We start from the raw sequence: 72089 nt of genomic DNA, 5'->3' as shown, positions 1-72089 counted from the left end.
CTCAATGAAGTTTCCACTCTCCCGGGTGGAGGTCGTGCTGAGGAAGTCTGCTTCCCAGTTTCCATTCCCGGGATGAAAAACTGCTGACAGTGTTATCACATGATTTTCCGCCCAGCGAAAAGTCCTTGCAGTTTCTGCCATTGCCCTCCTGCTTCTTGTGTCGCCCTGTCTGTTTACGTGGGCGACTGCCGTGATGTTTTTCCCACTGGATCAATACCGGCTGACCTTGAAGCAGAGGTCTTGCTAAGCTTAGAGCATTATAAATTTACCCTTAGCTCCAGTATATTTATGTGGAGAAAAGTCTCCATACTTGATCACACTCCCTGGAAATTTTTTCCTTGTGTGACTGCTCCCCAGCCTCTCAGGCTGGGCTCCGTGGTTACCAGCATCCAATCCTGAATGCCGAATCTGCTGCCCTCTAGAAGATGAGCACTCTATAACCACCACAGGAGAGACACCCTTGTCCTTGGATATTGGGTTATCCGCTGATGCATCTGAAGATGCGATCCGGACCATTTGTCCAGCAGATCCCACTGAAAAGTTCTTACGTGAAATCTGCCGAATGGAATTGCTTCGTAGGAAGCCACCATTTTTACCAGGACCCTTGTGCAATGATGCACTGTTTTTAGGAGGTTCCTGACTTGCTCGGATAACTCCCTGGCTTTCTCTTCCGGGAGAAACACCTTTTTCTGGACTGTGTCCAGAATCATCCCTAGGCACAGCAGACGTGTCGTCGGGATCAGCTGCGATTTTGGAATATTTAGAATCCACCCGTGCTGATTGTAGCAGTATCCGAGATAGTGCTACTCCGACCTCCAACTGTTCCCTGGACTATGCCCCTATCAGGAGATCGTCCAAGTAAGGGATAATTAAGACGCCTTTTCTTCGAAGAAGAATCATCAATTCGGCCATTACCTTGGTAAAGACCCCAGGGTGCCGTGGACAATCCAAACGGCAGCGTCTGAAACTGATAGTGACAGTTCTGCACCACGAACCTGAGGTACCCTTAGTGAGAAGGGCAAATTTGGGACATAGAGGTAAGCATCCCTGATGTCCCGGGACACTATATAGTCCCCTTATTCCTGGTTCGTTATCACTGCTCTGAGTGACTTCATCTTAATTTGAACCTTTGTAAGTGTTCAAAAAAAAAATTTTTTTTTTTAGAATAAGTCTCACCTAGCCTTCTGGCTTCAGTACCACAATATAGTGTGGAATAATACCCCTTTTCTGTAGTAGGAGGGGTAATTTAATTATCACCTGCTGGGAATACAGCTTGTGAATTTTTTCCCATACTACCTCCTTGTCGGAGGGAGACTTGGTAAAGCAGACTTCAGGAGCCTGCGAAGGGGAAACGTCTCGACATTCCCATCTGTACCCCCGGGATACTACTTGTAGGATCCAGGGGTCCTGTACGGTCTCAGCGCCATACTGAGAACTTGTCAGACGCGGTGGAACGCTTCTGTTCCTGGGAATGGGCTGCCTGCTGCAGTCTTCTTCCCTTTCCTCTATCCCTGGGCAGATATGATCTTATAGGGACGAGAGGACTGAGGCTGAAAAGACGGTGTCTTTTTCTGCAGAGATGTGACTTAGGGTAAAAAACGGTGGATTTTCCAGCAGTTGCCGTGACCACCAGGTCCGATGGACCGACCCCAAACAAGTCCTCTTCCTGTATACGGCCATACTGTGCCGTTTGGAATCTGCATCACCTGACCACTGTCGTGTCCATAACATCTTCTGGCAGTTATGGACATCGCGTTTATTCATGATGCCAGAGTGCAAATATCCCTCTGTGCATCTCGCATATATAGAAATGCTCTATAGTCAATAAAATACTGTCCCTGTCAAGGGTATCAATATTTTTAGTCAGGGAATCCGACCAAGCCACCCTAGCTCTGCACATCCAGGCTGAGGCGATCGCTGGCCGCAGTATAACACCAGTATGTGTGTATATACTTTTTATTATATTTTCCAGCCTTGTCAGCTGGTCCTTGAGGACGGCCCTATCTATAGACGGTACCGCCACTTGTTTTGATAAGCGTGTGAGCGCCTTATCCACCTTAAAGGGTGTTTCCCAACGCGCCCTAACTTCTGGCGGGAAAGGGTATACCGCCCATAATTTTCTATCGGGGGGAACCCACGCATCATCACACACTTTATTTAATTTATCTGATTCAGGAAAAACTATGGTAGTTTTTTCACATCCCACATAATACCCTCTTTTGTGGTACTTGTAGTATCAGAAATACGTAACACCTCCTTCATTGCCTTTAACGTGTGGCCCTAATAAGGAATACGTTTGTTTATTCACCGTCGACACTGGATTCAGTGTCCCTGTCTGTGTCTGTGTCGACCGACTAAAGTAAACGGGTGTTTTAAAACCCTTGACGGTGTTTTTGAGACGTCTGGACCGTACTAATTGTTTGTCGGCCGTCTCATGTCGTCAACCGACCTTGCAGCGTGTTGACATTATCACGTAATTTCCTAAATAAGCCATCCATTCCGGTGTCGACTCCCTAGAGAGTGACATCACCATTACAGGCAATTGCTCCGCCTCCTCACCAACATCGTCCTCCTACCTGTCGACACACACGTACCGACACACAGCACACACACAGGGAATGCTCTGATAGAGGACAGGACCCACTAGCCCTTTGGAGAGACAGAGGGAGAGTTTGCCAGCACACACCAAAACGCTATAATTATATAGGGACAACCTTATATAAGTGTTTTCCCTTATAGCATCTTAATATATATATAAGCATATCGCCAAATTAGTGCCCCCCCTCTCTGTTTTAACCCTGTTTCTGTAGTGCAGTGCAGGGGAGAGCCTGGGAGCCTTCCCTCCAGCCTTTCTGTGAGGGAAAATGGCGCTGTGTGCTGAGGAGATAGGCCCCGCCCCTTTTTCGGCGGCCTCGTCTCCCGCTCTTAACGGATTCTGGCAGGGGTTAAATATCTCCATATAGCCTCCGGAGGCTATATGTGAGGTATTTTTAGCCAAATTAGGTATTCATTTGCCTCCCAGGGCGCCCCCCTCCCAGCGCCCTGCACCCTCAGTGACTGCCGTGTGAAGTGTGCTGAGAGGAAAATGGCGCACAGCTGCAGTGCTGTGCGCTACCTTTAGAAGACTGAGGAGTCTTCTGCCGCCGATTCTGGACCTCTTCTTACTTCAGCATCTGCAAGGGGGCCGGCGGCAAGGCTCCGGTGACCATCCAGGCTGTACCTGTGATCGTCCCTCTGGAGCTGATGTCCAGTAGCCAAGAAGCCAATCCATCCTGCACGCAGGTGAGTTCACTTCTTCTCCCCTAAGTCCCTCGTTGCAGTGATCCTGTTGCCAGCAGGACTCACTGTAAAATAAAAAACCTAAGCTAAACTTTCCTAAGCAGCTCTTTAGGAGAGCCACCTAGATTGCACCCTTCTCGGCCGGGCACAAAAATCTAACTGGCTTGGAGGAGGGTCATAGGGGGAGGAGCCAGTGCACACCACCTGATCCTAAAGCTTTACTTTTTGTGCCCTGTCTCCTGCGGAGCCGCTATTCCCCATGGTCCTTTCAGGAACCCCAGCATCCACTAGGACGATAGAGAAAAATAAGTACTTTCAAGTGTAGAAATGTATAGCACGCAGGAGGAAGAGCGCCCATGAGATGTGCATACTGTACTTGATGGTTCCCTTGTAAAAAAATAAATAAAAAAAATTGGGGATTTTGGATCTTGCCTGAAAAATCCTTTTCTCTGAATCTCATAGGAGATATTGGAAGAACACAGTATATGGGGTGGTGCTTGAGGAGTCTGGGCACTTAACAGTTAAAGTTTAACAATACAGGCTTCCCCATACCCTGCCCTGGACAGCCAGTTAAACACAAGGCCCAAAGGACAGAGAATCAGAGGACACACAAACATATACAGAATGAACCCAGTGGGCCTGGACTGTAAAACCTAAGAGGACAACCCCAAGCAAAGGCCAGGAGCATAAGGGTATATGTCCAGTGTCCCCCCATGGAATTCAGAGAAAAGGATGTATCAGGTAAAATTCAAAATTCCATTTTCTCCGGCAGTGTCAACAGGTTATCCACAGGATAACAATGGGATATGATGGAGCAACAGCGGATTGGCACCAAACGATCAAAAGATTTCTGGCCTCCCAGGATGCAACGGGCCCATCCATATATCCCACTTACTGGCTCAGGAAAACCCAGTTTTTTGTTTGGTGCGGCAGGAGCCGGGCCATAGTGAGAGGGCTGCTGTTTCCTTAGCTGCCCCAAGCTTTCTTATTTTATTTTTATAGTCTTACTATTTTTTGAGTGATCTTTCTAAACAGCGTCTTATACGCATATTGGAAAGAGTCGCTCCGCTGGATCGCAACAACGCTTACCCACGAGTACAGTGCTGTTTCGGCGGGCATCTGTGTCGGAAATACTAGCAGGTCCATCAGACGTTACAAGGCTGTGGCCGGAACACGGAGGGAAAGTAAGGCATCGGTTCTGCTTAGTAGATGGAATACAGACACAGCCGCACTGTTTTGGGAGGAGACTACCAAACAGTAGCTGACGCGCCACCACCACGGGTGCTCCAGCGATAGGCCTTAGGGATCTTAGGCACCAGGAATAGCATGAGGCCGCTATCCCTAGGGTTGATGTCAGCAGTGGGGAGTCAGACGCTCTCCTGGTCGCCCCTCCCCCAGGTTCATGACCAGTTTCCGCCGAGTCTCCCTCCATGAACTGATTCCTCGCTTCCGTCTCAGACGCTACCAGAGGGGACTCGGTCGCAGCATAGGCCGCTGCGTCAGTGTTCACTAAGCGCTACCACGGGATCCGGTCGCAGCATAGGCGGCTGTGTGACCACTGCGTCTGTGTTCACTGAACGTTACCATGAAACTGGTGCGTCTGTGTTCACTGAGCATCTGTGTATGCTATAGGTTCCTGGAGCGGCAGTGTACACTAGTAGCGTCTGGATCCACTCAGCTTTCGCTAACGTATTGATCGATCATTGGAAGCGAGGCGAGTCTCCCTGTATCCCACTCTACTGAGTACGGGCTATACAGCACTAAATTTCTATCTACTTTTTCAGTATGAATAGTTAAGTGCCTATTGCATACGAGTATGTGTACATTTACTGTGGTTTTCTTCGCATTGCATCTGAATACGTTAGATCTGTTTATACAGGATTCAGTAAATGCTCGCCAACATACTTTAAAAAGTGTTTGTAGTTGATGATGTGCTCATATGACTAATATATAACATGTTACTGACTGCTAGTGTGATTGCTGACTTTAATATATGTTTGACAGTTGTTTCTTCTGATCCTCAATGCTGGTGCATGTGTAGGGTCAGATTGATATCACTTTGGAGGGTTAAAGTGATTACAGTCACAAACTGTGTAGTACACTGTGAAAGTGCTGATTATTTATCATGTCTAAGAGCGGCAAAGGTAACGAAGGTACACTTACAGCAACACTCATGTCATGTTTGTCTTGCAAAACTGTATTATCATCTCAGGATTTGGTTCAGAATAGTTTATGTGTAAATTGTTTTGCTTTTCAGCAGAACACAAGGCAGATCCCTGTACAACATCAGGTACAGATGGATCCACCTTGGGCTATGTTTGCACAGACTTTGTCCAGTATAGCTGAACGGATAATTCCTACAGCTTTGGTACAAGGTATAGGGAACCCATACATGCAGCTCCCTACCTACAGTATATAAATTCCCCCCAGCAGATTCTCAAATTAAACAAGCTGATAAAACGATGATAAGTAAATCTTCACCTTCACGGGCTACACATGATGATTCATCGGAAGATGAAAGCTCAGTTTACTCTACTTCGACATATGAAGAGGAGGAAGAAGGTCTCAGCTTAATAGATATAGCTGAATTAATTAGAGCAATGAAGGCCATTCTGTCCTTAGAAGATTCAGCAGAGCCTGTGTTAAAAACCAAGGCACCTGTGTTTAAACGTCCCAAAACAGTTAAGACTGAGTTTCCAGAGTCAGATCAGCTGACGGAAATCATGGAAGAGGCTTGGGTAACGCCCAACAAAAAATATAGAATTCCCAAAAAATGGGATTCCAACTATCCTTTTCCAGCCGGGGACTATTCAAAAAGGGAGGTGGCTCCTAAAGTAGATACGCATGTGATTCGATTAGTGCGGAAATCTATATTGCCTTTGCCGTCTACTTCTTTAAATGATGTCACGGATAGGAGAGTGGATGGTTTTCTAAAAAACATATTTTCCCTGTCTGGAGCAGTCATAAGGCCGGCCATGGCTTCAGCTTGGATAGCAAAGGCAGCGGCTGCCTGGGCTGATGCATTGGAAGGTGATTTTTCATCAGCTTCTAGAGAGCAAAAATCCTATATAGCCCATATTAAACAGGCTTCAGTATTCTTGGAAGAAGCTGCATTAGATATGGGTACTATTGCTTCTAGGGCATCAGCCTCAACAATAGCTGCTCGCAGAGCAGTTTGGTTGCGTACGTGGAAAGCTAATTTAGAATTGAAGGAGGTTTTGGAATCTTTGCCTTTTTCTGGAAATATTCTGTTTGGTAAGGAATTGACAGATATTCTGAAGGCAGAAGCAGACTCCAAGAAAGTCAAGTTTCCTTCCACATATAACCCCAAACCTAAGGGTCCGGTTTTCCGGCCCTTTCGGTCTCAAGGAAAACCAAAGGGAAAAAGTGATCGTAAACAGCCCCAATGCAATAAGTTTGGGAAGTCAAAAAAGCATTGGGCTACCAGAGGGCCAGCTTCCAAACCAGAAGATAAGCCATCAGCCTGATGGTGCGGGCCTCCTCCTGGGGGACCCCAGGGTAGGGGGCCGACTTCTTCAGTTTGCACAGATATGGCAGCAGTCTATAACAGATGCCTGGGTGCAAGAAGCGGTATCTCTTGGTTGTGTGTTTCCCTTCAAGAAGTATCCTCCTCGAAGGTTCTTCTGCATCAGCCCGTCTCGGTAGAGACAAAGGCCAGGGCTTTGCAAGAAGCAGTGCAGAAATTGCTTCAGTCAGGAGTAATCATTCCAGTACCCCCTGCAAATCGGGGACAGGGTTTTTACTCCAACCTATTTTTTGGTTCAGAAGTCAAATGGGTTATTTTGGCCCATTCTCAATCTCAAAATGCTAAACAAATATATTTGGGTACCAAGGTTCCACATGGAGACGTTATGCTCCATAGTTTTGGCCATGGAGCCAGGGGATTATAATGTTATCCCTGGATATTCAGGATGTTTAGCTACATGTTCCTATAGCACTGTCCCATCAGGTTCGCTATCCTAAGGTTCGCTATCCTCCAGCTGCATTTCTAGTTTCAGGCCCTACCCTTTGGGTTAGCCACAGCCCCCAAAGTATATACGAAGATTATGGTGGTTGTGGCAACTTATCTCCGCAAGCAGGGGATAATTTTTCCATACCTCGATGACCTTTTAATCCTGGCACAATCACAGGAATTGCTTCTGTGCCATCTCCAACAGACAATAACATGTCTGCAGAGGCACGGATGGCTCATAAATTGGGCAAAATTATCTCTGGTGCCGTAACAACGGATGACTCACTTGGGGGCTGCACTGGATTCAGGTCTGCAGAAAGTATTCTTACCTCGGAACAAGATATCCAAGATACAGTCAAAGATTCAGGACTTGTTACACAGTCAGAGGGTATCCATTCACGCAGCTATGCGAGTGATGGGGTTGATGGTATCAACATTCGACATGGTGGAGTATGCACAATTCACCTCGAGGCCTCTGCAGCGCCTGATTCTAGCCAGATGGAATGGAATACATCAGACAATAAAGAAACAGACGATGGTACTTCCAGTAAATGTAAGGAAGTCATTAGCCTGGTGGCTACAGACATCCCATCTAGACAAAGGGAGACCCTTCTGGATATCAGATTGGGAGATCCTGACAACAGATGCCAGTCTTCAGGGCTGGGGAGCAGTGTCTGGAAAATTATGGTTCCAGGGACAATGGACCAGAGAAGAACGTTGCCTGCCGATAAACCTGTTAGAACTTCGGGCCATATACATGGCACTGATTCAGGCAAAGACATTCTTCAGGGAAAACCAGTCCAGATCCACTCGGACAATGCAACGGCAGTAGCGTACCTTAACCATCAGGGAGGAACTCGCAGCCAAAAAGCAATGAAGGAGGTAAGTCACATACTAAAGTGGGCAGAACTCCATCTTCCAGCCTTGTCCGCAGTGTTTGTTCAGGGAGTCCTAAACTGGGAAGCGGACTCTCTCAGTCGACACACTATTCAAGCAAGCAAATGGGCTTTACACCCGGAGGTCTTTCAGACTCTAGTAGACAAATGGGGGTTGCCAGAGATAGATCTCATGGCATCCCGTCTGAACAACAAAGTGCCCGTATACGGGTCAAGAACAATGGATCCCAGAGCGATCTTTGTGGACGCCTTGTCGGTGATATGGGACTTTCATCTGGCTTATCTGTTTCCTCCGATCACCATGTTACCCAGGGTGGCGAGTAAAATAAAGCAAACAAAGGGTGCCGTGATTCTAATAGCTCCGGCTTGGCCCAGAAGGCATTGGTACACAGATCTGCAGAGAATGTCGATGGACGCTCCACTTCTGCTTCAACGTCCAGATCTATTGATGCAGGGTCTCTGTTATCACAGACATCTGGATCGACTGTCTTTGACGGTGTGGCTCTTGAAACCTCTATCCTACAGGCAAGAGGATTCTCTAAACAGGTAACTCAAACAATGCTCAGAGCAAGGAAACCCTCCTCAGCGCATATTTATCATCGAATATGGCAGGCTTATATTCATTGGTGCAATGAAAAGAGGTATGGACCCGAAATAGTTTAGAGTTTCCAGGGTCCTAGCATTCCTTCAGGCAGGAATGGATAAGGGCTTGAGAGTGCCGGTATCTGCACTGACTGTATGGTTCCAAAAGAAAATTGGCAATATACAGGATGTGCATACTTTTTTCCAGGGAATGCTACGCATTCAACCTCCCTTTGTTCCACCTACCGTACCGTGGGACTTATGTTTAGTCCTGAAAGCCCTTCAAGTTGCCCCATTTGAACCACTTAACAAGGTGGATTTTAAAATGGTTGACAGCAAAAGTACTCTTTCTACTGACTATGGCATCAGCTAGAAGAGTATCAGATTTAGGAGCGCTGTCATGTCGTTCCCCATTTCTGATTTTTTATCCAGATAAAGCAGTTCTCAGAACTAGGTCTGGGTATCTTTCGAAGGTGGTGTCTAAATTCCACCTTAATGAAGAAATTGTAGTCCCGGCTTTTCAGGTATCTGAACTTTCTGCGGGAGATGCGTCGCTGGACGTAGTCCGGGCATTAAGGATCTACGTGGATCGTACCAGTGCCATCAGAAAGACAAATTCTCTCTTCGTTCTCAATGGATTTCACAAGAGAGGATGGCCTGCTACTAAACAGACGCTGGCAAGATGGCTTCGAATGACGATTTCAGCAGCATATTCTCAAGCTGATCTCCCTGTTCTGGCTAATGTCTCTGCTCACTCTACTCATAAGGTAGGTCCTTCTTGGGCAGCACAACATGGTGCTTCAGCAGAACAGATATGTAAGGCAGCCACATGGTCTTCCATTAACAGTCCACATTCATTAGACATTATGCTTTGGATACTTTTGCCTCTCATGACGCTGAATTCGGGCGTAAGGTTCTCCTGTCCAATCAGGAGCATCCCCACCGTGGATAACCTGTGGACCCTGCCGGAGAAATATACGTTATGGTAAGAACTTACCATTGATAACAGTATTTCTCCTAAGTCCACAGGTTTCACAGGGATCCCACCCTGACACACCTGATTTGAGGATCCTTCTACTCACTAACCTCTTCCTTCTTGTATCGGAGGGTGTGCATGTGTGTTCTTCTCACCTGATTAGGGCTCTACATGATGCTCTTGCCTTGTGCTTTGGAATACAACTGATTTGCCTGAGCCAGTGGGCGGGATATATGGACGGGGCCATTGCATCCTGGGAGGCCAGAAAGCTTTTGATCGTTTGGTGCCAATCCGCTGTCGCTCCATCATATCCCATTGTTATCCTGTGGAACCTGTGGACTTAGGTGAAATACCGTTATCAACGGTAAGTTCTTACCACAACGTATATTTCTTTTTCAGCCATGGGGGACGTCACAAAGTTGTCCCCTAAGGGAGAGAAGGCTCCCGTGCTGTATGTAGGGCCCTGTGTTCAGAGGGCCACTTAGCTGCCCTATACCATCCTGGTGTGCAGGACTGTTCAGTCAGGGTGAAAGATCAGAGTCCAAAGGTTCAAATGGATGACTCTGAATAGTCCGTAGTCCCAAGGGGCATCCAGTGGAATAAAGGGAGGTTAGATGTGAAGTACCAAAATAGGATTTTAAATACCTACCGGTAAATCCTTTTCTCGTAGTCCATAGGGGATATTGGTGACAGATTAGTACGATGGGATATAGACAGGTCCAAAGGAGCCAGTGCACTTTAAATTTCTTCAACTGGGTGTGCTGGCTCCTCCCCTTTATGCCCTCTCCGACAGGCAGTTATAGGTAAAACAGTGCCTGAAGGAGAAAGGACATACTTGAGAGAAGGAACATAACAAGAAGTGTGGTGAGATTTACACACCAGCACACCATAACATAACCAGGCCAGCAACAGCTGAACAGGTAACACATAACAGAAAACCTGCAGAAAGTCACCACACAGAGGCGGGCGTTCAATATCCCTTATGGACTGTGAGAAAAGGATTTACCGGTAGGTAATTAAAATCCTATTTTCTCTAGCATCCATACGGGATATTGGGGACACATTAGTATGATGGGAACATCCCAAAGCTTCCAGAACGGGCGGGAACGTGCGGAGACTGCTGCAGCACCACCTGCCCAAACTGGGTATACTCTTTGGCCAGGGTATCAAATTTGTAGAATTTCACAAAAGTGTTCTTCCCCGACCAGGTAACCGCTTGGCATAGTTGCAAGGCTTAGACTCCACAAGCAACCGCCCAGGAAGAGCCCACTGACCTTGTAGAGTGGGCCTTCAGAGACTGAGGTACAGGTAAGGCTGCCGACACATAGGCCGGTTGGCTAGTAAGCCTAATCCAGCGAGCAATGGTCTGCTTTGAAGCAGGACAACCTTTTTTCTGCACATCAAAGCACGAATAAGGAATCCATCTTCCTGACCCGAGCAGTGCGCCTGACAAAGATCTTCAAAGCACGCACAACATCCATAGACTCCGGAGGAGGCGAAGCGTCAGAACAGGACGGAACCACAATAGGTTGATTCAGGTGGAATGCGGAAACAACCTTCGGCAGGAACTGCTGTCTAGTCCGGAGCTCCGCTCTGTCCTTGTAAAAGACCAAGTAGGGACTTTTACATGATAAGACCCCCGATTCTGAGACGCGTCTAGCAGAAGCCAGGGCCAATAACATCACTGTCTTCCACGTGAGGTACTTGTCTTCTACCGTCATCAGAGGCTCAAACCAGGAGGACTGTAGAAATTTCAACACTACAAAGCCCAGGGTGCCGTAGGCGGCACAAAGGGAGGTTGTATGTGGAGTACCCCTTGTAAGAAGGTCTGAATTTCTGGCAACACAGTCAATTTTTCCTGAAAGAAAATTGAGAGAGCTGAAATCTGGACCTTAACGGAACCCAGACGTAAGCCCTTATCCACACCAGCCTGCAGGAAACGGAGGAAACGTCCCAAGTGAAACTCTGCAGGCGCATACATGCGTTCATCGCACCAAGAGACATATCTCCTCCAGATATGATGATAGTGTTTTGACGTCACAGGTTTTCTGGCTTGCACCATAGTGGCAACGACTTTTTTGAAAAGCCCTTTGTGAGCTAGGATGTTCCGTTCAACTTCCATGCGGTCAAACAAAGCCGCCGTAAGTCCGGGTAGACGAACGGCCATTGCTGAAGAAGTTCCTTTCTTAGCAGCAGAGGCCAAGGGTCTTCTATGGACATGTCCAGAAGAGCTGCGTACCACGCCCTTTGGGGCCAATCCGGCACAATCAGGATTGCTTGTACTCTGATTTCTGATCTGCTGGAGCACCCTTGGGATCAACGGAATCGAAGGGAATAGGTAGACCAGCCGGTAAGGCCAAGGCGACGTCAACGCATCCACTGCACTCGCCGGAGGGTTTGCGAGCAGTAGCAGCGAAGCTTTTTGTTGAGGTGAGACGCCATCATGTCGATCTACAGGTATCCACACCTGTCGACAATCTGTTGAAACACCTGAGGATGTAATCTCCACTCCCCCGGGTGGAGGTCGTGGCGACTCAGGAAGTCCGCTTCCCAGTTGTCCATTCCTGGAATGAAAATTGCGGACAGCGCTCTTGCATTTCTTTCTGCCCAGAGAAGTATTATTGACACTTCTCGCATGCAGGCCCTGCTTTTTGTCTCTCCCTGTCGATTGATGTATGCCACTGCCGTGGCGTTGTCCGACAGAACCTGGATCGCCTGATCCCTGAGTAGAGGGGAGGCCTGAATCAGAGCATTGTAGATAGCCCGAAGTTCCAGAATGTTGATCGGAAGTAGGCCCTCTTGGGCAGACCAGCACCCCATCCTCTCATGCTCGCATCTGTCGGGAGGAGGATCCAATCCTGAATCCCGAAACATCGACCTTCCAGCAGGTTGGAAGACTGTAACCACAACAGGAGTGAAATCCTGGCCTGGGGTGACAGCTGAATCATCCGGTGCATCTGAAGATGTGAACAGGACCACTTGTTCAGGATGTCCAATTGGAAGGGTCTGGCATGGAACCTTCCGAACTGTATCGCCTCGTACGAGGCTACCATTTTTCCCAGCAATTTTATGCCGCGCTACCATTTTTCCCAGCAATTTTATGCAAAGATGAATGGAAACTCGAGCAGGTCAGAGAACCATGCAAACCATCTCTTGAAGTGTTCTCACCTTGTCCCCTGGGAGGAACACTCTCTGAGCTACAGTATCCAGTTTCATACCCAGAAACCGGAGCCTTTGAGACGGTTCCAGTTGAGACTTCTGTAGATTGAGGATCCACCCGTGGTGAGACAGAAGTTGGATAGTGCGATCTATATGGAGCAGTAGAAGCTCACTGGAACTTGCTTTTATCAGGAGATCGTCCAGGTTAGGGACAATGTTGACCCCCTGGACTCTGAGCTGGGACATCATTTCATCCATCACCTTCGTGAACACCCACGGAGCTGTAGACAGACTGAAGGGCAACGCATGAAACTGATAGTGATCGTTCAGTAGGGCGAACCGCGGATAGGCCTGATGAGGAGGCCAAGTTGGGATATGTAGGTAGACGTCCTTGATATCCAGGGATACGAGGAATTCCTGTTGTTCCAGGCCCGCGATCACCTCTCCCAAAGATTCCATCTTGAATTTGAAAACCTTCAGGTAAGGATTCAAGGACTTCAAATTCAAAATGGGTATCACAGACCCGTCTGGTTTTGGTACTACGAACAGACTGGAGTAGTAACTTTGTCCTTGCTGTAGCAGGGGTACTGGAACAATGACCTGGGACTGGACCAACTTGTTGATGGCCAGTATTAGCATAACACGCATTTCTTCCAAAACTGGCAAGCCTGATTTGAAAAATCGTTGGGGAGGGGCACCGTCGAACTCCAGCTTGTAACCCTGAGAGATAAGGTCCCTTACCCAGGCAGGAACCATCCCAGACGTGGCTTTAGTGACATAACCGAGCTACCACCACGAGATCTCCTTGGGGTGGGTTGGCACCCTCATGCTGAAGACTTTGTGGAAGCTGATCTGGTGCTCTGTTCCTGAGAGCCAGCAACGGCTGATTTCTTAGGCTTACCTCTGGAGCCCCTAGCTGCACTGGAGGCTCCCCGGGCCCTAGAACGAAATCTGGAAGACCGAAAGGACTGAGTAGACAGTCCAGGGCAGGTACGCCTAGCAGGAGGAGCCCCAGAAGGGAGAAACGTGGATTTCCCAGCAGTAGCTTTGGAGATCCATGCGTCCAATTCAGCTCCGAAGAGCCATTCACCTGTGAAAGGAAGAGATTCCACATTACATTTGGAGTCAGCATCTGCCATCCACTGACGCAACCTATGCGTGCAGACACAGCCATAGCAGTGGTTCTAGCATTTATATTGCCAATCTCTTTAAGGAAGTTACAGAGGACTCTTGCCGTGCCCTGAATGTGTTTTAGAAAAGTTACAGTAGTAACCAAGGTCATATCACCCGAAAGACCCTCCTGAATCTGAGTAGCCCATGTATGAATGGCATGTGTCAATCAGCAACCAACAATGACCGGTCTTTGAGCTACACCTGCAGCTATGTAGATAGATTTTAGAGTGGTCTCAATTTTCCTATACCCCGGGGCCTTTACCATAAAAGAGCCCGGAGCAGGAAGCACGGCCTTTTTAGAAAGGCGAGAGACTGAAACGTCTACTGCTGGAGATTCTTCCCAGAATTTCCTGCCTTCAGGGGTAAATGGGAAGGTATTTAAAAACCTTTTGGACACCTGATATTTTTTATCTGGATTTTTCCAGGCTAATTTAAATAAATCATCCAATTCCTTGGAATCAGGAAAAGTGACTGTCAGTTTGTCGAGGGAGGAAAAATGACTGCTGATCAGTAGCGTCCTCCAGGGGGAAAAAATACAATACTTACAATTATAAACACACGCAGACGCACAAGGCTAGATCTATTTAAAGGTCTAACCACGTCTGCGCGTGAATATTAATTCAGGCGCAAGTGCAATATATTTAAATAAAAATTCTTTTGCTTACATACAATGTTTAATATACTTTACTGGTCACCAAAAAATCATAAAAAACTAGATGCAGCTCCCACTTAGTAGTCTGAAGTAATACCGAGTACTGAACACAGATAACATATATAAGAGAGCGCATAAAAGTTTTAAACAATTTTATTATACCTTAAAAGACTATAAAAATGTCTATTTTAACATCAACATATGCATAATATCGCTAAAGAGCCATTGAAACAATGTAATAAGGTGCGTACTGAAATACTGCTACAAAACACATTTCATGCATAAATGTGTCAGTCCATAGTGTTGTATCTATTAACAGCTGCCACTTAATATCCAATTTGGCTTCAGGACTTCTTTTAATTCCACTTGTGTGGCTAGAATAGAACTTAATGTCCCGCACCAAAATATTCTAAATTCTTTATCCACACACAGCTGATATTTAGCAGACCACTTGACTTTTATGGACTGTTGCTTAAGTTCAGATAAGGATATTAGATACTGCAGCAATATTTTCCCTTTATCCGATTTTATTAGGCAGACTGTGGACCCATTGTTGCAGACCTTTTACATAAGCAGACTTAAGTTGGCGTGCAGAGAGATTTTCTCTCATCCACTGGCACATATGATGTAGCGTGTCTATCAACAATTAAAAATGATGTCAATTAGAGAACTGTGTCTCACCTCGCCACGGCCCGGGTAGTATTATCCTCGCTGTTTAGAAATCAGGCCACAGCCGTGGCAGCTTGCCGCTGCATTTTCTCTGCTGCAGCCGTCCGGTTTTCTCCTCACTTGGGCTTATGCAGACAGAGTGTAGTGTGGCTTCCAGCTACAGCGGCGTGCCGCTGAACTTCCCCCGCTGGAGCCGTCCAGCCTCTCCTTGCCGGAACCTGTGTATCCGAGGCGTGGTGTATGGATGTAGCCCGGCGGCGTGCCGCTGGATTTCACCTGCTGGAGCCGTCCAACTTCTCCTCACCGGAGCCCAAGCGGGCAGGATCTGGGTCTTACAGTGGATAACAGTGATGCTAATTCACCAAGCCTGTGGCAATAGGGTCTGTCCCGCAGTCCAATGATTGTTTCAAAGCACAATAGCAGAGTGCGCTTAACGCGTTTCTCCGTTGTAATATTTTAATGGTTTCATCAGAAGGTAACCACCTGTGTTAAGTACACTTCTATTTAAGCAGAGTCTCCTCCAATCAATTACTCTTATTCATTATAAGAGACAGGTGTGCTTCAGGTGTATATGCATATATATTCTTTGTGGCCAGCTAAGTATACTCTCTATCAATGCATTACAGGGACCATGTCCCACATAATTATAATATATATTAAAATTAAAAAGGGAAAATATTGCTGCAGTATCTAATATCCTTATCTGAACTTAAGTAACAGTCCATAAAAGTCAAGTGGTCTGCTAAATATCAGCTGTGTGTGGATAAAGAATTTAGAATATTTTGGTGCTGGACATTAAGTTCTATTCTAGCCACACAAGTGGAAATAAAAGAAGTCCTGAAGCCAAATTGGATATTAAGTGGCAGCTGTTAATAGATACAACACTATGGACTGACACGTTTATGCATGAAATGATACTCTGTTTTGTAGCAGTATTTTAGTAAGCACCTTATTACATTGTTTCAATGGCTCCTTAGCGATATTATGCATATGTTGATGTTAAAAATAAGAATTTACTTACCGATAATTCTATTTCTCATAGTCCGTAGTGGATGCTGGGAACTCCGTAAGGACCATGGGGAATAGCGGCTCCGCAGGAGACTGGGCACAAAAAGTAAAAGCTTTAGACTAGCTGGTGTGCACTGGCTCCTCCCCCTATGACCCTCCTCCAAGCCTCAGTTAAGATACTGTGCCCGGACGAGCGTACATAATAAGGAAGGATCTTGAATCCCGGGTAAGACTCATACCAGCCACACCAATCACACCGTACAACTCGTGATCTGAACCCAGTTAACAGTATGATAACCGTAGGAGCCTCTGAAAAGATGGCTTCCAACAATAAACAACCCGATTTGTTTGTAACAATAACTATATACAAGTATTGCAGACAATCCGCACTTGGGATGGGCGCCCAGCATCCACTACGGACTATGAGAAATAGAATTATCGGTAAGTAAATTCTTATTTTCTCTGACGTCCTAGTGGATGCTGGGAACTCCGTAAGGACCATGGGGATTATACCAAAGCTCCCAAACGGGCGGGAGAGTGCGGATGACTCTGCAGCACCGAATGAGAGAACTCCAGGTCCTCCTCAGCCAGGGTATCAAATTTGTAGAATTTAGCAAACGTGTTTGCCCCTGACCAAGTAGCTGCTCGGCAAAGTTGTAAAGCCGAGACCCCTCGGGCAGCCGCCCAAGATGAGCCCACCTTCCTTGTGGAATGGGCTTTTACAGATTTTGGCTGTGGCAGGCCTGCCACAGAATGTGCAAGTTGAATTGTACTACAAATCCAACGAGCAATCGTCTGCTTAGAAGCAGGAGCACCCAGCTTGTTGGGTGCATACAGTATAAACAGCGAGTCAGATTTTCTGACTCCAGCCGTCCTGGAAACATATATTTTCAGGGCCCTGACTACGTCCAGCAACTTGGAGTCCTCCAAGTCCCTAGTAGCCACAGGTACCACAATAGGTTGATTCATGTGAAACGCTGAAACCACCTTAGGGAGAAATTGAGGACGAGTCCTCAATTCCGCCCTATCCGAATGAAATATCAGGTAAGGGCTTTTATAGGATAAAGCCGCCAATTCTGATACGCGCCTGGCTGAAGCCAGGGCCAACAGCATTACCACTTTCCACGTGAGATATTTCAAATCCACTGTGGCAAGTGGTTCAAACCAATGTGATTTGAGATCCCAAGGTGCCACTTGAGGCACAAAAGGAGGCTGTATATGCAGTACCCCTTTGACAAACGTCTGAACTTCAGGCACTAAAGCCAGTTCTTTCTGGAAGAAGATCGACAGGGCCGAAATTTGAACCTTAATGGATCCTAATTTTAGGCCCATAGACAATCCTGCTTGCAGGAAATGTAGGAAACGACCCAGTTGAAATTCCTCCGTAGGGGCCTTCTTGGCCTCACACCACGCAACATATTTTCGCCAAATGCGATGATAATGTTTTGCAGTTACATCCTTCCTGGCCTTGGGGTAGGGATGACTTCATCCGGAATGCCTTTTTTTTTCAGGATCCGGCGTTCAACCGCCATGCCGTCAAACGCAGCCGCGGTAAGTCTTGGAACAGACAAGGTCCCTGCTGGAGCAGGTCCTTCCTTAGAGGTAGAGGCCACGGGTCCTCCGTGAGCATCTCTTGCAGCTCCGGGTACCAAGTTCTTCTTGGCCAATCCGGAGCCACGAGTATCGTTCTTACTCCTCTCCTTCTTATGATTCTCAGTACTTTTGGTATGAGAGGAAGAGGAGGGAACACATATACCGACTGGAACACCCACGGAGTTACCAGAGCGTCCACCGCTATTGCCTGAGGGTCCCTTGACCTGGCGCAATATCTGTCCAGTTTCTTGTTGAGACGGGACGCCATCATGTCCACCTTTGGTTTTTCCCAACGGTTTACAATCACTTGGAAGACTTCTGGATGAAGTCCCCACTCCCCCGGGTGGAGGTCGTGTCTGCTGAGGAAGTCTGCTTCCCAGTTGTCCACTCCCGGAATGAACACTGCTGACAGTGCTATCACATGATTTTCCGCCCAGCGGAGAATCCTTGCAGCTTCTGCCATTGCCCTCCTGCTTCTTGTGCCGCCCTGTCTGTTTACGTGGGCGACAGCCGTGATGTTGTCCGACTGGATCAATACCGGTTGACCCTGAAGCAGAGGCCTTGCTTGACTTAGGGCATTGTAAATGGCCCTTAGCTCTAGGATATTTATGTGAAGAGACGTTTCCATGCTTGACCACAAGCCCTGGAAATTTCTTCCCTGTGTGACTGCTCCCCAGCCTCTCAGGCTGGCATCCGTGGTTACCAGCATCCAATCCTGAATGCCGAATCTGCGGCCCTCTAGAAGATGAGCCTTCTGTAACCACCACAGGAGAGATACCCTTGTCCTTGTAGATAGGGTTATCCGCTGATGCATCTGAAGATGCGATCCGGACCATTTGTCCAGCAGATCCCACTGAAAAGTTCTTGCATGGAATCTTCCGAATGGAATCACTTCGTAAGAAGCCACCATTTTTCCCAGGACTCTCGTGCACTGATGCACTGACACTTGTCCTGGTTTTAGGAGGTTCCTGACTAGCTCGGATAACTCCCTGGCCTTCTCCTCCGGGAGAAACACCTTTTTCTGGACTGTGTCCAGAATCATCCCTAGGAACAGTAGACGTGTTGTTGGAATCAGCTGTGATTTTGGGATATTCAGAATCCACCCGTGCTGACGTAGCACTACCTGAGATAGTGCTACTCCGACCTCTAACTGTTCCCTGGACCTTGCCCTTATCAGGAGATCGTCCAAGTAAGGGATAATTAATACGCCTTTTCTTCGAAGAAGAATCATCATTTCGGCCATTACCTTGGTAAAGACCCGTGGTGCCGTGGACAATCCAAACGGCAGCGTCTGAAACTGATAATGACAGTTTTGTATCACAAACCTGAGGTACCCTTGGTGAGAAGGGTAGATTGGGACATGGAGATAAGCATCCTTGATGTCTAGAGATACCATATAGTCCCCTTCTTCCAGGTTCGCTATCACTGCTCTGAGTGACTCCATCTTGAATTTGAACCTTTTTATGTAAGTGTTCAAAGATTTTAGATTTAAAATTGGTCTCACCGAGCCGTCCGGCTTCGGTACCACAAACAGCGTGGAATAATACCCCTTTCCCTGTTGTAGGAGGGGTACCTTGATTATCACCTGCTGGGAATACAGCTTGTGAATAGCTTCCAATACTGCCTCCCTGTCGGAGGGAGACGTTGGTAGAGCAGACTTCAGGAACCGGCGAGGGGGAGACGTCTCGAATTCCAATTTGTACCCCTGTGATACTACCTGCAGGATCCAGGGGTCCACTTGCGAGTGAGCCCACTGCGCGCTGAAATTCTTGAGACGGCCCCCCACCGTGCCCGAGTCTGCTTGCAGAGTCCCAGCGTCATGCTGAGGACTTGGCAGAAGCGGGGGAGGGCTTCTGCTCCTGGGAAGAGGCTGCATGGTGCAGTCTTTTTCCCCTTCCTCTGCCCCGGGGCAGGAACGAGCGGCCTTTTTCCCTCTTGCCCTTATAGGGACGAAAGGACTGGGTTTGAAAAGACGGTGTCTTTTTCTGCTGAGAGGTGACCTGGGGTAAAAAGGTGGATTTTCCAGCCGTTGCTGTGGCCACCAGGTCCGATAGACCGACCCCAAATAACTCCTCCCCTTTATACGGCAATACTTCCATATGTCGTTTGGAATCCGCATCACCTGACCACTGTCGCGTCCATAACGTTCTTCTGGCAGAAATGGACATCGCACTTACTCTAGATGCCAGGGTGCAAATATCCCTCTGTGCATCTCGCATATATAGTAATGCATCCTTTAAATGCTCTATAGTTAATAATATACTGTCCCTATCCAGGGTATCAATATTTTCAGTCAGGGAATCCGACCAAGCCACTCCAGCGCTGCACATCCAGGCTGAGGCGATCGCTGGTCGCAGTATAACACCGGTATGTGTGTATATACCTTTTAAGATATTTTCCAGCCTTCTATCAGCTGGTTCCTTGAGAGCGGCCGTATCAGGAGACGGTAACGCCACTTGTTTTGATAAGCGTGTGAGCGCCTTATCTACCCTAGGGGGTGTTTCCCAACGTGCCCTAACCTCTGGCGGGAAAGGGTATAGTGCCAATAATTTATTAGAAATCAGCAGTTTTTTATCGGGGGAAACCCACGCTTTATCACACACCTCATTTAATTCATCTGACTCCGGAAAAACCACTGGTAGTTTTTTCACACCCCACATAATACCCTTTTTTGTGGTACTTGTAGTGTCAGAAATGTTCAATGCCTCCTTCATTGCCGTGATCATGTAACGTGTGGCCCTACTGGACATTACGTTTGTCTCGTCACCGTCGACACTGGATTCAGTATCCGTGTCAGGGTCTGTGTCGACCATCTGAGGTAACGGGCGTTTTAGCGCCCCTGACGGTGTCTGAGACGCCTGAACAGGCACTAATTGATTTGTCGGCTGTCTCATGTCGTCAACAGTTTTTGCAAAGTGCTGACATTGTCACGTAAATCTTTAATTACTACCATCCAGTCAGGTGTCGACTCCCTAGGGGGTGACATCACTAACACAGGCAATTGCTCTGCTTCCACATCATTTTCCTCCTCATACATGTCGACACAATCGTACCGACACCCAGCACACACACAGGGAATGCTCTGATAGAGGACAGGACCCCACTAGCCCTTTGGGGAGACAGAGGGAGAGTTTGCCAGCACACACCAGAGCGCTATATATATACAGGGATAACCTTATATAAGTGTTACTCCCTGTTATAGCTGCTGTATTTATATATTAGCTGCCAATAGTGCCTCCCTCTCTGTTTTACCCTGTTTCTGTAGTGCAGGACTGCAGGGGAGAGTCAGGGAGCCGTCCTTCCAGCGGAGCTGTGAAAGAAAATGGCGCTTGTGTGCTGAGGAGAAAGGCTCCGCCCCCTTCACGGCGGCCTTTTCTCCCGCTTTTTTCAGGAAACTGGCAGGGGATAAATGCATCCATATAGCCCAGGAGCTATATGTGATGCATTTTTTTTAGCCATATAAGGTTTTTATATCGTTTTTATTGCGTCTCAGGGCGCTCCCCCCCAGCGCCCTGCACCCTCAGTGACCGGAGTGTGAAGTGTGCTGAGAGCAATGGCGCACAGCTGCAGTGCTGTGCGCTACCTTATTTGAAGACAGGAACGTCTTCTGCCGCCGCTTTCTCCGGACCTCTTCGCTCTTCTGGCTCTGTAAGGGGGCCGGCGGCGCGGCTCCGGGACCCATCCAGGCTGAACCTGTGATCGTCCCTCTGGAGCTAATGTCCAATAGCCAAGAAGCCCAATCCACTCTGCAGTCAGGTGAGTTCGCTTCTTCTCCCCTTAGTCCCACGATGCAGTGAGCCTGTTGCCAGCAGGACTCACTGAAAATAAAAAACCTATTTAAACTTTTACTTCTAAGCAGCTCAGGAGAGCCACCTAGCTTGCACCCTTCTCGTTCGGGCACAAAAATCTAACTGGGGCTTGGAGGAGGGTCATAGGGGGAGGAGCCAGTGCACACCAGCTAGTCTAAAGCTTTTACTTTTTGTGCCCAGTGTCCTGCGGAGCCGCTATTCCCCATGGTCCTTACGGAGTTCCCAGCATCCACTAGGACGTCAGAGAAATAGAAATTTTTATAGTCTTTTAAGGTATAATAAAATGGTTTAAAACTTTTATGCGCTCTCTTATATATGTTATCTGTGTTCAGTCCTCCAGGGGGAGCTTTACCACATCCTGTATGGCCATTATGAGGGGTTCGATACCCTGTGTAGGGGTGGAATCCTCACTAATGGGATCCCCATCATCCTGTATATCATCAGAATCTGATAGGATTGCAGGCAAAGCAAGTTTTTGTGCACCTGTAGTAGACAGCGGGGGATGGGAAGCATCAGTCTTCGTAGTTAGGCTAGCTACTGCTTGTTGCAGTTCTTGGCTTTTATTGGCATTGGCACTGAGCTGAGATTACATATCCGACATCATAGTTTTTATAGCCCCCAGCCAGGAACGCTCTGGACTCTCCCCAATGTTGTTATCAGCATTTTGTGATGACTGACTACACTGCTCACAGGATATGGAGTCCGATGAAATAGGGGAGAATCTGGCATTACACACACTTCATGACTTATGTTTCACCATAATGAAATACAAAAACAATACACATACAACACAGACTGAATACAAATACAAGCCTGCCCTATTGCATGTGAGAGGAGACACAGAAGAGAGGACACCAGCGCACCCATCGCTGTACAGCCCCAGGGAGACAGTCAGCGTTTTATGTAGTAATCTATAACAGTTATTCTGCTGTACAGAAAATTCCTCAGAGGAATGTAAACTGTGCACTAATAGTGGCTCTCCCCCTCTACACCCAGTACCAGTGATCCTGTGACCGTTTGGAGGAGCTGTACGAGGCTGCTGCTGCTTATGCAGAGGAAGGCACCCAAATGCTGCTGAGCCCGCTCTGATGTTGCTCCGCCCCCTGCTATGGCGCCGAAGCTACTAATAAGTTTTATACTGGTTATGTTTCCACGGGCTGTGTAGCCTCACATAAATGCTTGGTACAACACACCTCCCGCCAGGCTCACGCAGGGGCACTCGCGGGTTCCCCCCAGGAGGGACCCGTACGCCTCACCCACGCTTCTGCCGCACAATGAAGTGGGGCTCCCGATTTGTACTCACCACGATGATCACCTTCAGGCTCTGTCAGGGGTGTGCGGCAAGCTGCGGCTGTGCTGAACAAATAGCCCCTCAGGATGGTGGTTATGCAGCGGTGAAGCGGCTCAGCACCTCATGAGGCCGGTGACCGTCTCCCCCCCCTAACTCCCACGGCGCAGGTATGCTGTTGCCCAAACAGCATACCGAAATAAGTAAAAGTTTAAATGAAATTGAAGAAAAACTCTGGAGCTTCAGAGTGTGCATCCTCTCCTGAGGGCACTTTTTTCTAAACTGCCTGTGGGAGGGGGCATAGAGGGGAGGAGCCAGCACAACCAGTTGAAGAAATTTAAAGTGCACTGGCTCCTTTGGACCCCTCTATATCCCATCGTACTAATCTGCCCCCAATATCCCTTATGGATGCTAGAGAAAGAGAGAAAAGTCTGCACTGCAGGAATAAGAGCATTTTTCTCTGGAAATAGACTGTACCTTGGGGGAAGAGAGATGGAGTACCAATTCCAAATCTTCCCGGCACAAAGACGACGTGTACTGGTGGAAGATTCTGCAGGGAAGCATGGAAATATTCTTTAATAATTATAAATGTGATCATTAATTCAGTTCCCCTATCATGCGATCATTGTTTTTAAGCAAACAAACCTGTTAGTTAAAAGATTTAAACATTTTATGTGGTCAAATTACTATTTTGAAGAAATGTCTTAAAGGGTGACCAGAATCCGAGCTGGAGGAGATGTTTCAAATACTAGGAATTAAAATAAACATAAAAACAAGCCCACTTTCTTTTCGGAAAGTAGACTTTATTGTGAGGCTTAATATCTGACCAGATCATACCACACTTCTTACAAGTGAACTGTCAAGAAAAACCATTTCAGATCACCTATTTTCATTTTAAAGAGAATAATTTATTTTCTTACAACATAATAACCCAACTGCCTCGTTACAAAATGAAGACAAAGAGCACAATAAAAGGAACTTTGGTAGCAGTCTACAGCGGTCTTCAGATAGGACAAATTCTGATTATGTCTATATGGTTACAAATTCTTCAACCAATCCAAGTTGGGCCCAATCTTGTCAGTGGGATGACTGGGGATATCAGGCATGTTTCCATCATCTCGAACTGGAACTGAGGAAAGATTAAAATTGCATACTGTAAATAAAATAAAACTACTTCCAAAATTAATCAAACTTAATTGACCATCTAAAATCCCTCCTCTAGCGTCTGATAAGGTACATATAAAAAGTAATAAAACTGTAATAATAGAACAAACAAATGCATGGACAGAGTGTAAATAGGGGCAACAGAACTGTACCAGGTGGTCTGACTGAGATTCATGTGAGGCCTGTATCCCTTCCAGTGCATTCTGAACATAAAGCATCATCAATACCTGCATTAATATCCAATGCTCTATAGACTTTCACAGCAGCAAAATGGAACACACTAAGGGGTATATGCAATTGCGGTCGAATTCCCGAAATTGTCGAATTTCGGGTATTTATCGCCAAAAAAAAAAATTTTGTCAATGCAATTCAGTGCTTTCCGTCAAAAAAACGGACTTTCAAAATTCGACTTTTTGAAACTCGACTTTTTGCAAATTCGACTTTTCTGCAATGATACAAGTGCTGCAATTCGACAAAAGCATATTCAATTCAAGTTTGGAAATTCGACAGCAGTGCTTTTAGACAGCAAATTCGTCATTTTCAATCCGCCACACTTTGGAGGGTGAAACCAATAAAAAAACTTTAAAACGTTTTTTTTTGTGTTTTTTTTTCGTGGTAATATCAGATCTATTTATATTAGAAGGGATTAGGTACTTGGTTTGTCTTTTTGGGAGGCACAAGTATTATTTATATATTTTTAAAAATTATATATATATTTTTTTTTATAGATGGAATGGTGAAATCCCTGAAAAAAATGGCGTGGGGTCCCCCCTCCAAAGCATAACCAGCCTCAGGCTCTTCGAGCTGGTCCTGGTTCTAAAAATGCGGGGGGGAAATTAACAGGGGATCCCCCGTATTTTTAAAACCAGCACCGGGCTCTGCGCCTGGTGCAAAAAATACGGGGGACAAAACGAGTAGGGGTCCCCCATATTTTTTACACAAGCATCGGGCTCCACTAGCTGGACAGATAATGCCACAGCCGGGGGTCACTTTTATACAGTGCCCTGCGGCCGTGGCATTAAATATCCAACTAGTCACCCCTGGCCGGGGTACCCTGGGGGAGTGGGGACCCCTTCAATCAAGGGGTCCCCCCCCCCAGCCACCCAAGGGCCAGGGGTGAAGCCCGAGGCTGTCCCCCCCCATCCAAGGGCTGCGGATGGGAGGCTGATAGCCTTGGTAAAATGTCAAGAATATTGGTTTTTCCAGAAGAACTACAAGTCCCAGCAAGCCTCCCCCGCAAGCTGGTACTTGGAGAACCACAAGTACCAGCATGCGGGAGAAAAACGGGCCCGCTGGTACCTGTAGTTCTACTGGAAAAAAAATACCCAAATAAAAACAGGACACACACACCGTGACAGTAAAACTTTATTTCATACGTCGACACACACATACTTACCTATGTTCACACGCCGACATCGGTCCTCTTCTCCAAGTAGAATCCACGGATACCTGAAAAGAAAAGATCAATATACTTACCTCAGCCAGGGTCCAGAGATAAATCCACGTACTTGTTAAAAAAAAAAAAACACCGGACACCCGTACCATGCCGGACTGAAAGGGGTCCCATGCTTACACATGGGACCCCTTACCCCGAATGCAGAGAGACCTCTCAGAGTGACAGCTGTCACAGAAAGGTCTCTAAAGCCAATCAGGAAGCGCAACTTCGTTGCACTCACCTGATTGGCTGTGCGCTGTCTGAACTCAGACAGCGCATCGCACAGCTCCGTCCATTACTTTCAATGGTGGGAACTTAGCGGCTAGCGGTGAGGTCACCCGCCGGTCAGCGGCTGACCGCGGGTAACCCCCGCAGACGGCAAAGTTCTCACCATTGAAAGTAATGGAGAGGCTTTGCGATGCGCTGTCTGACAGCTCAGACAGCGCACAGCCAATCAGGTGTGCGCCACGGAAGTAGCGCTTCCTGATTGGCTGAAGGGACTTCAGTGACAGGAGTCACGTGGTGTCCCGGCATTCGGGGAAAGGGGTCTGATGTGAAAGCATGGGACCCCTTTCAGTCCGGTGGTACGAGTGTTCGGTTGTTTTTTTTTTTTTAACAAGTACGTGGATATATCTCTGGACGTGGATGTACCTCTGGACGCTGGAAGGTGAGTATAATTTTTTTCACAGGTACCCTCGGATCGTCGGAGACCGTGGCAGTCGGCGTGTCAACATAGGTAAGTATGTGTGTCGGCAGTGTGTAATAAAGTTTTACTTGTCACGGTGTCTGTGTACTGTTTTTATTTGGGTATTTTTTTTCCAGTAGAACTACAGGTACCAGCGGGCCCGGTTTTCTCCCGCATGCTGGTACTTGTGGTTCTCCAAGTACCAGCTTGCGGGGGAGGCTTGCTGGGACTTGTAGTACTGCTGGAAAAACAATATTCTTGTCATTTTTCTCAAGGCTATCAGCCTCCCATCCGCAGCCATTGGATGGGGGGGGACAGCCTCGGGCTTCACCCCTGGCCCTTGGGTGGCTGGGGGGGGGGGACCCCTTGATTGAAGGGGTCCCCACTCCCCCAGGGTACCCCGGCCAGGGGTGACTAGTTGGATATTTAATGCCACGGCCGCAGGGCACTGTATAAAAGTGACCCCCGGCTGTGGCATTATCTGTCCAGCTAGTGGAGCCCGATGCTGGTGTAAAAAATACGGGGGACCCCTACTCTTTTTGTCCCCCGTATTTTTTGCACCAGCACCAGGCGCAGAGCCCGGTGCTGGTTTTAAAAATACGGGGGATCCCTGCCCAATTTTTCCCCGCATTTTTAGAACCAGGACCAGCTCGAAGAGCCCGAGGCTGGTTATGCTTTGAAGGGGGGACCCCACGCCATTTTTTTTACGGGTTTTTCCCGTTTTTTCAAATCGCGGCAAAATCCGGCAAATCGGCCGTTTTTCGCCCGCGGGACTGTCGAATCCGTTTTTCATTGAATATGGTGAATTCCGGCAGCCACCTGCCGGAATTCACCTGTCGAATTGTGTCGAATTAAAAAAACGGCGAAAATTTGCCGCGATTCGCTGTGAATTGCATATACCCCTAAGGGGGATATCCAATTAGCCCCGGTAATTTACCGGGGCTAATTGTCCCGCCGGGGGCTAGCTAATTAGCCCCGATAAGCCACGGCACACTCCGGCTTATTAGGGATTTTGTTTCACCTGCCTCCGGCAGGCGATGCAGAATCCCCGGAAACAGCCCCGTGTTCGTCCGAAAACGGGGCTGTTTCACACGAAAACACACAGGTTTCACCGAACCTGTGTGTTTTCGGAAGAATGTTTTTTTTGGGTTTTTTGGGTTTTTTTTTTTTTTTTACAGGTGATCTATCTGGATAGGCTGCAAAAAAAATAATAATACAAAAAAAAAAAATTGGTGAAACATCGAAAAAAAAGTCTGAAAAACCCAATGTTTTACCGGGGATAATTGGATATCCCCCTAAATCTGTTATAAATCCTTAATTTTGTTGCATGCCTTATTTTCTTTGTGATGCTTCACCTCTGCCAATCGCCGCAGTCCCTCCCAGTTGCCCTTAATCCCTGAAATTCAACTTTCAACTACTCCATACACACTCCCTCTCATATTCTTTGCTCTTCTGACTGCTGCCTTACCTCCTGCATGGTTAAATCCACCCATGACTGACTCCAGGATTTCTCCCATGCTGCTCATATCCCACTCACTCACCATCAGACTCTCACTCAGCCTCCTCAACTTCAAACATGCTCTCAAAACTCATCTCTTTAGCCTAGACTATAACCACTCTTCCTAAAGCTCTGTACACACAATACAATTATTGGGGGTAAGTTGCCAATAATTTGGAGATCAGACTGATTAATTGTACAATGGGTATGAACAATCATTCTGTCGGATAAGACCACAAATCTCAGCCTCAATCTCCCGATATCGGCCCTCATTCCGAGTTGTTCGCTCGCTAGCTGCTTTTAGCAGCTTTGCACACGCTAAGCCGCCGCCTACTGGGAGTGAATCTAAGCTTTGCAGAATTGCGAACGAAAGATTTCTTTGCAGTTTCTGAGTAGCTCGGGACTTACTCTGCCACTGCGATCAGTTCAGTCAGTTTCGTTCCTGGTTTGACATCACAAACACACCCAGCGTTCGCCCAGACACTCCCCCGTTTCTACAGCCACTCCCGCGTTTTTCCCAGAAACGGCAGCGTTTTTCCGCACACACCCATAAAACGGCCATTTTCCGCCCAGAAACACCCACTTCCTGTCAATCACACTCCAATCATCAGAACGAAGAAATTTCTTCGTTAAGCCGTGAGTAAAATACCTAACTTTTTGGCAAATTTACTTGGCGCAGACGCACTGTGAACATTGCACATGCGCAGTTTGCGACAAATCGCTCCGTTGCGAAAACCACTAACGAGCGAACAACTCGGAATGAGGGCCATCGACCAGTGCGTGTGTGCGCAATCTCAATAATCTGACCATATGTCCAGGTGTAAAAATAGGATTTTAATTACCTACCGGTAAATCCTTTTCTCGTAGTCCGTAGAGGGTACTGGGGTTCCATTTAGTACCATGGGGTATAGACGGGTTCACTAGGAGCCATAGGCACTTAAAAAATGTGATAGTATGGGCTGGCTCCTCCCTCTATGCCCCTCCTACCAGACTCGGTCTAGGAAACTGTGCCGAGGAGACGGACATACTTTGAGAGAAGGATAGATAAGGAAAGTGGTGAGATTACGAACCAGCACACACACAAAACAGAGGAAAGCTATGCTAACCCAACTTTAAACAGGAACAGCAACAGCTGAACCAACAATACTTAACCAAGTAACAGTGCAGGGAGAACGAAGCACCGGGCGGGTGCCAGTATCCCCTACGCACTACGAGAAAAGTATTTACCTGTAGGTAATTAAAATCCTATTTTCTATTACGTCCTAGAGGATACTGAGGTTCCATTTAGTACCATGGGGTTGTACCAAAGCTCGCAAACTGGGTGGGAGAGTGCTGAGGTTCCTGCAGAACTGATTGACCAAACTGAAGGTCCTCAGAGGCCAAAGTATCGAACTTGTAGAACTTAGCAAACGTGTTCTAACCAGACCAAGTAGCCGCTCGGCATAGCTGTAAAGCTGGGACAGCCGCCCAGGAAGAACCCACCGACCTAGTAGAGTGGGCCTGTACAGATTTTGGAACCGGCAAACCTGCCGTGGAATAAGCATGCTGGATAGGGAACCTGATCCAGCGTGCAATTGTCTGCTGTGAAGCAGGACACCCAATTTTATTGGGGTCATATAGAACGAACAGTGGGTCGGAATTCCTGTGACGAACTGTCCTCTTTACGTATACCTTCAAATCCCTCACAACATCCAAAGACATTGAAGTAGCGGAAGTGTCGGTGATAACCGGAACCACAATATGTTGGTTGATGTGAAACACAGACACCACTTTAGGAAGAAATTGCTGACGAGTTCTGAGTTCAGCTCTGTCCTCATGGAAACTTAAATAGGGGCTCTTGTGAGACAAAGCCCCCAGCTCCGACACACGTCTTGCTGAAGCCAAGGCCAGCAGTGTGATGGTCTTCCGCGTAAGATATTTTATGTCCACCTCCTGTAATGGTTTAAACCAGTCCAATTGGAGGAACTGGAGCACCAAATTGAGATCCCAAGGTGCCGTGCGAGGCACAAAGGGAGGTTGGATGCGCAGAACACCTTTCAAAAACGTCTGGACCTCAGGGAGAGAAGCCAATTGTTTTTGAAAGAAAATGGACAAGGCTGAAATCTGGACTTTTATGGGGCCCAGACGTAGGCCCACATCCACACCTGTCTGCAGAAAAAGCAGGAAACGTCCCAGGTGAAATTCCACAGCAGAATATTTTCTGCTCTCACACCAAGAGACGTATTTCTTCCAAATACGGTGGTAAATGTTTAGACGTTACCTCCTTCCTGGCTTGGATAATCAACTTTGTTAGGGATCCCTCTTCTGGCTAGAATCAGCCGTTCAACTTCCATGCCGTGAAACGTGGCCGCCGTAAGTCCTTATAGACGAACAGGCCCTGTTGCAGAAGGTCTCGCGAAGAGGTAGAGGTCACGGATCTTCGAGGAGCATCTCCAGAAGGTCAGCGTACCAGGCCCTTCTTGGCCAGTCCGGAGCAATGAGTATTGCTTGAACCTTTTCCCTTTTTATTATTTTTAGAATTCTTGGGATCAGAAGAAGTGGAGGAAATACGTACACCATCTGATAGACCCATGAAGTCGTCAGAGCGTCTACCTCCACTGCCTGTGGGTCTCTCCACCTGGAACAATACCGCTTCAGCTTCTTGTTGAGACGAGAGGCCATTATGTCGATTTGTGGATATCCCCACCGACGTGTCAAGCACCTGAACACTTCCGGGTGAAGGCCTTACTCCCCTGGGTGCAGGTCATGTCTGCTGAGGAAGTCTGCTTTCCAGTTGTATACTCCCAGAATGAAGACCGCTGACAACGCCACAGCGTTTTTTTCTGCCCAAAGGAGAATTATTGACACCTCTGACACTGCTGCTCTGCTTTTCGTTCCGCCCTGTCGGTTTATGTATGTCACTGCCGTCACATTGTCCGACTGGACCTGAATGGCCAGATCATGAAGGAGATAAGAGGCCTGCAGAAGGGCGTTGTATATGGCCCGAGTTCCAGAATGTTGATTGGAAGGATGACTTCCTGACTTGACAATCTTCCTTGAAACTGCACTCCCTGGGTGACTGCTCCCCAACTTGAGGCTTGCGTCCGTGGTTAACAGGATCCAGTCCTGAATTACGAACCTCCGACCCTCGACGAGGTGAGAAATCTGTAGCCACCACAGAAGGGAGATTCCTGGCTTTTGGCGACAGACGTATCCTCTGGTGCACATGAAGATGCGATCCGGACCATTTGTCCAACAGATCAAGCTGGAGGGGTCTTGCATGAAACCTTCCATATTGAAGCACCTCGTACGAGGCCACCATTTTCCCCAGAAGGTGAATGCATAGATGCACAGATATCCGGGTTGGCTTCAGGACATTCCAAACCATGGACTGGATTACCAAAGCCTTTTCCAACGGAAGGAACACTTTCTGCGACTCCGTGTCCAGTATCATTCCCAAGACTGGGAGCCTCCGTGTTGGCTCTAGGTGAGATTTCGGAAGGTTCAGAATCCACCTGTGATCCTGGAGAAGTTTGGTTGAGAGACCAATGCTGTTCAGCAACCTCTCCCTGGACGGCGCCTTTATCATAAGATCGTCCAGATACGGAATTATGTTCACTCCCTGATTGCGGAGTATAAACATTATCTCTGCCATCACTTTGATGAACACCCTCGGTGCCGTGGAGAGACTAAATTGCAGGAACCTGGAACTGGTAGTTACAGTCCTGCAGTGCAAACCGTAGATAAGCCTGATGAGGCGGCCAGGTAGGAATGTGAAGGTACGCATCCTTGATATCCAGAGACACTAGGAATTCCCCTTCCTCCAGACCTGAGATCACCGCTCTCAGAGACTCCATCTTGAACTTGAACACTCTTAAGAACGTGTTCAAGGACTTGAGGTTCAGAATTGGTCGTACCAAACTATCCAGTTTCGGTATTACAAACAAGTTGGAATAGTACCCCTTGTTGTGCAGACGAGGTGGAACTGGAACAATGACTTGAGTCTGTACCAGTTTTTGGATGGCCTGCTGTACAGTTATACTTGCCTCTTGTGAAGCTGGTAAGCCTGATTTGAAGAATCTGTGAGGTGGGAGCTCTTGGAACTCCAGTCTGTAGCCCTGGGAAATAAGATCTATGACCCAGGGATCCCGGCACGAACTTGACCAGATGTGACTGAAGAATTTTAGTCAGGCTCCCACCTGACAGTCCTCCAGGCATCGCGGTCCACCATCATGCTGAAGGCTTTGAGAAAGCAGAGCCTGGGCTCTGTTCCTGAGCACCAGCAATTGCTGGTTTGCGTGGTTTACCTCTTGCACCTCTGGAGGCCGTAGAAGCACCTCTGGATTTTCCCTTAAACTTGGCTGTCCGAAAGGACTGTAAATTTGAAGTTGAATAAGCTTTCCTGGCTGGGGGAGCTGCGGAAGGAAGATATGTAGACTTACCCGCAGTAGCTTTGGAGATCCATTTGTGTAGTTTGTCTCCAAACAAGGCCTCTCCTGTGAATGGTAGGCCTTCCACGCTTTTCCTGGAGTCCGCATCAGCAATCCACTGGCGTAGCCACAAGCCCCTGCGTGCCGACACTGCCATAGCAGTGGTGCGTGCATTAAGCAAATCAATCTCCTTTATGGCTTCCACCATAAAGTTCACAGAGTCCTGTATATGCTGCAGGAGTAAAACAACATCCCCCCTAGACAAGGAATCTAATCACTCAATTAGGTTACCTGACCATTTAGCAATGGCTTTTGTGATCCACGCACATGCAATAGTAGGTTTCTGGGCCACCCCAGCAGCTGTGTACAATGATTTGAGTGTAGTCTCAATTTTACGATCAGTCGTATCTTTTAGGGAGGCTGCACCAGAGACAGGCAATACAATTTTTCGTGACAGCCGGCCCTAGAGGCTGATGGGTCCACTATCGGTGGATTTTCCTATTTTTCTTATCCTCCAGAGGAAAAGGTAAAGATGAGAGCAATCTTTTAGGGATTTTAAATTTCTTATCAGGATTAACCCACGGTTCTTCAAACAGGGTATTCAATTCCTTTGACGCAGGAAAAGTGACTGAGGACTTATTAAAATAAGATTCCTCATACTCCTCTGACACCTTATCAGGAATTTGTAGAACATCTCTGATAGCCTCTAAAGATCCTCTATTCCCTATGACAGAGTAGCATCATCCCCCTCCTCCATGTCTGACCCATCAGAGTCATACTGCAGGATATGTGCCAGAGATCATTTTTGCGGACATATGGGATGGGATTGAGATGCTGGTTTGGGGACTGTGTCTCTATTCATAAACTCATCCACAGTATGTCATAAGTATTGCGTCTCTTTCTCATTGCGGTATAGTTTTGTAGAAATATTTGAGATCATTCCCTTAATGGAATTAACCCACTCCGGTTCAGCCCCGCTATTCTGGGATGCTGCACTGCCCTGAGTACCCAGTAGTGAGCCCCCTGGTGAAGAGGAACACTCCGATGTACAAGAAACACTCTTTGCCTGACATAATGTAAATGTGACAGCACACACACACACACACACACACACACACACACACACAGGAAAAAGTTAAGCACAATTAACCCACAAAGAGCCCTTCAGGGAGACAGAGTTATTTGGAGCCAGCCCCCACCGCGCCCTTATCGACAATGCCAAGATTAGCCGGGTCGCAGACTAAATACCCTGATGGGACTTAGTACACTAATAATTGCTCCCCCCCGTGCTATGAACCCCTGGTACCGCTGAGGTAATCTGAAGTCTCTCCGGAGTAGCTGCGCATCCCAGTCAGTCAGTGTATGTGTCCACCGCAGAGGGAAAATGACGCTGGTGAGCTGCTGGATCCGCTCATAGTGAAGGCCCCGCTTCACTTTTTTTTATACTGGCTGAGGTAATCTGGTGCTTAAAATGGAGAGAAAACCGGTTTAAGGTTGTTTCTGCCAGAGTGAGTACTGTGTACAGTGTACTGAGACGCAGCTGTGTACTGTGTCTGGAGATGCATTCAGCCCCGGTTAGAAGCCGTGCGTCTCCGTACCCTCATGCCACCATAATGGCCGGAGACCTGCTAGTCGGGATGCCGTCTTAGCACTCACCACTCTTCATTGTTCTGGCTCTGTTGGTTGTGGTGGCGTCATGCGGGAACGTACACTCGCCGTGGTGGGGCTTGCGAATAGTTCCCTCAGGAGCTCAGTGTTCTGTCAGTGGGGAACGGGACCATTAACCCTTCAAGAGGTTGGGCAGTTCCCCCCCTAAGTCCCATGAAGCAGGCAGGTTGGTGCCAACCAGCCCTGCCTGAAAATAACAAACATATAAAATAAATGCAGAAAACTCTTCAGGAGCTTCCATAAGCGTGACCGGCTCCTCCGGGAACATTTTCTAAACCGAGTCTGGTAGAGGGGCATAGAGGGAGGAGCCAGCCCATACTATCAAATTCTTAAAGTGCCCATGGCTCCTAGTGGACCAGTCTACACCAGTGGTGCAAGTAGAAAAAATATGTCTTACAGGTACTGTGTGCTCACGTAAAAAAATGGGTGTGGCCAAATGCACCATGGGGCATGGCCAATGAAAATGGGGGCATGATACACATATGACCCCAACAGTGCCAGATACACATTGCCCCACAGTGCCAGATACACAATGCCCCACAGTGCCAGATACACATTGCCCCACAGTGCCAGATACACATTGCCCCACAGTGCCAGATACACAAATGCCCCCACTGTGTCAGATATACAATGCCCCCACTGTGTCAGATACAGAAATGCCCCCACAGTGCCAGATATGCCCCCAGTGCCAGATACACATGTCCCCACACTGCCAGATTTGTCCCCAGTGCCAGATACAGAAATGCCTCCAGTTCCAGATACACATGTCCCCCCAGTGGCAGATATTCCCCCAGTGCCAGATACAGAGATGCAACCAGTGCCAGATATGCCCCCAGTGCCAGATACAAAAATATCCCCAGTGTCAGATATGCTCCCAGTGCAAAATACACCTGACCCCACACTGCCAGATATGCCCCCAGTTCCAGATATACATGTCCCCCAAGTGGCAGATATGCCCCCAGTGCCAGATACAGAAATGCCCCTAGTGCCAGATATGCCCCCAGTGCCAGATACAGAAATGCCCCCAGTGCCAGATACAGAAATGCCCCCCCAGTGCCAGATACACATGTCCCCTCAGTGCCACATATGCCCCCAGTGCCAGATACACATGTCCCCCCAGTGCCAGATATGCCCCAGTGCCAGATACACATGTCCCCATAGTGCCAGATATGCCCCTTTTATACTCGCATGAAAATCCCGGGATATTGCACGTGAACGCGCATCATCCCGGGATTTTTCTCAGTGTGAAAGGGTACAGGGACAATTTCCCGGGACCTGGGTTGAATCCGGGACCGTCCCGGGAAGCTGGGTAGTGTGAAAAGCCCCGTCCCGGGATTCACTACCCGGGACTGTTAAAAGGCCTCCGATTGGAGCTTTCTTGGGCTCAGAAAAGATGATATCATCTTTCAGAGCCCTGGGGAGCGTCCTGGATGCGTGTGAGGAAGGCAGCATGGCGACCTGGACAGACCAGTAGGTTAGAGATTTGCTGAGCATTAGGGGAGAGGAGGAAATAATGAGGCAGATCACAGGCACAGTTAAAGATGCAGTGATTTATAAAAACATCTCCAAGATGCTGGAAGCCAGAGGAATCGTCCGCACACAGCAGCAAGTGTTAAATAAAATGAAAACTCTTAAAAAGCAGTACCTGAAGGTGCATGACAACAACCGGAAAAAGAGCGGGGGTGGCCGTATCGACTGGCAGTACTATGACATCTGTGCAAATATGTTTGGAAACACAGCTATATGCAGTCCGGTGAGTCGGTCTTCCAGTTCACAGTACACTGCTACAGAAGGCACTTCAGAAGAGACACAGACAAGCAGTGACGTCTGCCCGTCATCACCCTTGTTAATTGACAACACACGAGGACAGCGACACATCCTCCCACCCGTCCGTCAACACATCTCGAAACGACGACAGCATAACTGCAACCTTTGAAGACGTCGTGGATGCTCAGACCAGTGACAGTGGGACTGTACAAAGTGCCGTCACTGTCACCCCAACTTTACAGAAAAACAGTAAGTACATGTTTAGAAATTAACACACATAACCAGATGATTAACAATTGTGGATTTGTGCTATGTGGGTAGTATGAGTGGCCGCTGTGGCGGCAGCGTGACAAGCGCAAATGAGCCCCTTGCGGGATCACTGCGCTCGCCACGCTGCTGGCACGCTTTGTAAATTTCTAACCCCACCCAGGGGGGCTTTGCATTTTTATATATAGATCAATGTTGCAGAGTAGCTAGTGTGTAGGTGGATTAATGCCACAAACAAATGTTTGCTAATGCTGCTATTTTTATATACGCTCATTTTTTATTTCTTCTCTTCACAGTTTACACCGTACCGCCTAGAAGGGAGAAACTGAGCAGAGCGGAGCAAATGGCTAAAGCCATGTCAAATGTCCTTGTTGACCAACTCCGAGAGATGGACGCTGCAATGTCCGCACAGGAGGATGCAAGGCTTGACAGGTTGCTAGAGGCACAATGCCAAATGCATGATGCATTTCTTTCCCAAGTCATGACAATGCAGGAACGCATGAGTAGAGAGCAGTATGACCGTCACAGGGAATTGCACCAAATGAACATGGCGTTCTATGAGCAATACCTCAAGAGCACCAATCCAACACCACAACTCACAATACCCCGAGCAGGGTTTTTCCTCATTTAATCCTGGCCCATACTATGCCCCAAATACTGCACCATCTAGCGCGCAAAACTCAGAGTGAAACACAGTGAAATTTCTTGTTGTTGTTATTTATTGTTAAATAACCACAGTGTGGTCAGCGTTTATGCACAAATGTTTGTGCATTCTTTAATTGTTTTTCTATGTTCTGTTTTGTATAGTGTCTACATTAAAGCACTTTTTAGTTATTTTTTACACAGTAATAATATACTGCAGGGACACTGTGGTTTATGGTGTTGTATCTACAAGCCTACCAGTGTTTATTTTTATTTTTTTATGCCAATCAAAAAGTGATTGCAAATCTATGCATAACATACCCAAATGTGCGTAACAGTAGACCATGTTTTCAGTGTTTTCTAAATCATTGTTTCTACATATATACACAGTTGCTGGCAATGTGTTTTTTTTTTGGGGAAATCATAAAAAATTAAACCAAAGATCAAAGGTGGAATACAAAATCAAAAAAATTAAATTCACCAAACATGTTGTGCTGATTCTTAAACACTATTGTACCAGTGCTGCAAGGTTGGACGTAATAGTGTGGCGTATTTGTTCTGCAGCGGAGTTTGAGGCAGTCCTAAACAAAGCACCTTCCACAAGTGGGTTTATAACCTCAAGGTCCTGCACAGTCCACTCAGGATGGAATACCTCATTTTTCAGTTCACAGAAGTTGTGCAGTATACAGCACGCAGCTACTACATTAGGCATAGTCTTTAGGTCCACATCATTGCGCTTCATTAAACAACATTAAACAACGCCATCTTCCTTTTAACCTGCCAAAGGCGTTCTCAACCACCATCCTTGCTGAACTCAGGGTGTGAGTATAGGTTTGTTGCTCTGGGGTTAACTGGACCTGTTGGGTGTAGCCTTTCATAATCCAGGGGCGTAAAGGGTATGCAGCATCCCCGATGATGTGGACAGGGATCTCCACCCCATTCACAATCTTTGCACACTCTTTGGAGCCAGCCACCCTGCATCTCCTCTACGATGTTGTACAGGTCAGAATTGGCAAGAACTCGGGAGTCATGAGATCGGCCTGGCCAACCAATAAACACATCTAAGAAACTAAAGAACAGTAAAATTTTAAAAAGTTAGAATGTAAAACTCACACATGCAACTCATCCCACCAACCCAAAAATAAACACTTACCAATATTTGTGGTCCACAACAGCCTGTAATTTGATGGAGAGCCAGCCCTTCCTATTAAAATAGTCAGCATGGTTGTCACGTGGGGCAATAATAAGATTTTACTTACCGGTAAATCTATTTCTCGTAGTCCGTAAAGGATGCTGGGACTCCGTAAGGACCATGGGGAATAGACGGGCTCCGCAGGAGATAGGGCACTTTAAGAAAGCTTTGGACTCTGGGTGTGCACTGGCTCCTCCCTCTATGCCCCTCCTCCAGACCTCAGTTAGGGAAACTGTGCCCAGAGGAGATGGATAGTACGAGGAAGGATTTTTGTAAATCTAAGGGCGAGATCCATACCAGCCACACCAATCACACCGTATAACTTGTGATAAACTACCCAGTTAACAGTATGAACAACAACATAGCCACGGTTCAACCGATAAACTATAACATAACCCTTATGTAAGCAATAACTATATACAAGTCTTGCAGAAGAAGTCCGCACTTGGGACGGGCGCCCAGCATCCTCTACGGACTACGAGAAATAGATTTACCGGTAAGTAAAATCTTATTTTCTCTAACGTCCTTGAGGATGCTGGGACTCCGTAAGGACCATGGGGATTATACCAAAGCCCCCAAACGGGCGGGAGAGTGCGGATGACGCTGCAGCACTGATTGAGCAAACAAGAGGTCCTCCTCAGCCAGGGTATCAAACTTATAGAACTTTGCAAAGGTGTTAGACCCCGACCAAGTAGCTGCTTGGCACAACTGTAATGCCGAGACCCCTCGGGCAGCCGCCCAAGAAGAGCCCACTTTCCTAGTGGAATGGGACTTAACCGATTTCGGTAACGGCAATCCTGCCGTAGAATGCGCCTGCTGAATCCAGTTACAGATCCAGCGAGCAATAGTCTGCTTTGAAGCAGGAGCGCCAACCTTGTTGGCCGCATACAGAACAAACAGAGCTTCAGTCTTCCTGATTCTAGTCACATAAATCTTCAAAGCCCTGACCACATCCAGGGACTCGGAATTCTCCAAGTCCCATGTAGCCACAGGCACGACAATAGGTTGCATCATATGAAAAGATGAGACCACCTTTGGCAGAAATTGAGGACGAGTCCTCAACTCTGCCCTATCCCCGTGAAAAACCAAGTATGGGCTTTTATGTGATAAAGCCGCCAATTCTGAAACACGTCTAGCTGAAGCTAATGCCAACAACATGACCACTTTCCACGTGAGGTATTTCAACTCCACAGTTTTGAGTGGTTCAAACCAAGGTGACTTGAGGAAACGTAACACCACGTTAAGATCCCAAGGCGCCACCGGAGGCACAAAGGGAGGCTGAATATGCCTTTCACAAAATATGCCTTTCACAAAAGTCTGTACTTCAGGAAGAGAGGCTAATTCTCTTTGAAAGAAAATGGATAAGGCCGAAATTTGGACCTTTATGGACCCTAATTTTAGGCCCAAAGTCACTCCTGTTTGAAGGAAGTGAAGCAGACGGCCCAAATGGAACTCCTCCGTAGGAGCAGCTCTGGCCTCACACCAAGAAACATATTTCCGCCATATACGGTGATAATGTTTTAACGTCACGTCTTTCCTAGCCTTGATCAGGGTAGGAATGACTTCCTCCGGAATCCCTTTTTCCGCTAGGATCCGGCGTTCAACCGCCATGCCGTCAAACGCAGCCGCGGTAAGTCTTGGAACAGACAGGGCCCCTGCCGCAGCAGGTCCTGCCTTAGAGGAAGAGGCCACGGATCTTCTGTGAGCAACTCTTGCAGCTCCGGATACCAAGTCCTCCGTGGCCAATCTGGAACAATGAGGATTGTTCTGACCCTGCTCATTCTTATTATTCTCAACACTTTGGGTATGAGAGGAAGAGGAGGAAACACATAAACCGATCTGAACACCCAAGGTGTCACCAGAGCGTCTACCGCTACCGCCTGAGGGTCCCTTGACCTGGCGCAATACCGATTTAGCTTTTTGTTGAGACGGGATGCCATCATGTCGATTTGAGGCAGTCCCCATCGATCCGTGATCTGTGCGAAGACTTCTTGATGAAGTCCCCACTCTCCCGGATGCAGGTCGTGCCTGCTGAGGAAGTCCGCCTCCCAGTTGTCCACCCCCGGGATGAACACTGCTGATAGTGCGCTTACATGGCCTTCCGCCCAGCGTAGAATCCTGGTCGCTTCTGCCATGGCCACTCTGCTCCTTGTTCCGCCTTGCCGGTTTATATAAGCCACTGCCGTGACGTTGTCCGACTGAATCAGAACCGGTTTTCTCCGAAGCAATTCCTCCGCTTGACACAGGGCGTTGTATATGGCCCTCAACTCCAGGACGCTGATGTGGAGACAAGTCTCTAGGTTTAACCAGAGACCTTGGAAATTTCTTCCCAGTGTTACTGCTCCCCATCCTCGGAGGCTTGCGTCCGTGGTCACCAGGACCCAGTCCTGAATGCCGAACCTGCGACCCTCTAGCAGGTGAGCACTGTTCAGCCACCACAGGAGAGATACCCTGGTCCTGGGAGACAGGGTGATCCTTTGATGCATTCGTAAATGGGACTCGGACCACTTGTCCAAGAAGTCCCATTGAAAGGTCCTAACATGGAACCTGCCGAAAGGGATGGCCTCGTATGAAGCCACCATCTTCCCCAGGACCCGTGTGCAATGATGCACTGAAACCTTTTTTGGTTTTAAGAAGTTCCTGACCATGGCTATGAGCTCCTGAACCTTTTTGATCGGAAGAAAAACCTTTTTCTGGTCTGTGTCTAGAACCAGGCCCAAAAAGGTCAGACGCGTTGTAGGGACTAGCTGGGACTTCGGTATATTGAGAATCCAGCCGTGTATCTGCAACGTCTTCATGGACAGAGACACACTGTCCAGCAACTTCTCCCGAGATCTCGCCTTTATGAGGAGATCGTCCAAGTATGGGATAATTGTGACCCACTGCCTGCGCAGGAGCACCATCATTTCCGCCATTACCTTGGTGAAAATCCTCGGGGCCGTGGATAGCCCAAACGGCAACGTCTGAAATTGGTAGTGACAGTCCTGCACTGCAAATCTCAGGAACGCCTGATGAGGGGGGAATATCGGAACATGAAGGTATGCATCCTTTAACTCCAGGGACACCATCCAATCCCCCCCCTCCAGGCTGGCGATGACCGCCCTGAGTGATTCCATCTTGAACTTGAACCTCTTCAAGTACAGGTTCAGAGATTTTAGGTTTAAAATGGGTCTGACCGAACCGTCCGGTTTCGGAACCACAAACAGGGTCGACTAATATCCCTCTCCTTGCTGGAGATGAGGAACTGTGACAATCACCTGTAGAATATACAATTTTTGGATTGCCGCCAACACTAGCTCCCTCTCTGACGGGGAAGCCGGCAGAGCCGATTTGAAAAACCGGCGAGGAGGCAAGTCTTCGAATTCCAGCCTGAATCCCTGAGAAACAATCTCTAATGCCCAGGGATCCACCTGCGAGTGAACCCAGACGTGACTGAAAAACCGAAGACGAGCCCCCACTAGATCTGCCTCCCCCCGGGAAGCCCCAGCGTCATGCGGTGGACTTTGCAGAGGCAGGGGAGGACTTTTGCTCTTGGGAAATAGCTGTGTGCAGCTTCTTTCCCCTACCTTTCCCTCTGGCTACAAAGGACGATCCCCGTACCTTTTTGTTTTTATTGGAACGAAAGGACTGCATTTGATAATGAGGTGCCTTTTTTGTATGCTGCGGGGGGACATAAGGTAAGAAATTCGACTTACCAGCCGTAGCCGTAGAGACAAGGTCCGAGAGGCCGTCTCCAAACAACTCCTCCCCTTTGTAAGGCAAGGAGTCCATATGCCGCTTTGAATCGGCATCTCCCGTCCACTGTCGGGTCCACAAGAGCCACCTAGCAGAAATAGACATAGCATTTATTCTGGAGCTTAATAAACAAATGTCTCTCTGAGCATCTCTCATATACAAGGCAGCATCTCTGATATGCTCTATGGTCATTTGAATAGCATCCCTATCTAAGGTGTCAATCTCCGTAGATAAGGAATCTGCCCATGCCACAACCGCACTACAAACCCAGGCCGACGCCATAGCCGGTCTAGCAATAGTACCTGAATGAGTGTAAATGTGCTTCAAGGTAATTTCCTGCCTGCGGTCAGCAGGTTCCTTGAGGGAAGCTGTATCCTGAGAAGGCAGTGCCACCTTTTTGGACAAGCGTGTCAGCGCCTTGTCTACTTTAGGCGAAGATTCCCAGCGTATCATATCAGTTTGTGGAAAAGGATACGCCATAAGAATCCTTTTGGGAACTTGTGGTCTCCTATCTGGAGATTCCCAAGCCTTTTTGCACAATTCACTTAGTTCAAATGAGGATGGAAAGGGGACTTCAGGCTTTTTCCCTTTATACATGTGTACCCTCGTGTCAGGGACCGGGGGTTCTTCAGTAATATGCAAAACCTCTTTAATGGCAATAATCATGTACCGAATACCTTTTGCCACCTTCGGCTGTAATTTTGCATCTTCATAGTCGACACTAGAGTCAGTATCTGTGTCGGTATCTGTGTCATCGATCTGGGATATGGTGCGCTTCTGAGACCCCGAAGGGCCTGGCGCCACAGGGACAGGCATGGACTGGCTACCTGACTGATCCCTAGCTTCTGCCTTGTCTAACCTTTTATGCAATAGATTAACATTTGCATTCAAGACATTCAGCATATCCACCCATTCCGGTGTCGGCGTTGCCAACGGCGACATGACATTCAAGCACTCCCCCTCCACATTAAGCGAGCCTTCCTCGTCAAACATGTCGACACACGCGTACCGACACAATTCACACACACACAGGGAACCCCTTTCCTGAAGACAGTATCCCTGTCAAGGCCCTTTGGAGAGACAGAGAGAGAGTATGCCAGCACACACCCCAGCGCAATGATCCTGGAGACCAACACAAAATGTTTTTCCCCAGCAGCGCTGTATAATATGTTATCCGCCAATTATGTGCCCCCCCCCCTCCCCCCTCTCTTTTAAACACCCCTTCACCGTGTGTAAGCAGGGGAGAGTCCGGGGAGCTTCCTCTCAGCGGTGCTGTGGAGAGAAAATGGTGCTGGTGAGTGCTGAGGGAGAAGCCCCGCCCCCTCGGCGGCGGGCTTCTGTCCAGCTCAAACTTACAAAAATCTTTTATATACATGTACAGTGCCCACCTGCACATGTATATTGTCTTTTGCCATAAGAGGTGTTTATATTGCTGCCCAGGGCGCCCCCCCCCCTGCGCCCTGCACCCTTACAGTGACCGGAGTGTGTGAGGTGTATGGGAGCAATGACGCACAGCTGCAGTGCTGTGCGTTACCTCCGTGAAGCTGAAGGTTTCTGCCGCCTGACGACTTCTGTCTTCTGTTCTTCTAGCTCTGTGAGGAGAACGGCTGCGCGGCTCCGGGGGTGGACGCCCAGTAAGAACCTGCGTTCACCCCCTCTGGTGTCCAGTAGCCGAGGAAGCAGAGCCTATCTTAGACAAGAAGGTCTGCTCCTCTCTCCTCAGTCCCTCGATGCAGGGAGCCTGTTGCCAGCAGTGCTCCCTGTGAAAAAGTAGAGAAAAAATCCAAACAAAAATGCTTTTAGGCAGAGAACTCAGGAGAGCTCTCTGCAGTGCACCCATCCTGCACTGGGCACAGTGTAAAACTGAGGTCTGTAGGAGGGGCATAGAGGGAGGAGCCAGTGCACACCCAGAGTCCAAAGCTTTCTTAAAGTGCCCTATCTCCTGCGGAGCCCGTCTATTCCCCATGGTCCTTACAGAGTCCCAGCATCCTCAAGGACGTTAGAGAAAATGGGGATGTGTGTCCCATCAATCACTCCTCCACACTGCGGATAGCCTTGCTTCACAAATCCTTTGATGGTATCCTGTAAGCGCTGTCCTTGTGGTAGAGATATGAAGCGCTTGTATAAGGTTGATACAATTGCTTTAGTCACCCGGTGGACTATGACACAGCAGGTGGAGATCGCAACACCGAACAAGTATGAGACTGAGCGGTACTCTCCTGGGGTAGCATACCACCACAATGCAATAGCTAGCCTCCTGCGTGCCTCGATGGGTCTCCTAAGCCTGGTGGTCTGCATGTCAAGTGCTGGGGTAAGTAATTCCAGGATGTAATCAAAGGTTGCACGAGACACACGGAAGTTAGCCATCCACTCTTCATCCTGGTAAGCTTCCACAGTCCTCATAAAGGCTTCTCCGTGCCGGCGATCTCTGGACCAAAATGAGCGGTTAGGCCCCATACTCACCCTCAGGATGGTACTCATCCTGGATGATATGAAGGCTCTCCTCCTGCGCAAATATTGGCGGCGACTAGCAGCCCTATCCACCATAAATTGCGCCCTCCTCCTCCTCATAAAATATATGTGCAGTATACTGCACAGTGTGACAAGCTGCATCATGCTGTCACAGGCTGTATGAAACATCTGCAAAGCAGAAAGAATCACGAGCTCAGGCATACACACTGGTAGTCCGTCGGCCATGACTGCAGCAATGGTGTGAGCAGGCACCACCCCTCCCTTTGTTGACTATTGTGACCTCATCTATGTGAGCCAGAAAAAGGCCATTTCTAATGACATACATACGCATTTGCAGGGATATCCTGGGATCAGTGTAAATGGGGCTGTCCCGGGTCGATCACAGGTCTTGGTGCAGTGTGAAAGGGGTCAGTCCCGGGAATGCATCCCGGGAGTGACCGGGTGTGCGAGTGTAAAAGGGGTATTACACATGCCCCCCCCCCCACCCCCCCCTCCCTTCCCCTGCTGCTTACCGCGCTGCTGCTGTCCTGTTCCTGTGTGTGAGGGGAGGAGAGCACAGCGTGCGCCTCCCCTGCCCCTCAGTCTCCGGCGGCGGTGCGGATGTCACTCTACCTTCAATTAGGCGCCGATCCGTGAGCCAATCAAAGCTCGCGGTCCGGCAGCCAATCAGGAGCCGCACCCACCCACTTGCACCGCTGGTCTACACCCCATGGTACTAAATGGAACCCCAGTATCCTGTAGGACGTAAGAGAAAATCAGGTAGTGAGTGGGTGGACCCGATTTTTCCCCATGGCCAATTTCACAAGATATTGTCCAATTAAAAAAAACAAAAAAAAAAAGGGTATTGCACAGATGTTGGGAAAGTTGGACAGTGTGTACCTAGGTTTAGTCTCCAGTCTCAATGTGTTCTCAATCAAGTTACACCAAAGGTGGCACTACACCTACTCTCTTACCTGGATAAGTGTACGGCACAGCCTCGTTGTACATTGAAGCATATTTCTTGTAAGGACTGACTATGGGAAGTAGAACAGCTAAAAAAGAAACACAAAAAGATGATCCAATTTACAGATGGGACGAGAACCTAATTTTGCACACTCATTAAATTACATTTCAAAAACAATTTTTAATAGTTAAACTATTTTTGTACATTTTACCCAAAATTAAACGTAAATGTTGGTTATACAATTCTTTTAAATAGAAAAATGGTTACGAAGTCTCGTTATGGGAAGAAAACCTCAATATTATTTATTATTGTAATTTATTTATATGGCGCCACATGGGATCCGCAGCGCCCAATTACAGAGTTAACAAATAAACAAAACATGAAGACAGTGACTTATAGTTCAATACAATACAGGGTAAATAAACATAGCTGCTTCAGAAAAACAGCACTGAAATAAGTATCAGGGTGGAAGAAAACCGAAGGATTTCGTGCCATCAAAGAGATTATTGAAAAGATGATAAGTTAAGCCCGATTCTCACTATGCGACAGGGGCTAGGTCGGCATCGCAAGCACATAATGACTGCGAGTTTGGCTAAGTGTCCATTTTGACTGTCTCTTCTATGAGATAGTCAAAATTGACTTGCCTGCACAGTCTATCGATTCTTGTGATGCCGACCGCGCGGAACCGCGCATTGGCATCGAAACGGGATCGCAAGGTGACTTTCACCTTGCGATCTGCACTAACTTTTCTTACGTTTTTTACTATATAGTCAAAATCGTAAGAACATATCTCACTGTATGTACACACCATTGACGTAAAAGCGCGAGGGAGCACTGCTCGTGAGAGCTTACATTCTAAAGATTAAAGTGCATTTGTTGCTTAAACAGGGTACACACAAGACTATATGCTGCCCTGCCCATCGGAGCACCATATCAGGTACATCGTTAAGTGTGTACCCATGATATGCGCACTCCCGCGGTTCACTAGCCCTCGTCGGCCCTGGCATTGGCAAGTGTGTATGCACCTGCTGCATGCAGAGTCCCATCGGTGGCGATGTTGTGCTGGGTACACATTGCTAAGTGTGTACCCACTATTACCAGTACCACATATTAAAAAAGTAACACTGGTAATTAAAGATGTATCGGTCTTCAAAATAAATTGAACGTAGCCATTTTGAGAGCTCAACTAATATTTAGAAGAATGTAGCCTACTAACTATCAAGGGAGTACACATGATGCAATATTGCATACAATCCAGCTGATATCGGCCAGTTCGTTGCGATATTGTATATTGTGTATGCACAATACTGGATACTATGCACGCTCTTGCGGGTCGTATCCAGCATTGCACGTCGATGTGCGATATTGCTTACGAGGGCCATGCTGCCAAATGCAGCATGGCCCGCTCCTCCCCCTGTCGCAGCCGGCATCGGCAAGTGTGTATGCACTTGCCGATGTCTGATCCAGTCGCGTACAACATTGCATGGTTTGCAATGTCGTCCTAATGTGTACATAGCCTTAGTATTACACTGCAGCATAGTACATAACATTATTTTCATTAAACTAGCAAAATAAATTACATAGTTCCAATCTGTGATAAAACTTTAACGTTTCTTTGTAAATCCTTTTCTCTTAGTCCGTAAAGGATGCTGGGGTCACATCAAGAACCATGGGGTATAGACGGGATCCGCAGGAGACATGGGCACTTTAAGACTTTCAAAGGGTGTGAACTGGCTCCTCCCTCTATGCCCCTCCTTCAGACTCCAGTTATACGAACTGTGCCCAGGGAGACGGACATTTCGAGGAAAAAGGATTTATTGTTAAACTAAGGTGAGATACATACCAGCTCACACCTCAAGCACGCCGTACAACATGGCATTCAACATAACGCAAGTTAACGGCATAAACAACATCAGCAACAGGCTGACTAAAACCATAACACAACATGTGTTGAAACGTAACAAAAAACTGCAGATACAGTACGCACTGGGACGGGCGACCAGCATCCTCTACGGACTAAGAGAAAAAGATTTACCGGTAAGTATTAAAATCCTATTTTCTCATACGTCCTAGAGGATGCTGGGGTCAAATCAAGAACCATGGGGTAATACCAAAGCTCTAGAACGGGCGGGAGAGTGCGGATGACTCTGCAGCACTGATTGACCAAACATGAGGTCCTCATCAGCCAGGGTATCAAACTTGTAGAACTTCGCAAAGGTGTTTGAACCCGACCAAGTAGCCGCTCGGCAAAGTTGTAATGCCGAGACCCCCCGGGCAGCCGGCCAGGACGAGCCCACCTTTCTGGTAGAATGGGCCTTCACCGATTTCGGTAACGGCAATCCAGCCATAGAATGAGCATGCTGAATCGTATGACAGATCCAGTGCGCAATAGTCTGCTTGGAAGCAGGAGTCCCAATCTTGTTGGGAGCATATAGGACAAACAGAGCCTCCGTTTTCCTAAACTGAGCCATTCTGGTGACATAAATTTTCAAAGCTCTGACTACATCGAGAAACTTCGATTCCAGCAAGGTGTCCGTAGCCAGTGGCACCACAATAGGTTGGTTCAAGTGGAACGACGAAACCACTTTCAGCAGAAATTGCTGACGAGTCCTCACCTCTTCTCTATCTTCATGGAAGATCAAATAAGGGCTCTTGTGAGACAAGGCCGTTAATTCAGACACCCGCCTTGCGGATGCCAAGGCCAACAGCATGACCACTTTCCAAGTGAGGAATTTCAACTCTACCTTCTGTAAAGGTTCAAACCAATGAGACTGAATGAATATCAACACCACGTTAACATCCCACGGTGCCAGTGGGGGCACAAAGGGAGGTTGGATGTTCAACACGCCTTTCATAAAAGTCTGAACTTCTGGAAGGGAGGACAATTGTTTTTGGAAGAAAACCGATAAGGCTGAAATTTGTACTTTAATTGCGCCCAACTTTAGGCCCGCATCCACACCAGCTTGTAGAAAATGGAGAAAACGTCCTAACTGAAATTCTTCCGTAGGAGCCTTCCTAGATTCACACCAAGACACGTATTTTCTCCAAATACGGTGGTAATGTTTAGACGTTACTCCTTTCCTGGCCTGAATAAGAGTGGGGATGACTTCCTTGGGAATACCCTTTCGGGCTAGGATACGGCGTTCAACCGCCAAGCCGCCAAACGAAGTTGCGGTAAGTCTTGGAACACGCACGGCCCCTGCTGTAACAGATCCTCCCTCAGAGGAAGAGGCCAGGGATCTCCTATAAGTAATTCCTGAAGATCTGGATACCAAGCCCTCCTTGGCCAGTCTGGAACAATGAGGATCGCTTGAACCTTTGTTCTCCTTATGATCTTTATTACTTTTGGAACGAGTGGAAGCGGAGGAAACACATACGCCGACTGAAACACCCGCGGTGTCACTAGGGCGTCCGCTGCTATTGCTTGAGGGTCTCTCGACCTGGAACAATGTGGGGTAATTCCAAGTTGATCGCAGCAGGAATTTGGTTAGCAGTTGGGCAAAACCATGTGCACTGCAGGGGAGGCAGATATAACATGTGCAGAGAGAGTTAGATTTGGGTGTGGTGTGTTCAATCTGCAATCTAAATTGCAGTGTAAAAATAAAGCAGCCAGTATTTACCCTGCACAGAAACAAAATACCCCACCCAAATCTAACTCTCTCTGCACATGTTATATCTGCCTTCCCTGCAGTGCACATGGTTTTGCCCAACTGCTAAAAAAATTTCCTGCTGCGATCAACTTGGAATTACTCCCAATATCTCTGAAGTTTCTTGTTGAGGCGAGATGCCATCATGTCTATTTGAGGAATTCCCCAAAGACTTGTCACTTCTGCAAAGACCTCTTGATGAAGACCCCACTCTCCTGGATGGAGATCGTGTCTGCTGAGGAAGTCTGCTTCCCAGTTGTCCACTCCTGGAATGAAGATCGCCGACAGAGCGCTTGTATGCCTTTCCGCCCAGCAGAGAACCTTTGTGGCCTCTGCCATTGCCGCTCTGCGCTTTGTTCCGCCCTGGCGGTTTATGCACACTGCTGCTGTTATGTTGTCCGACTGAATCAAGACGGGCCGATTGCGAAGAAGATGTTTTCCGCTTGCAAAAGGCAGTTGTAAATGGCCCTTAACTCCAGAACGTTTATGTGTAGACACATTTCCTGGCTTGACCATCTTCTTTGGAAGCTTTCCCCCTGCGTGACTGCCCCCAAGCCTTGGAGACTCACATCCGTGGTCACTAAGATCCAGTCCTGGAACCCGAACCTGCGTCCCTCTAGGAGGTGAGAGCTGTGCAACCACCACAGGAGTGAGATTCTGGTCTTGGAATACAGGATTATCCTTCGGTGCATGTGCAGATGGGACCCGGACCACTTGTCCAACAGGTCCCACTGAAACACTCTGGCATGGAATCTGCCAAACTGAATGACCTCGTAGGCCGCCACCATGTTCCCCAGCAACCGAGTGCATTGATGGGTCGATACTTTTGCTGGCTTCAGAATTTGTTTGACCAGGTTCTGAATTTCCAGAGTCTTTTCCACTGGAAGAAAAACTCTATAATTCTGTGTCCAGAATCACACCCAAAAACGACAGCCGTCTCGTCAGAACCAACTGTGATTTTGGCAAGTTTAGGAGCCAACCATGTTGCTGCAGAATTGTCAGGGAGAGCGTAATGTTCTGCAGTAATTGGTCCCTGGATCTCGCCTTTATCAGGAGATCGTCCAAATACGGGATAATTGTGACTCCTTGCTTGCGCCCGAGAACCATCATTTCGGCCATTACTTTGGTGAAAATCCTCGGAGCCGTGGACAGACCAAACGGCAACGTCTGAAATTGGTAATGACCATCCTGAACTGCAAACCTCAGGTAAGCCGGATGTGGAGGATAAATGGGAACATGTAAGTAGGCATCCTTTATGTCTACCGACACCATAAAATCCCCCTCCTCCAAACTGGAGATCACTGCCCGGAGAGATTCCATCTTGAATTTGAATTTCCTTAGGTAGAAATTTAAGGCTTTGAGGTTCAGGATTGGTCTGACTGAGCCGTCTGGCTTCGGGACCACGAACAGGCTTGAATAAAAGCCTTCTCCCTGTTGCGACGGGGGAACCCTGACAATGACTTGATTGTGACAATTTTGTATTGCGGCGCATACTACCTCCCTGTCCGGAAGAGAAGCTGGTAAGGCAGATTTGAAAAATCAGTGAGGGGGGAACGTCTTGAAACTCCAGTTTGTACCCCTGGGACACTATTTCTAAAACCCATGGGTCCAGGGCCAAACGAGCCCAGAACTGACTGAAGAGCTTTAGACGTGCCCCCACCGGTGCGGACTCCCGCAGAGGAGCCCCAGCGTCATGCGGTGGATTTGGCAGAAGCCAGGGAGGACTTCTGCTCCTGGGAACCGGCCATAGCCGGTGATCGTTTACCTTTTCCCTTTCCTCTAGTAGCAAGGAAGGAAGACCCTCTGCCTTTTCTGTATTTATTGGGCCGAAAGGACTGCATCTGATAGTGGTGTGCTTTCTTTTGTGGTGCAGGCACATAAGGTAAAAATGATAACTTACCCGCGGCAGCCGTAGATACCAAATCAGCGAGGCCCTCACCAAACAATACACCACCTTTATACTAGTGATGAGCGGGTTCGGTTCCTCGGAATCCGAACCCCCCCGAACTTCAGCCTTTTTACACGGATCCGAGGCAGACTCGGATCTTCCCGCCTTGCTCGGCTAACCCGAGCGCGCCCGAACGTCATCATCCCACTGTCGGATTCTCGCGAGACTCGGATTCTATATAAGGAGCCGCGCGTCGCCGCCATTTTCACACGTGCATTGAGATTCATAGGGAGAGGACGTGGCTGGCGTCCTCTCCATTTAGATTAGAAGAGAGAGAGTGAGAGTGAGACACTTGATTTACTGGAGCTTAGGAGTACTCAGAGAGTGCAGAGTTTACTAGTGACTGACCAGTGACCACCAGTGCAGTTATTTTATTATATTATTATTTAATATAATCCGTTCTCTGCCTGAAAAAAAATCGATAGTGACACAGTAACAGTATACCATATCTGTGCTCAGCCTCAGTGTGCTGCATCATCCATGTATATCTGACTGTGCTGAGTGCTCACACAGCTTAATTGTGAAGGAGACTGGGGAGCAGTAGCAGGAGTACATATTATTTAACAGTGCACACTTTTGCTGCCAGAGTGCCACTGCCAGTGTGACTGACCAGTGACCACTGTCTGACCACCAGTATATTGTGATTGTCTGCCTGAAAAAGTTAAACACTCGTCGTGTGGTGTTTTTATTCTATAAACGCATTCTGCTGACAGTGTCCAGCAGGTCCGTCATTAATTATATAATATATACCTGTCCGGCTGCAGTAGTGATTATATATATATATATTTTATTTTATATCATTATCATCCAGTCTATATTAGCAGCAGACGCAGTACGGTAGTCCACGGCTGTAGCTACCTCTGTGTCGGCAGTCGCTCGTCCATCCATCCATAATTGTATACCACCTACCTGTGGTGGTTTTTTTTTTCTCTATCTTCTTGATACTACTAGTAGCTTACTTTAGGAGTCTGCAGTGCTGCTGACAGTGTCCAGCAGGTCCGTCATTATATAATATATACCTGTCCGGCTGCAGTAGTGATATATATATATTTTTTATATCATTATCATCCAGTCTATATTAGCAGCAGACGCAGTACGGTAGTCCACGGCTGTAGCTACCTCTGTGTCGGCAGTCGCTCGTCCATCCATAATTGTATACCACCTACCTGTGGTGTTTTGTTTTTTTTCTATCTTCTTGATACTAGTAGCTTACTTTAGGAGTCTGCAGTGCTGACAGTGTCCAGCAGGTCCGTCATTATATAATATATACCTGTCCGGCTGCAGTAGTGATATATATATATTTTTTATATCATTATCATCCAGTCTATATTAGCAGCAGACGCAGTACGGTAGTCCACGGCTGTAGCTACCTCTGTGTCGGCAGTCGCTCGTCCATCCATAAGTATACTAGTATCCATCCATCTCCATTGTTTACCTGAGGTGCCTTTTAGTTGTGCCTATTAAAATATGGAGAACAAAAATGTTGAGGTTCCAAAAATAGGGAAAGATCAAGATCGACTTCCACTAGTGGCAGCAGACTAGTCATGGCCGAGACGATGAAATGCCAGCAACGTCGTCTGCCAAGGCCGATGCCCAATGTCATAGCACAGAGCATGTAAAATCCAAAACACCAAATATCAGTAAAAAAAAGGACTCAAAAATCTAAAATAAAATTGTCAGAGGAGAAGCGTAAACTTGCCAATATGCCATTTACCACACGGAGTGGCAAGGAACGGCTGAGGCCCTGGCCTATGTTCATGGCTAGTGGTTCAGCTTCACATGAGGATGGAAGCACTCAGCCTCTCGCTAGAAAAATGAAAAGACTCAAGCTGGCAAAAGCACAGCAAAGAACTGTGCGTTCTTCGAAATCACAAATCCACAAGGAGAGTCCAATTGTGTCGTTTGCGATGCCTGACCTTCCCAACACTGGACGTGAAGAGCATGCGCCTTCCACCATTTGCACGCCCCCTGCAAGTGCTGGAAGGAGCACCCGCAGTCCAGTTCCTGATAGTCAGATTGAAGATGTCAGTGTTGAAGTACACCAGGATGAGGAGGATATGGGTGTTGCTGGCGCTGGGGAGGAAATTGACCAGGAGGATTCTGATGGTGAGGTGGTTTGTTTAAGTCAGGCACCCGGGGAGACACCTGTTGTCCGTGGGAGGAATAGGGCCATTGACATGCCTGGTGAAAATACCAAAAAAAATCAGCTCTTCGGTGTGGAAGTATTTCAACAGAAATGCGGACAACATTTGTCAAGCCGTGTGTTGCCTTTGTCAAGCTGTAATAAGTAGGGGTAAGGACGTTAACCACCTCGGAACATCCTCCCTTATACGTCACCTGCAGCGCATTCATCATAAGTCAGTGACAAGTTCAAAAACTTTGGGCGACAGCGGAAGCAGTCCACTGACCAGTAAATCCCTTCCTCTTGTAACCAAGCTCACGCAAACCACCCCACCAACTCCCTCAGTGTCAATTTCCTCCTTCCCCAGGAATGCCAATAGTCCTGCAGGCCATGTCACTGGCAATTCTGACTAGTCCTCTCCTGCCTGGGATTCCTCCGATGCATCCTTGCGTGTAACGCCTACTGCTGCTGGCGCTGCTGTTGTTGCTGCTGGGAGTCGATGGTCATCCCAGAGGGGAAGTCGTACTCGTAAGACCACTTTTACTACTTCCACCAAGCAATTGACTGTCCAACAGTCCTTTGCGAGGAAGATGAAATATCACAGCAGTCATCCTGCTGCAAAGCGGATAACTGAGGCCTTGGCATCCTGGGCGGTGAGAAACGTGGTTCCGGTATCCATCATTACTGCAGAGCCAACTAGAGACTTGTTGGAGGTACTGTGTCCCCGGTACCAAATACCATCTAGGTTCCATTTCTCTAGGCAGGCGATACCGAAAATGTACACAGACCTCAGAAAAAGACTCACCAGTGTCCTAAAAAATGCAGTTGTACCCAATGTTCACTTAACCACGGACATGTGGACAAGTGGAGCAGGGCAGGCTCAGGACTATATGACTGTGACAGCACACTGGGTAGATGTATGGACTCCCGCCGCAAGAACAGCAGCGGCGGCACCAGTAGCAGCATCTCGCAAACGCCAACTCTTTCCTAGGCAGGCTACGCTTTGTATCACCGCTTTCCAGAATACGCACACAGCTAAAAACCTCTTACGGCAACTGAGGAAGATCATCGCAGAGTGGCTTACCCCAATTGGACTCTCCTGTGGATTTGTGGCATCGGACAACGCCAGCAATAGTGTGTGCATTAAATCTGGGCAAATTCCAGCACGTCCCATGTTTTGCACATACCTTGAATTTGGTGGTGCAGAATTATTTAAAAAACGAGAGGGGCGTGCAAGAGATGCTGTCGGTGGCCAGAAGAATTGCGGGACACTATCGGCGTACAGGCACCACGTACAGAAGACTGGAGCACCACCAAAAACGCCTGAACCTGCCCTGCCATCATCTGAAGCAAGAAGTGGTAACGAGCTGGAATTCAACCCTCTATATGCTTCAGAGGTTGGAGGAGCAGCAAAAGGCCATTCAAGCCTATACAACTGAGCACGATATAGGAGGTGGAATGCACCTGTCTCAAGCGCAGTGGAGAATGATTTCAACGTTGTGCAAGGTTCTGCAAGCTTTTGAACTTGCCACACGTGAAGTCAGTTCAGACACTGCCAGCCTGAGTCAGGTCATTCCCCTCATCAGGCTTTTGCAGAAGAAGCTGGAGACATTGAAGGAGGAGCTAACACAGAGCGATTCCGCTAGGCATGTGGGACCTGTGGATGGAGCCCTTAATTCGCTTAACAAGGATTCACGGGTGGTCAATCTGTTGAAATCAGAGCACTACATTTTGGCCACCGTGCTCGATCCTAGATTTAAAACCTACCTTGGATCTCTCTTTCCGGCAGACACAAGTCTGCTGGGGTTCAAAGAACTGCTGGTGACAAAATTGTCAAGTCAAGCGGAACGCGACCTGTCAACATCTCCTCCTTCACATTCTCCCGCAACTGGGGGTGCGAGGAAAAGGCTCAGAATTCCGAGCCCACCCGCTGGCGGTGATGCAGGGCAGTCTGGAGCGACTGCTGATGCTGACATCTGGTCCGGACTGAAGGACCTGACAACGATTACGGACATGTCGTCTACTGTCACTGCATATGATTCTCTCCCCATTGAAAGAATGGTGGAGGATTATATGAGTGACCGCATCCAAGTAGGCACGTCAGACAGTCCGTACTTATACTGGCAGGAAAAAGAGGCAATTTGGAGGCCCTTGCACAAACTGGCTTTATTCTACCTAAGTTGCCCTCCCACAAGTGTGTACTCCGAAAGAGTGTTTAGTGCCGCCGCTCACCTTGTCAGCAATCGGCGTACGAGGTTACATCCAGAAAATGTGGAGAAGATGATGTTCATTAAAATGAATTATAATCAATTCCTCCGTGGAGACATTCACCAGCAGCAATTGCCTCCACAAAGTACACAGGGAGCTGAGATGATGGATTCCAGTGGGGACGAATTGATAATCTGTGAGGAGGGGGATGTACACGGTGATATATCGGAGGATGATGATGAGGTGGACATCTTGCCTCTGTAGAGCCAGTTTGTGCAAGGAGAGATTGATTGCTTCTTTTTTGGTGGGGGCCCAAACCAACCAGTCATTTCAGTCACAGTCATGTGGCAGACCCTGTCGCTGAAATGATGGGTTCGTTAAAGTGTGCATGTCCTGTTTATACAACATAAGGGTGGGTGGGAGGGCCCAAGGACAATTCCATCTTGCACCTCTTTTTTCTTTCATTTTTCTTTGCGTCATGTGCTGTTTGGGGGGTGTTTTTTGGAGGGGCCATCCTGCGTGACACTGCAGTGCCACTCCTAGATGGGCCAGGTGTTTGTGTCGGCCACTAGGGTCGCTTAGCTTAGTCACACAGCTACCTCATTGCGCCTCTTTTTTTCTTTGCGTCATGTGCTGTTTGGGGAGTGTTTTTTGGAAGGGCCATCCTGCGTGACACTGCAGTGCCACTCCTAGATGGGCCAGGTGTTTGTGTCGGCCACTTGGGTCGCTTATCTTACTCACACAGCTACCTAATTGCGCCTCTTTTTTTCTTTGCGTCATGTGCTGTTTGGGGAGCGTTTTTTGGAAGGGCCATCCTGCGTGACACTGCAGTGCCACTCCTAGATGGGCCAGGTGTTTGTGTCGGCCACTTGGGTCGCTTATCTTACTCACACAGCTACCTCATTGCGCCTTTTTTTTTTCTTCTTTGCGTCATGTGCTGTTTGGGGAGTGTTTTTTGGAAGGGCCATCCTGCGTGACACTGCAGTGCCACTCCTAGATGGGCCAGGTGTTTGTGTCGGCCACTTGGGTCGCTTATCTTACTCACACAGCTCCCTAATTGCGCCTCTTTTTTTCTTTGCGTTATGTGCTGTTTGGGGAGTGTTTTTTGGAAGGGCCATCCTGCGTGACACTGCAGTGCCACTCCTAGATGGGCCAGGTGTTTGTGTCGGCCACTTGTGTCGCTTAGCTTAGTCACACAGCTACCTCATTGCGCCTCTTTTTTTTCTTCTTTGCGTCATGTGCTATTTGGGGACTAGTTTTTTGAAGGGCCATCCTGCGTGACACTGCAGTGCCACTCCTAGATGGGCCAGGTGTTTGTGTCGGCCACTTGGGTCGCTTATCTTACTCACACAGCTACCTCATTGCGCCTCTTTTTTTCTTTGCGTCATGTGCTGTTTGGGGAGTGTTTTTTGGAAGGGCCATCCTGCGTGACACTGCAGTGCCACTCCTAGATGGGCCAGGTGTTTGTGTCGGCCACTTGGGTCGCTTATCTTACTCACACAGCTACCTAATTGCGCCTCTTTTTTTCTTTGCGTCATGTGCTGTTTGGGGAGCGTTTTTTGGAAGGGCCATCCTGCGTGACACTGCAGTGCCACTCCTAGATGGGCCAGGTGTTTGTGTCGGCCACTTGGGTCGCTTATCTTACTCACACAGCTACCTCATTGCGCCTTTTTTTTTTCTTCTTTGCGTCATGTGCCGTTTGGGGAGTGTTTTTTGGAAGGGCCATCCTGCGTGACACTGCAGTGCCACTCCTAGATGGGCCAGGTGTTTGTGTCGGCCACTTGGGTCGCTTATCTTACTCACACAGCTCCCTAATTGCGCCTCTTTTTTTCTTTGCGTCATGTGCTGTTTGGGGAGCGTTTTTTGGAAGGGCCATCCTGCGTGACACTGCAGTGCCACTCCTAGATGGGCCAGGTGTTTGTGTCGGCCACTTGGGTCGCTGAGCTTAGTCATCCAGCGACCTCGGTGCAAATTTTAGGACTAAAAATAATATTGTGAGGTGTTCAGAATAGACTGAAAATGAGTGGAAATAATGGTTATTGATGTTAATAATACTTTGGGATCAAAATGACCCCCAAATTCTATGATTTAAGCTGTTTTTTAGGGTTTTTTGAAAAAAAAAAAAAAAAAAAAAAAAACCGAATCCAAAACACACCCGAATCCGACAAAAAAAATTCGGTGAGGTTTTGCCAAAACGCGTTCGAACCCAAAACACGGCCGCGGAACCGAACCCAAAACCAAAACACAAAACCCGAAAAATTTCCGGTGCTCATCACTACTTTATACGGTAGAGACTCCATAGCTTTCTTAGAGTCAGCATCAGCATTCCATTGATGAATCCACAATGCTCTCCTAGCTGAGACTGCCATGGCATTGGCCCTTGATCCCAAGAGGCCAATATCCCTCGCAGCTTCCTTTAGGTAGACTGCAGCGTCCCTGATATGACCTAGAGTCAAAAGAATGCTATCCCTATCCAGGATATCTATTTCAGATGACAAGTTATCTGCTCATTTTTCGATAGCGCTACTCACCCACGTAGATGCAATGGCTGGTCTGAGTAGCGTACCCGTGGTGACATAAATGGATTTCAATGTATTTTCCTGCCTACGATCCGCAGGATCCTTTAGGGCTGCCGTGTCAGGGGACGGAAGAGCCACCTTTTTGGACAGCCGTGATAGAGCTTTGTCCACAATGGGGGGTGACTCACATTTTTCCCTATCCCCAGAGGGAAACGGATACGCCACTGGAATCCTTTTGGGAATCTGAAACTTTGTGTCGAGGGTTTTCCCAAACCTTTTCACAAAGCGTGTTCAGTTCATGAGAGGGAGGAAACGTTACCTCAGGTTTCTTTCCTTTATACATACAGACCCTAGTTTCAGGAACAGTAGGGTCCTCAGTGATATGTAATACGTCTTTTATTGCCACAATCATGTACTGAATGCTCTTTGCCAGTTTTGGATCTAATCTGGCATCACTATAGTCGACACTTGAGTCAGTGTCCGTGTCGGTATCCGTGTCTGCCAGCTGGGCAAATGAACGTTTTTGTGACCCGAGGGGGTCTGGACTTGTAACAACACATCCTCTACGGATTTCTTCCATACCTGGTTCTGAGACTCAGATTTATCCAATCTCTTATTTATCAAAGCCACTTTAGCATTCAAAGCACCCAAAACATTTCACCCAATCAGGTGTCGGCGGTGCCGACAGGGTCACTTCCCCAGCCGTTTGTGTCCCTAACATAGTCTCCTCCTGGGAAGAGCCTTCAGCCTCAGACATGCCGACACACGTGCACCCAACACACACAGACACACTGGGCATATACGGGACAGACCCACAATAAAGCCTGTCAGAGAGACACAGAGGAAGTTTGCCAGCTTACAACCCAACGCTTAAACCCGGTTCTGAAACAGTTACAGAATGTCCCAGACCTGCAGCGCTTTTATAATAACTTATATTGCACCAAAAATCACTGTGCCCCCCCCCCCCCCCCCCCCCGTTTTGCACCCTGTTACTTGTACAGCAGTGTGAGGAAGGACCAGCGTCTCTGCAGCTTCTGTGAAGAGAAAATGGCGCTGATGTGAGCTGTGAGGACTAAGCCCCGCCCCCATAATGGCGCGCTTCAGTCCCGCTATTTTTCAAAATCTTTATACTGGCGGGGGCTTGGCACCTTGTCGCCTCTTGCCAGTCACTTTTTTAGAGGTGTATATGCTGCCCAGGGCGCCCCCCGCGCCCTGTAGTGCCGCTGAGTGTGGTAGCATTGCGCGCAGCGCGGCCGCTGTGCGGTATCACTGAAGTCTTCTGTCTTCTTCTACTCACCTGTAAGGGGGATGACGGGTGGCTCTGGGAACGAGCATCTAGGCGTACCTAGTGATCAGACCCTCAGGAGCTAAATGGTGTCCTGTAGCCAAAGAAGCAGAGCCTTTAAACTCACACAAGTAGGTCTGACTTCTCTCCCCTAAGTCCCACGAAGCAGGGAGACTGTTGCCAGCAGTTCTCCCTGAAAATAAAAAAACCTAACAAAGTATTTTCAGAGAAACTCAGTAGAGCTCCTCAGAGTGCATCCAGTCTGCCTGGGCACAAGTCTAAAACTGGAGTCTGGAGGAGGGGCATAGAGGGAGGAGCCAGTTCACACCCTTTGAAAGTCTTAAAGTGCCCATGTCTCCTGCGGATCCAGTCTATACCCCATGGTTCTTGATGTGACCCCAGCATCCTCTAGGACGTATGAGAAATATAGATAGTAAACTCATGCTAGCAGGGGCCTCTCCCCTTTGTCTTCTCTGCATAATTATGCTTACTGCATACTGTTACTGTATTTATATGAAATTATTTACTCGTTTGTATTAACTTAGGTATTATTTCTCTTGTATGGCACTACAGAACCCTCATAGCACGTTATAAATAAAAGACAATAAGAATAATAATGTCAGCACATTTTTTTTTTTATTATTTACTTCTGCTTATGCACAAAAAGTCCTGAAAATCCCCAAGGCGCATGCGTTCCCCTGATTGTATACAAAAACTACTGTTTCTTACGGACACACTGGCAGAACTGGAGACGCAAAACTATGGCCGTTCCTGAGAGGCGGCCTGAAGTGAACGCAAAAAAAGGCTTGTTATGGGAGGGTCACGGGCATGTCAGCAAACGCGGCTGCATTCCCAAACACAGATCTGCAGCCACAGAGGCCATGTTTAGAGGTATTTCAGAAGGAGACGCGGTGCCCGCTATAGGCTGCTGATGATGCACCAATAGTGGAATGTTCAGAAACACTGGTGGAGGTGCACTGCCCATGGGCATCTCAGGGTTTGCATTTGGTGCACGCTAGTACACAAGGGGAAGCATAAATTAGCATTACCATTTTAGTGCCAGGCAGGCCTTAGTGTCCACCTCTGACTCAGGCCAATAGCCTGTTAGGACAAGGTAGTGGAGTAATCACAGCAGATTGTAATCTATGGAAAGTCTCACTTGACTTTAGAGAATACAATTAAACACTGAATAATGTATAATTTAGCACATCCAAGACTGCTGAATGACTAGCAAAAGGATGGACACTACACTAAAACACCATAAAATCAACCTGCCTCATTTTAGTTGAACTGCATTGGTGTCTCAAAACCATCAAATAAAGGACTGATTTAAATAGCAATGAACCACAGTAAATTGTGTTTTTATTCTGTCCACAAAGCAAAGCGATATAATGCACAACTGCATATGTGCTACTCATCTGCATTAGGAAGCTATAGGCATTGGGTGTGGATCATTAGATAGACAGTGTCTAGGTCGACAATGTTTAGGTTGACCACTATAGGTCGACAGTCACTAGGTTGACATGTGCTAGGTTGACATGAGGTTTTCATGTTTTTTTGGTGTCGTTTTGTCCGTACAGTGATTAGTGCACCGTTTTCCCTCGCATGGCTCGCTTTGCTCGATTACTGTTCCAATCGTAGTCCACGTGGATCGTTAGGTATGAAAAAGTTTAAAAAAAGAATAAAAATGTGAAAAACATGTCGACCCCTTGACCTGCCGACCTAGCAACCCTGTCGACCTTCAGACCGGATCCCATAGGCATTAGGCATACAACCAATCAGAAGAGTGACAGAACAGTGTAAGTACCAACAGCGCCCCTTTAACCTTGAGTCACATTTATGTGACCTGAAATGTGGATTTGTATAACCAGAAGACATTACCCAATATTCCAATGCCAGCAGACACGGTTAGGACGGGTTCTTTGTTCCAGGCATTTTTCAGGAATGCCGCCACTTCTGCAATGACAACAATAATTACAGTGTATAAAATAATGACACAGCACTACAGCATATGCGGATGCTTCAGAAAAAAACGTTAAGAATAAGGTTAATAACATTCAAGTGGTGTTCTCCTTCAAGCCTACTCTGGGGGAGGAAACCTGAGGCTTGCCAACTGATCGCGAACTACACGTTCCAGAACGCCCAGACTTCCAGAAGTTCTTTGGCAGAGTATCATGAGAAATGTATTTGAATAGGCTGTAATATTCATGTGGGTCAATATTAAAGGACACATTGATGGCACGAAATAAGGCAATCTATGTAATGGGCTTAGTAAATTGCAGGAGCAGTAACAATGTCCCCTCACAAGCCACTGACAGCGGCGAAGGATCACCCCCCGAACCTAATCTGACAGCAGTAAGTAAATGACAATAATTCTAGTCTCCTTGACAAGCACTTACTCGAGATCACCGCCATCTTGACTCACCCGGAAGTGAGAGGACGCGCCGCACTGGATGTCGGGATTTGTAGTCCTTGTAGGTCACACAGAACTTAAGCGCTATATCGCCATCTGTATGTTGTTTATAGCAGCGCAGCCTCGTCGCCAATTGCCAGGTGAAAAGTGCACACTGCAACATCGCAGGCAGCGTGCATGAGCACTTCTGCAGCAGTAGAACTAGCTAATTGTCAAAAATATACATAGCTGTAGTTTTCTGCATGGTGAAACTTATCTACAAGCTACAAGAATCAGGGCTAGGAAGCACAATATGCACTTGGGTCAAAAGCTGGTTAGATAATAGCATACCTCCCAACTGTCCCGATTTTCGCGGGACAGTCCCGTTTTTTGGGGACTGCCCCGCTGTCCCACCCGCGGGCCGCAGTGTCCCGCGGTGGGGGGGCAGTTGGGAGGCTCTGTCTGTCGCTGCACTGCTTAGCAGAGCAGTGTTGAATAGACGCTGTGCGCTCTATTCAGGGGAGTCAGAGGGGGGGGCATGCCAGCAGCTCACAGAGCGCTGGGCATGCCTTCTCAGTGACGAAAATGGGGCGTGGCTAACGATCGTGGGTCCTCCCACGAAGCCCCGCCCCCTTTTATTAAACCACACCCCTTTTTCAGGAGTGCGCGCGGCTTCGCCGCGCGTGTGTCCCTCTTTGAGGAGACACAAAGTTGGGAGGTATGTAATAGGGAGCAGCGTGTTGTGGTTAATGGATCTTTTTCAACTTGGACTGAAGTGCTAAGTGGGGTGCCGCAAGGCTCAGTATTAGGACCGCTATTGTTCAATATTTTCATTAACGACCTAACAGAAGGTCTAGAGAGCATGGTGTCAATTTTTGCAGATGATACCAAATTGTGTAAAGTTATAAATGCGGAGGGGGATGCTGAGTCACTTCAGAACGACTTAGTTAAATTAGAAGCTTGGGCAGCGAAATGGAGAATGCGCTTCAATACAGACAAGTGTAAGGTAATGTACTGTGGTAACAAGAACAATATTAACACCTACCTACTAAATGTGGTAAAATTAGGGGATTCTGTACTGGAAAAGGACTTAGGTGTCCTCATAGATAGCAAACTAAGCAGTAGTACCCAAAGTAGGACTGCAGCAAAGAAGGCTAATGAGATATTAGCATGCATTAAACGGGGAATTGATGCTAGGGACGAGAGTATTATACTCCCGTTATATAAATCACTTGTGAGGCCACACCTTGAATACTGTGTACAATTCTGGGCACCTTACTACAAAAAGGATATCCTGGAGCTAGAAAAGGTTCAAAGACGGGCGACCAAACTAATTAAGGGTATGGAGACGCTGGAATACGAGGAAAGGCTTGCAAGACTAGGCATATTTACACTGGAAAAGAGGAGATTAAGAGGGGACATGATCAACATTTACAAATATATAAGGGGACATTATACAGATCTTGCGCAGGACCTGTTTTTGGTTAGATCAACACAGAGAACTCGTGGACACTCGCTCAGGTTAGAGGAGAGGAGATTCCGCACAATTCGGCGTAAAGGCTTTTTTACGGTAAGGACTATACGTGTTTGGAATTCCCTGCCTGAGGGAGTTGTAATGGCAGACTCAGTCAACACCTTTAAGAATGGGTTAGATAAATTCCTAATGGATAAAGATATCCACGGTTACGGGGCATAGTCACGCACTATGGTTATTATAAAAAAGAGGGGTAAAACGTAACGGCAGTCATCAACTTCAGTCAAAATTTTATACAAAATAATCGTGCATAGGAGACCACAAATAGGTTGAACTCGATGGACAATTGTCTTTTTTCAACCTTAGATACTATGTTACTATGTCCTGAAATTATTTCGCTTTATCCTTTATTGACTCATCTACAGAAACTTGTATTGGCAGCCATAGCGGATAGCACTTCTCAGTATGTGTACTACAACAGTAAATTGTGAACTCCTTTAGCTGTGAATTCTACATTTCAGCTCTGAAAGAAACACTTTTATATACTATAGCATGACCCTTGGTGGCAGAAAATGATACGGCCATATAAGACTTTGTGCATGTTTGGCACCCATAATGTGCATGGGGATGTACCAGGGCCAGACTGGCCATCTGGCACTTCTGGCACATGCCAGAAGGGCCGATGGGGAGGTGGGCTGGTCCGGTCCCTCAGAGAGCTGGGAAGGCCACGCGCAGCGCAGCCTCTATCTCTCTGGTTCAGCCGCCCCCACTGGTCTCCATGGAAATGGGGTCATGCCGCGAGTCCATGCCCCCGGACTCGCGGCACGCCCCCGCTCCCAGCAAGCATCGCCATGGTAATGGGGGCGTGCCACGAGTCCACGCCCCCATGACTCGCGGCACGCCCCCATACATCATGGCGGAATGCCCCCATGACGTGTGCATTCTCTCACAAATGCCCAAGCCGTTTTTAAGCCCCAGTCCGTCGCTGGGATGTACTATAGTCATGTGACCATGTGCATGTGTGATACCCCAGTAAATGGCTATTTGTGTAGATATATGGGTATCACACTTGTTTTGCTGCCTCATACTCCAATATGTATGTGTATGGATCATTATTTATAATGATATAATGTCAGCCAAAGTATTTTTATCTACAATGCAGATAACTCCCAGCATCCCTGGCAGCAGCTCATGATGTCAGGAGCAGGTGACATGAGTGGTGTCAGGCGATACAGGAAGAGACAATTTGATGTGCGTAGCAGTTGGTAGGGCCCTGAGGTAACCATTGGGGAGACATTTTGTACTACTGAGGAACCAGAGCACAGAGCAGAGGTCGCGCTGCGTATTGCAGCAGTCAGAATAAATAAAGTTTGCCTAGAGTGAGACCTACTGACTCTACTACTACTAGTACCTACTCCTATCAATACAAGCTCAGCTCCGGTGTCATAGGCAAACGCAGGGGGGGGGGTTTCTGGTTGCCCGGAAACCCCCTCCCCCCTCCTCTTGGCAAGTTGTTAAAATTATGGCCATAGCAATGGTATATAATACGATTACTCGAGATGCCCCAACATCATGCAGTTTAAGGGACAGAGCAGAGCTGCTGCACATACCCAGTGGTAGCAGCTTCTTCTACCAAGTTTGCAGTGTGTGTGGTTCTGAGTCCTTAGTCAGTGCACTGGACCAGAGAGTAGCTACTAGGAAGAAGACAGGAGTCTTACCATGAGGTGGGAGAATGTTTGCTCAGAAAGTGCAGTAATGGTTTGTCGAAGTCAAAAATATTACATACAGAAAACATACAAACTCCACACATTATGAGTCACTGTGCGTGCGAATACATGCAGCGTGCACAGCGATATACAGTAGCATACGCATTCACACAGACAAGCCACAAGGATATATTCAACACATATTTCATACCACACATAAATTAAACATGTCAAACACTAGACATTATAATGTCTTAAATTATATAATGGAGTATAACATCATGTATATGTATTAATGGAACGGAACAAGATAAACATGTCATGCTTGGTGTCAAAATGATCAAGGGAATGATTGTGTTGGTTTGATGGCAGTGGGTAGGTTGTAGCACATTGCAACAATTAGTTATGATTGAATGTATGTTAAAAAACAAAGTGTGAGGTGAAAAGCCAGAGGGTTGAATCAGGTGTGAGTAATCAGGAGGAGGAGGGGCTGACTAAAGCAGCTGGCTGAGCCTATATAATCAGTGATTAGACTCATTGGAGCTTGCTCATTGTAAGGGCTTGTATTTTAAAGTGATAGCTTGGAATTGTAAGTGTATGTGAGTTGGTAACAGCAAAAGGTGAGTTAGAATACAGAAAAATGTGAGTTTTATAATACACAATCAGGAACACACATATTTGTAGTACTATTAAACTTCTGGTGAGGCTGCAAGGGGCTGACCTTGTGAGTGAGTGAGAGGGTCTCTTACTTGGAGTAGCAGAGGGGCTGTGATTGTGCGTGTGTGAGGGGCTTTTTTATTTTTTAGCAGGAGCTGGAAGCCGAGTGAAAAGGAGGTGCAGTGAGCTGGAACAACTGTAACTGCTAAGTGGAGTATAGGTGCCGCAGGAGAGAGTACTACGGCTGCATAAAAGTGAAGGACCAAGAACCGCACAAAGATAGATAAGTATAAGCCAGCTTAATTATTGTATAAGTGAGATTGTTTGTCTTCTACTTTTTCTTTTTGCTGCTTTTTCTTTGAGAGTAACAGGGAGTTAGACCTTACAAACAATATTGGAGGTGCTGTGATCGGGGACCTCACTCAGTGCATGTCGTGCAAGATGTATTCACACCTGGAGCTACCGGCCCAGTGTGATTACATCTGCACGAGGTGTGTGCGAACTGTTGCCCTGGAAGCCCAGGTAACTGATCTAGAGCAAACCGTTACGCGACTGAGGGAGATTCACAATCTCGAGCGAAGTTTAGACAGAACGGTGGAGGAGTTGCGGGAGGGGTCACTGGTAGAAGAGGATGATGATTAGGTAGCCAGCTGGGTCACAGTTAGAAGGAAGAAAAAGAGGGGGAGGCTCGACATCTCCGAACTATCAAACCCGAACAAATTTGCCCGACTGGACGAGGAATCGGAGTGTCAAAGTCAGAAAAATATCTCTATGCACACTGCCATATTTGCACCTCATTCAGGTCCGCGCTGCGCATGCGTGCGCTCTCCCGTGAGTGCGCATACCCGCTGTTGCGTGCACCCGCTGGTGCTCGGTATGCGTATTTACGGTAAAGTTTGTGTAGTCGTAGCGTGCGACTCAATCGTTACATATTTTCACTAATAAGGTATTTTATAGATCATGGTCCCTTTGATAGATTCTGAAAGTTTGGTTAACATAGCATGTTCCTGAACGGAGAGATTCCTCTTTGTATTGTACGAAGGGTCTAACAGGGGTCATACAGTAGTGTTTGGTACCCATCGGAAGAGTATTTAAATAGCAATATTCCGATGTTGGTTTGGAGCGGATTAATCGCTCGTGCGAATAGTTATGGACATAAGAAGTTTATGTCCATTTACTATTATTTGTTCTTACTTAGTCATGCGGCGGGAAACCCAGTATCCCACCCACCTGAACAGTTGGAAACAGTCACAGCCCACCTGTATGAATCAACCTATGACCTTTTGTTATAATGCGAAGCCGAATTCCTGTGTCCAATGGACAATGAGATTGTAGGGACCATTGAATTGTATTGTGTGTGGGGCATAAATAGGCAGGCCGACCATATCCAGATTCACTCTCATCAACGGTTCTCATTGCTGATAATCGGGAGCTGGATATCGAGGCGCATGCGATCGTTCCCCTTGTGCGTAAGTTTTCTCCGTAATCATATTGTCTTACTGTGAGCCATCTCTCTCTCTCTCTACTCTTTCTCTCGTATTTTCCTTTAATTGTATTGTATTGTATTTCCAGTGTAGTTATCTGGTTAGTTGGTTTATGTTATATTGTAGTGTATCATTTGTACTGTGATTCCTTTTGCAAGTATAATAGTTAAAATACATATAATAGGTTTTGGACCCTAAGCCCAGGTATCTGTCCATCTACACCTCCTGATGAAACCGCCGTTTGTTTGGGGCGGAGAAACGCGTTGAGGGCTGTGGTTACTGCTTGTCCGTGAAGGAGCCTCCATATTCTCCACAACATCTTGCTTAAACTCCAAAGTCTCCCCATTGCTGGCGTCTGACGAGACGATACATCTCTACACTTTATCGCTGTGCTTGAAAAGCCCCGTCAGCAGACCGACTGTTATGAATGTGCGGCGCCTCCTCTAAACATCTCTAAGAGGCATACGTCAGCCGCCTGCAGTCTACACTGCAAACAACCATCGACGGGAATCAGCAGAGACCAGTTATTATGGGTGAGACCAGTGCCTCGTAAAACGAGGAACCTTACAACAAATACAAAGTATCATTTACAAAAGTTGTGGGATGTTCTCTTTATCCTTCAAATCATATTAAATTGGAGGACTTCCTGACTACAAAATTGGACTGCAGAACTGCATTTTTTATATGAGCTAATCAGCTGATTTATATATTCATTCTATTTTTATTATTGTGGTATATATTACCTTGTAATCATCAGGTTAATTGGCAATTCTGTGGTAATTAATTTTCTTTCTAAAAAAAAAACTCTTTTTAAAAATTAAATAAAATATTTTCTATTAATATATCACTAGCGCTCCTTAGTGTTTCTATTTGAAATTTAATTCATTCCCTAGTGTATAAGGCATCCAGCTGCCACGTAGGAGCTGCTCCATAAACAAATTTTGATTGGTACATTTTAATAACTATATTATTGGAATAGCGCCCGATTAAGCAAAGTATTGTATACAGTGTATGCCGTCTACACTAAGGTATACTGTGTATCTCATTGTTAAAGGTATAGATATAAAGGTTTAAACGTTGTAAGCGTCTGCACCGCTGGTGATCTCCTCGTGGTCCCGAGCGTACGCTACGCTATAGCGAATCATTACGTTAGTCGGCAGCCAATAGCGTGCCTGCCTGTGATCACTGGGCCGTAAGCGAACGTGACGCTTGAGCGTCTCGACTACGGTTGAGCGATCGCTACACAACTTGCGTACCCTTACGGTACTTCTTACGTAGATAGCGTACAGTGTTCTTAGACCTCTTAAAGTGTTTTATATACGATAAATATTTAGCTTTATCAATTGGCGGCTCGCCCGTCCTTCACATATCTGCACTAGGTAGATCAGCAGACATTATCCCTCAGCAAAGGGCGGGAGGTTGTATCCCTCGTAGTGCTGACAGGATAAGCGTCTGCTTCGCTTAAGTAAAGAGTGCTGAAGGAATCTGGGAACCGGAGGTAAGAACAAAACGCTAGTGCCTTTTAAAACTGTTTATTTTTCTGTCTTGCGTACACACGCACGCACACATATATATATCTGCATTTCTTTTTCTTTTTCATTTTCGTATATCACTCTCCTGTCTGCCAGTTTTATAGTTGATAAAAGTGCTAAAAGAGAGTTGCCGTTATTTCATAGTTTAAGAATAGATAACATAGTTAAAGGATAGACAAACACACAGTTTTGCCTGGGAGATAAGGCGAAGTCAGTGTGTTGTGTGGTAGATGATCAAGGATCATCTACATTGATAAAAGTATAAATTGTGTTACGGTGGATCTTTGCTTTGCGTATACGTGTCTATAACAAAGACTTGCGTACGCAATCCAAAGGCCGACGCACGCAGCGTATATTACGCAACGGAGCGTCCGGTTACGCCCACGTAGCTCAAGTCACGATAAGTTGATTTTTAACGCAAAGCGATAAATAACGCAAAGCGATAAATAACGCGAGGCGAGAAATAACGCAAGTCTATTTTTGGGTGTCCGAAATTTAATTAACAGATCCTGCTCCTAATTGGTAACACACCTGATCTAAAGAAAAATTTCTGCGCAGAAATAGAAATAGAAACAAAAGTGTACATGTGATGAGTGAGTGTTTTTACAATTTTTAAAGGTTGAACCACAAGAAAAGTCGAGTACTCGTGAGGTACATGCGTGTAAGTGACGTGCACGGTGGCTAGGGAGGCATCCCTGGTTAAATATACAATTTTGAGCATTAGAGTATAGCAGACCAGGAGGTCATACTGTAACAAGACCAGGAGGTCGTACTGTAACAAGACCAGGAGGTCATAGCAGACCAGGAGGTCCAGGTACAGCCGACAAGGAAGTCCGCTATACAGTTCACAGGCACAACACCGAAAAGGGTTGGAGCAACACCCATATAGGCCATATAAGCTCTGGCTGAAGGAATTCGCAGCCGTAATTTTCGATTCCATTGGTCTTTCCGTACATAAGCTTAGTTGTTTGTGTACTGAACGATTGGACCGCACGTAATTATGTACACTAGTTAGTAATCTGACCTAATACCATTAGAGTAAAGGGGTCACAAACGCTATTTGTACACTCTAACGTGATTTGTGTAATTTTTTTTTTTTAAGGGAAGTTTGCTGCTCACTCAGGAACTATCCAGCAACCAATAGTTACTGGAAAGAGTAAGTGTTCTTCGGATAACCCTCGCAGGTTCCAGTAAATAGAGGTTCAGGTCGCAGGGGCCCTAGGTCGAGTACGCCAGCACCATATCGGTGTGATCAGGTCGTATTGGTCGGCGTGGGCGAGTGAGTGGGGTACTCGGTAAACCGCCACCGTCAGCCTATTGTGGACATTTGGTTTTGCGTAAGGGTTGGCTAAATAAAGCAACACTTTCGAACTATGGGGGCCACTTGTTCAGGTAGGGGGCGATCAACCTCGGTTCGGGTTGATTCAGTGGTCCGACCAATTGGGTCGGCCAGGTATATAATGTGTGAGAAATACGGAAGTCACACAGAAACTTTATGTGATGAATGGGAGAGAATGACTGTACATGACGGGGAGAAATTCCCAAGAGTAGGGAGCTTCAGCTCAGAAGTGTTACAAAATTTAAGGAGGAGGATATGTCTCATAAAATCAACAAAGAGACGAATCCAGCATTATGATTATTTACAGTTGTGGCAACAGGAAGGTGAGATACAGAGAGGTTTGGCTCAGGCGGCGGGATCTGGCTCTAACAGAAAACTGATTGCCACGGCCCCACCGCCACCATATATATCAGGAGAGAAGTTGATTGCGGAGAAAGACGCACTAAGGTGTAACACAAAATCACTTAGTAACTGTGTAAATGTTAATGATAATGTTAACCCATTAACCCATGCAAGTATTAACCCGTGCAAGTTGTACCCTGTTTTGAACTTTCCTCAGGAGTGTGATCAAGAGGACGAATCGGCAACGATTTCAGCGCTCTCTCTAGCAGCCACCATAGCAGAGACCACAGTAAGCACAGCTCCACCCACGAGATTAGTAAAGGCCCCTAGCGGAGGGATAGGTGAGGTCGTATCAACTGGTAAGTACGGCACCATGCATTATGCTGAAACTATTTCACCACAGCCTGTAGAATCTACACAGAATGAGGTTGTTAGAATTACACCTGTTAGAGTAATAGCAGTGCCAAATGGGAAAACAGACACATCAGGAGCCACTCCCATTAGGAACATTGCCATGTACACCCCATTTTCCCGAATGGAATTAAGGACCATAGTGTCTGAATTTCCTGACCCTAGAAAAGATTTAGTTGCCAGTCAAAAATACATCAGAGACTTAGGTAACACTGTAGAGCCCAACAATAAAGACTGGCAGATATTGCTGAGAGCATGTTTACCCTCAAATGTCGACGCAACTCAATTTTTAGCTGATTGCGGACTAGATCATGATGTACCTCTTACAGATGTGTACAACCAAGATAATGTGAAAAGAATAAACTTGCAGCTAAAAGAGTATTTCCCAGCAATAGCTAAATGGAATAAGATATTCTCCATTAAACAGAAGGAGTCAGAGACAGCTGCAGAGTATTTTCACAGAGCATTATTAGAAATGGCAAAATACACAGGCATAGAGGACATTAAAACAGACACAAACCATCGGGAAGTAGCAGTATCGGTACTGATGGATGGTTTAAAAGAGTCATTGAAGACTAGGGTACAGACCACACAACCATGTTGGCGAGGTCTGTCTGTGGCTACTTTGAGAGAGGCTGCTATTGATCACGATAGAAACATCACCAGACACAGGGAACAACAAGGTGATAAATTAATGTCAGTAAGTATACAGGCTCTGACCACAAGGCAGCCTTTGTTTGTATCACCAAATCCTGTGGGTAAGTCAAGTATGGTTACTTGTTATTCTTGTCACAAACAGGGACACATGGCACGAGATTGTAGAGTAAAGAATCCACGAAACTCATACCAACCCCCTAGACAACGACACGACACACGACATTGGGATCGGGGTCCACAGAAACGGAGTTATGAGCCACATACAGGGGAAACAAAAAGATATCCCCCGAACAAAGACTGGCATGCCTCTGGTAGTTCCCAGCTAACTCCCTCACAAGTAGTTGCTGCCAGCGGGATTCAGGAAGGTCACCATACCCAATAGGGGTGTGGCCATACCTGTAATCTGCAGCCAGTAAAATTAATTGCCAACCTTGGAAGTGAACCCGAGATCGCAATTAATGTAGCTGGTAAAACTTTAAACTTTCTTGTAGACACAGGGGCGGCCAAGTCAGTGATAAATTCGACAGTGGGCATGAGAACCACTGGTAGGACAATTCCAGCCATGGGAGTAACAGGAGTAGTCCAGCACTACCCTGTTAGCAAACCAGCCGAGATTACAATAGGGCCTTTGCATACCAAGCATTCCTTTTTGCTGGCTGCATCGGCACCAACCAATCTCCTGGGAAGAGACTTACTGTGTAAAATGGGGTGCGTCATTTATTGTACTCCTGAAGGTGTATTCTTGGACATACCTGAGAAACACGCTCAGGAAGTGCGAGACATGTTAGACTCCCCATCAAAATGAATGTCACATACCATTATGACAAATAGGAATCCATCCCAAATAGAAGAGATGACATCTCAGATACCAGAGTCACTTTGGACAAAAGACGGACAAGACACTGGATTAATGGCAAACGTAGCTCCAGTAGTTGTACAAGTAAAAGATGGTAGGATAGCTCCAAAAATCCCACAGTACCCTCTGAAGCCAGAGGTGGAGTTAGGAGTTTACCCAGTAATAGAGCGCTTGCTACAACAGGGCATTCTGGTAAGAACGTCCAGCACTGCTAATAGTCCCATCTTCCCTGTGAAAAAGAGTGGGGGGAGGGGTTACAGACTGGTGCAGGATCTAAGGGGGATTAACAAAATAGTTGAGAGTCAGTTCCCCGTAGTGCCAAATCCAGCTGTCATCCTAATGCAAATCCCTCCCACTGCCAAATTTTTCACTGTTATTGACCTCTGCTCCGCTTTCTTTTCGGTACCTCTGCACCCTGACAGCCAATATTTGTTTGCATTTACATACAGAGGAGTCCAATACACGTGGACTCGATTACCCCAAGGTTTCATAGATAGTCCAAGTATATTTTCTCAGGCTTTGCATGATTGTTTACAGTCTTTCCAACCAGACAGTGGATCAGTATTGATACAGTAT

The 72089-nt window shown here is 47.2% G+C and overlaps 1 protein-coding gene across 1 annotated transcript; it reads right to left on the bottom strand.

Annotated features, from left to right (window-relative positions):
• Window positions 1–23943: 23943 nt before the first annotated feature.
• NDUFA3 (NADH:ubiquinone oxidoreductase subunit A3) lies at window positions 23944–61164 on the bottom strand. The gene is made up of 4 exons (XM_063941648.1): window positions 61063–61164; window positions 60545–60619; window positions 44945–45022; window positions 23944–24186 (listed from the first exon to the last, which is right to left on the bottom strand). Exons 1-4 carry the CDS (start codon window positions 61076–61078, stop codon window positions 24095–24097), a joined length of 261 nt encoding a protein of 86 aa, XP_063797718.1. The 5' UTR covers window positions 61079–61164; the 3' UTR covers window positions 23944–24094.
• Between the last annotated feature and the right edge of the window lie 10925 nt (window positions 61165–72089).

This window comes from Pseudophryne corroboree, chromosome 10, assembly GCF_028390025.1.
Source record: "Pseudophryne corroboree isolate aPseCor3 chromosome 10, aPseCor3.hap2, whole genome shotgun sequence".
Lineage (NCBI taxonomy): Eukaryota > Metazoa > Chordata > Amphibia > Anura > Myobatrachidae > Pseudophryne > Pseudophryne corroboree.
This window is presented reverse-complemented; position numbering and strand designations above follow the sequence as displayed.

Excerpts from the sequence above, each read along its gene's own strand:
- NDUFA3 (XM_063941648.1), bottom strand. Across the intron at positions 45,023-60,544 it reads TGCTGGCATTGGAATATTGG|CTGTTCTACTTCCCATAGTC; the intron begins GTAATGTCTTCT and ends TTTCTTTTTTAG. Across the intron at positions 24,187-44,944 it reads TGTGCCGTACACTTATCCAG|TTCCAGTTCGAGATGATGGA; the intron begins GTAAGAGAGTAG and ends ATCTTTCCTCAG.